A 72089-nucleotide genomic window follows, 5' to 3' on the forward strand; every position below is an offset into this window, starting at 1 on the left:
AAGCACAATGTTTTGATTTGATTGTAAGTGGACACATACAAAAGTAGAAATATCACAGATTCTTTTTTTATATTTCTTTTTTCTGTATGACCATAAATGATGGAGTAATTTAAGTTTATAGTGCTACAATGTGGAGAAAATCCAGCAAAACGCGCCCGCGCGTTTGTCGACCTCAGAGGGTTAAGGTGTCAAGGGAGATGTCTGCTGCAATTGAGGAAGAAACACGACTGCAGTCAGAATGCCAGCTGTGGACCCAGGTACGCAAACCCCGACTTACAGCCAGCAGATTTGGTGAAATATGCCATGTCCGTGGAGAGTCTACTGCAAAATCCTTGGCTGCTCGCATTCTGAGAGGAACTCCTCAGACAGCTGCTATGAAAAGAGGGCTGGACCTGGAACCTGACATACTGAGGCAATATTCAGAGTTTTGTGATGTCTCTGTGACGCAGTGTGGGGTCATCATCCACCCTGATGCACCTCACCTTGCAGCCAGCCCTGATGCTAAAGTCTTCAACCCCAGAGAAACACCGCCATTTGGGTTGGCAGAGGTAAAGAGTTGTGATGTTGAAGATGTTGCTCAAGTTAAACACCTGATCACAGTTCGAGGCCAGGCCTGCCTTAAGAAAAGCCACAAATATTATTATCAGGTTCAAGGCCAGCTGGCCTTAAGCGGACTTCAGTGGTGTGATTTTATAACAGATACCCACACTGACTTCACAGTTGAAAGAGTATTTAGGGATGAGGAGATCATCAACTCAATGCGACAGAAGCTGGATTATTTTTATCACAACATCTACATGGATGCATTATTACGTTGAGGCAGAATTTTCAAATGTAAATAGTTCTATGTACATCTGTGATGCATGCAATTCCTGTTGTAAATACTTTTTCAATTTACAACTTCAGTCAATGTTGCATTGTATGTAAATATATATGGGCTTTATAGTCTGTCTTGGTCACTTTTTGCTTATGTTCCATGGTTGCAAGGAACTGCTTCCAATCTTGTTTGTAGCTTTGAGCTGCTATGGAAGCTTTTTATTAGTTTCATTCACCTCACTTATATGCTATTATCAAATATGTAAATAAAAAATTGACAAGTTTTAAAAATATTGTTGTTCTTTTAATGGTTAAGGTGTAAATGCATTTTACTCTGGATAAACTTTTTACAGAATGCTTCACAACATTGTTTATTAATAACATATACAAATCCCTATGTTCATAGAAAAGATAGTAAATGTAACAAATTTACAAATATATTACAAAGCACTTGTATTTACAGTATATCTACACAGTGTCAAATTTACAAATATATTACAAAACACTTGTATTTACAGTATATCTACACAGTGTCAAACAGCTAAAAGTACTGTAGAATTAGTCTCACCCAAGAAAGGAAACACTTCAGACGGGTTTGTCCCCTTTGATATCAAGAGGTCCCTGATAGTTTGAGAGTAGGCAACAGATGGCCCACAGCTGATTGACTGAACCTGCCATAGAAAGAGGAACAAGCCCATCCCAAATGTGGTACTCCTTCACCCTGCGTATCGCCCTCTCAACTAAAATTCTCAGACGGGCAATAGCCTGTGTTTTCTGGGTGTCCTCTGTGCTGAGCTGATTTGATGTTTTCAGTGGAGGGATGATGAGGGTTGCCCCCACCTGTTACAGCATCTTCTCAATTTGGAACCCCTTGTCAGCCATTACTCCATCTTCTGGTTGAAGTAACTGCAAGATCTGTGATTGGCGAGTTATTTCTATATCGGAGATGGAGCCTGTGTACAATTTAGATACAAATGTGATAACCCCACATGGGGCAATGCCAATTAAACCTTTAAAGGTGGTGTGGTTTTTATAGTTGGAAAATGTTTCCGACTGTAGTAAGAGAGAAGATGCTGTTTCACAACGGATCTCGGTGCAGTCTATTATCACTCTCACCTGAGGGCAGTAGAGCTTGAACTTGTCAGGCATTGTGGCCTGCACTTGCTCTCTCGTCATCCACAATGGTAGCGAGCCAAGAACCTGGTAAAGGTAGCTTGTCCATGTTAAGATGATGCGACTAACCGTAGACAAGCTGACCTCGAAGATGGATGACAGGGTTTTCTCCTGAAGCCCAGCTGCAACACGACAGAGAAACATGAACAGTTCATCAATGAGCGGAAGTTTTCGCTGAGGGCTCGGTGTCTCTTGTGCTGTTCGCTGTGCCTTGGACCAGTACAAAAGCCTTGAAGCAGAAGGGTAAACTGACTCCCAAAACACAGTGAAGACCTCCTTTGAGCTGAACCTAGGGTAATAACGAAAGTCCTCATCTGTGACACAGAACTTGAAAATCAGAGGCTGCTGCTGCTGCTTAACTGTCAGCTGCTGGATTTCACGTTCTAGTGACAAAACCTGAAGCTCCAACTCTTGAATTCTCCTTGTGGCAGCATCCAGTTTACCTTTAAAGCAAGAAAAAACATACACCTTAATGTTTATCATTGAGTCATATACTAGTTTTCACTTCGTCTTCATTATTGGATGTTATTTGTTAGTGAGTGTAATAATGTTCGTAATGGTGTAGATGTAGGAAGGAAGAAGACAGGGGTCGGCTGACTGGGACGCTCACTTTATTAACTCTTTTTCAAACAAACAAAAAGATGCGCACAAAGCGCCTTCACCGTGTCACAGCACAGCTTTCAGACAAAACAATATTCTCAGCACAATTCTCTTTCCACTCTCCAGCAGCGTCCTTGTGAGGTCCCAGTCCAAACTCTCTCTCGCTCTCTCTCGCTCTCCTCGGTTATATGCGGTCTCTCCACGCCAATTACTGCAATCAGACACAGGTGTTCATCATCTGCACTTGACCTACTTACTCACCGCTCGGCCCCCACCTTTCTCTCCCGCTCCAGACTTCGCGAAACCACGCCCCCCTCGCCACATACCCCCACCGCCCGACTCAGGCCGGGGAGCCATCCGGCCTGCAGCCTCCCCCCCCCTCCTCCTGGAGAGGAAGTCAGCCACAGTCATCTGTGCACCCGGCCTGTGGATCACCTGGAACTTAAACGGCTGTAAAGCTAGATACCAACGGGTGATCCGCGCGTTGGTATCCTTCATGCGGTGGAGCCACTGCAGGGGAGCGTGGTCCGAACAGAGGGTGAACTCCCGTCCCAAGAGGTAGTAGCGGAGGGTGAGAACGGCCCACCTGATGGCTAGGCACTCTTTTTCGATGGTGCTGTACATCGTCTCTCTCTTCGAGAGCTTCCGACTGATGTACAGCACCGGCCGCTCCTCACCCTCCACCTCCTGGGACAGGACTGCGCCCATCCCCCTGTCCGATGCGTCGGTCTGCAGAATAAAAGGGAGAGAAAAGTTAGGGGCATGTAAGAGTGGGCCACCACACAAAGCAGCCTTTATCTGAGTGAAAGCCTGCTGACACTGCTCCGTCCACTGAACCGTATCTGGTACCTCTTTTTTAGTCAGATCAGTCAACGGGCTGGCGAGGTCCGAATAATTAGGCACAAACCTTCTATAATATCCCGCCAGCCCCAAGAACTGTCTAACCTCCTTTTTGGTCTTGGGTCTTGGACAAGTTGCAACTGCTGCCGTCTTATCAATTTGGGGACGCACCTGTCCATGACCCAAGTGGAAGCCCAGATATCTAACTTCCACCCGCCCAACAGCACACTTCTTTGGGTTTGCCGTAAGTCCAGCCCTTCTCAGCGTCTTCAGGACAGCCCGCAAATGCTGCATATGCCGCTGCCAATCACCACTATAGATGATGATGTCATCCAAGTAGGCAGCAGCATATGCCGCATGCGGCCGGAGAATTCTGTCCATCAGACGCTGAAACGTTGCTGGAGCCCCGAACAAACCGAAAGGAAGGGTGACAAATTAGTGTAATCCGAACGGCGTGGTGAAAGCTGTCTTTTCTTTGGACATAGGTGATAAGGGGATCTGCCAATATCCCTTCGTTAAGTCCAGTGTCGAATAAAAACGAGCAGTACCCAGCCGATCAAGCAATTCGTCAATCCTAGGCATTGGATAAGCGTCGAATTTCGACACAGCATTCACCTTCCTGTAATCCACACAGAACCTGACTGAGCCGTCCGTTTTGGGAACCAAAACTATCGGGCTCGCCCAGTCACTGTTGGATTCTTCTATTACTCCCATTTCCATCATTGCCTCTAATTCGCTCTGCACTACTTTTTTTTATGTTCTGGCAGGCGATACGGCCGGCTGCGAACTACCACCCCCGGCTCTGTCTCAACGTGGTGCTGAATGAGATCTGTACGACCAGGCAGAGGCGAGAACACATCGGCAAATTCTGCTTGTAAATTCTTTATGTCAGTGAGTTGGGATGGTGAGAGGTGGTCTCCCCCAGGGTCCAGAGCGAGGGATTGAGTTTTGATAAGCGCTTCTGGACCGAGATCCTCCTCTCCGCTCACCACCATCGCCAACAACACTGACTCCACCTCCGACCATTTTTTAAGGAGATTGAGGTGGTATATTTGATGTGCCCCGCCCCTATCTGTTCGTATTACCTCATAGTTGAGATCCCCAACTCGCCGTGTGACCTCGAAGGGTCCTTGCCACTTTGCGAGTAATTTCGAACTAGAAGTGGGAAGTAATACAAGCACTTTTTCTCCCGGCGTAAATTGACGCAGTCTAGCCCCCCTGTTGTACAACCGACTTTGTCTGTCCTGAGCCTGTAACAAATTCTCCATGGATAGCCGCCCCAAAGTGTGGAGTTTTGTTCTCAGGTCCATGACATACTGAATTTCATTTTTGCTATTTGAAGGTCCGTCCTCCCAAGTTTCTCTAAGGACGTCCAACACCCCGCAAGGCTGACGTCCATAGAGAAGCTCGAAGGGGGAAAACCCCGTGGAGGCTTGGGGGACCTCTCGTACAGCGAACAAGAGGGGTTCTAACCATTTATCCCAATTTTTGGCGTCTTCCTGTACGAACTTTCGAATCATGGTTTTTAACGTGCGATTAAACCGTTCGACCAGCCCGTCTGTGTGGGTGATAGACACTGGTACGAATCGCTTTAATGCCCAATAACTCGTAAAGTTCGCGTATGGTTCGTGACATAAACGCCGTGCCTTGATCGGTGAGAATCTCTTTCGGGATTCCCACCCGGGAGATCAATGAAAACAGAGCACTCGCCACACTTTTAGCGGAAATAGTGCGGAGTGGAACTGCTTCGGGATACCGCGTTGCATAGTCCACCAGGACCAATGCAAAGCGGTGTCCCCGTGCTGACCGTTCTAATGGCCCGACGAGGTCCATACCAATTCGCTCGAAGGGGGCCTGCATTAAAGGAAGTGGGCACAAAGGTGCTTTTGGGTTAGCCGGTGGGTTTACCAACTGACATTCACGACAAGACGCACACCACTTGCGCACGTTCTCGTGAATGCCCGGCCAAAAGAATCGGGCCATGAGACGATTTAGTGTCGCTGTTTGTCCTAAATGCCCGGCCATTGGATTACAGTGAGCCGCCTGAAAAAGCATTTCCCGGCGGCTTCGAGGAACTAACAACTGAGTTGTATCTTGTTTTGACTGGGCGTCTTGGGTCACCCGATACAACTTATCTTTTAAAATTGAAAAATAAGGATAGGAGAGCGGTTGGTCAGGGTGGAGAAGCTGGCCATCGATGGATCGAACCTGATCAAAAGCATGTTTTAGTGTCTCATCCTGGGACTGCTCCAGGGGAAAATCATCGCGTTCCGGAAAGTTAATTCCTCCCGAAACGCTCTGTTCCCCTGAAACAGTACCCAGAGGTTCTAACTCAGCTTCACCCAGCTGAGCAACCGCCTCTTTTCCTTCCGGTTTTTCCCAAGAAGCATCCGTACACAAAATCCCTAATAATTTATTAAAGTCTGGCCAATCAGTTCCCAAAATTAACGGATGCCGGAGGTGCGGATTAATTGCTACCTCCACACTATGTTTTTGTCCCCTAAATTGAATTTCCACGGGCAATCTAGGATAATCCACCACATCCCCGTGCACACACCTTACCCTAACCATGCGGCCATTATCCAATGCCTCGGGCTGAATCAGGCTTTGATGCATGGAGGTTTGGTTACAGCCTGAATCCACCAAAGCCTGATAGGTACCCCCCTTGATACTCACAGGTATCCGATACTGGCCAGCTTGATCGGGGGCAGCTCGTGGGGCGTCGGGGACCCGGATCAGTGTCCCCACCTCCATCACTGGACACCGATCTATGAAGTGACCCGGGTCCCCGCAGCGCCAACAAGCCGGCCCAGGCTTCCCCTCTGCTCTGTGGGCAGGAAGCGGGTCAAGGAATTGGCGTGGAGAGAGCGCCGCCGCCGCTTGCGGAGGACCCGATTCAGAAAACGATCCCCCCCCCCCGGGTAAAGGCTCTGGATGGAGCCGCCGGCTCACTCTGGCTCCCCATCCTCCACCACGGTAGAGGTTTCGGCGGTGGTCCTCCCCGAGTCCTGGGGAGGGGGACGGGCCTAGAGGGAGAGGGAGAGAGAGAGAGAGGAAGAGAGGCAGATGGAAGAGGTTCGCCGACCCCTGGACACGCCACCATCTGATCCTCCGCCAGCTGGATGGCCTGTTTCAGCGACGTCGGGCGGTGGCACTGGACCCACTCTGCAGTCCTCTTTGGCAGTCGCGAGATGAACTGCTCCAGTACCACTCGATCTATGATACCCTCGACGTCGCTTCCATCGGCCATCAGCCACTTGCGGCAAGAGTCCCGGAGCTGTTGTGCCATGATGAAGGGCCGGCCGGACTCGTCGAGGCTCAGGGTCCTGAAGCGCTGACGGTGTTGTTCTGGGGTCCGGCCGACCCGCTGTAGGATGGCACGTTTCAGGTCTTCATAGACCAGGAGGTTCCGGACTGGCAGTTGGTGTGCGGCTACTTGTGCTTCCCCGGAAAGCAACGGGATGAGCCGCATTGGCCAGTCCGTAGAGGGCCATCCCCTGTCCTCCGCTGACCGCTCGAAGAGGTCCAGAAAAGCCTCCGGGTCATCCTGCGGCCCCATTTTGTTCAGCGGCAGCGGTGAGGACGCAGGTGTTTGGGGGACGGCCTTAACCTCCCGGTCTATCCAGCTCCGGAACAGCTCGCGGTCTTCATGCTGGCCTCGGAGGAGTGCTTCAAAGCGATGGTCTTGCTCCTCCTTTATGGCCAGCAGCTGTCGATGTTGTTCCTGGTGAAGACCGGCGAGCGTTTGTATGATGTCCGCAAATGGCGAGGCTGGCGGGTTTTGCATGGCGGCGATGATCTTCCTCCTTCCCGGGTTTCGGCTCCACTGTAATAATGTTCGTAATGGTGTAGATGTAGGAAGGAAGAAGACAGGGGTCGGCTGACTGGGACGCTCACTTTATTAACTCTTTTTCAAACAAACAAAAAGATGCGCACAAAGCGCCTTCACCGTGTCACAGCACAGCTTTCAGACAAAACAATATTCTCAGCACAATTCTCTTTCCACTCTCCAGCAGCGTCCTTGTGAGGTCCCAGTCCAAACTCTCTCTCGCTCTCTCTCGCTCTCCTCGGTTATATGCGGTCTCTCCACGCCAATTACTGCAATCAGACACAGGTGTTCATCATCTGCACTTGACCTACTTACTCACCGCTCGGCCCCCACCTTTCTCTCCCGCTCCAGACTTCGCGAAACCACGCCCCCCTCGCCACAGTGAGCTTGACAGTAATTCTTGGCTTTTATGAAATGAAGAGACTACAATAACTAAGATTACAATGTAATTTCTGTAATAGTTCTCAATCATCCAAATCATTATCATATTGTGTGGTATTATTCAGAGTAACTGAGTTTCCTGTAAAAGCATTTTACAGTAAGCACAGCTGCTCTGCCGACGAACCATATAGTTACAAAGTAATTTATTGCCACATAGAAAAACCTGTTAATCTGTTTTTGAATTACTAACCAGGAGAAGGATGGTAGGCATAGTCATGATCTTTTGCTACTCCACCCGCAGGCAGTGCCTCCTCTGTGAAGTCTCCTACAGGCATCTCCTGAGATTCATCTAGGACTGCAGCCCTAAAATGCTTCCTTGCTCTCTGGTAAACCGGCTGTCGAGCTTGTGAGGCTCTTCCTAGAGATGTGAAATAGATACACATAAATGTCAATATGGATATTTAGTAATAATTTCTCAGAACCCAAAAAGTATGTATAATACCACCACAAATGCAATTATAACGAAATGGCAATTTAAATGCCAACAGGATGATTTATTATAGTTTTTATATGGACTAATAAGCTGTATAAAAAAATAAATAAACATTTTTAATAAACATGTCTTCGTTTATTTCATACAAGCATAATTGTATGTAAACTGTAAATAATGTAATAAATTATGATTTATTGTTATTTTAAAGTACTACCAGGCTTAATAGTGTCCTACCTTTACCCCAGTCATTCCAGGGGAATCTAGACGGCGTTTCTTAATCCTGGTTCGTCCACTGGCTGATGTACTAATATCCTCTGGGGTAAAGTGCTGACTACACACGTAGGTGCTCCCACGGAGGATTTTAAAACTCGGTCCCTCGTCTCTTTTGATCGCCCTAACCCAACGGGCACGTATTTCAGCGTCCACTGGAAAATCGTGGAAACTTAAATAGGGAAATTTATGTTTGTTGTTTGAACAACAAGGAACACTACAATAGCATCTACAAGATGACTGTGCCATGCTTATTGGATGGGAAACTGGTGAAAAATGAAAACAGGAAGAAATAAATGATAAATCACATCAGCATATGGAAATGGTTTGACATTTATCTTTGATCAAAATTTAACACTTGTTAGTAAACTTGTGGCAACACACGCTGACCGCGATTTATCTTGTTGCTAGCTAGTCTGACTTTCCCCTCCACGACAGTTACACGTTAAAGAATGCTATACGTTACTGGAAATTATCATTAACATTATCAAAATACGCTAAATATAAGAACCAATAACGCTAAATACGTAAACATTATTATTTTAAACTTTACCTTTCGTGTTGTTAGTTATCACCTTTTGTATTCTCCTGAAGTAACGTTAACCAGCGCGCGCAAGTTAAAACGGAAGTACGTATACCCTGCTTTGCGGAAAAGCGGAAGTTTTCTGACGTCATTGTGAAAAGGGCCTATTCGGGTGAGGAGGTCCCAGGGGGGACCTTGCTCGAAGGGTAGAGTGGCGGGCCCCGGGGACGCCCCCTGTCGGTTCGCCGCTGGCAGGGACCCCCGACTTTGAACGGTTATAACTGGGGGACCCGGGCGAATTAGACATCGTGGGTGGGCTCATTCGAAAGGCCTCGTCCAGCCCTACGATCTATTAGAGTTTGGGGAAGATTGAGCCAGGGGTTCCCGAGATATGAGCCAAAGAATCTGCGCCTTTGACCGAGTGTAACTCACCGGCCCGACCGCCCTCGGGGACGGGGGTGGGCTCGTTGGATAGGCCCCCTCGAGACCTACGAACGACCAGAGTTTGAGATTTTTTCCCCTTGTCATTTCCGAGATATTTGCGAAAAACCAAATCCCAAATTCATTCTGGTGACTGTGCACTGATTTTGTATAATTAATGAACTGTGGGCTATATTTTCGGGCCTAAATGTATCCATCCAGGGTAGTCATTTCAGGCCAAGGTCCCGGAAGGGCACAGGAATTGTTTTATTGCAATTGTTTTATTTATTTAACATGAATTCAAACAGTATGTCAGAAGCTGACTCGTGTCTTTTTATTCTTTAAAGATGTACAAACGAATAAGAGTGGGTGAGTTGATCGATATATATTGATCGCAGTTCCTTATGCCATCACAAAATGTTACAAATTTGCACATCACATCATTTTGTGTCACACACTGTGTGTTTGGACTTTTTTGACACATCTTTTCTTACAGCTATCAGGTGTCCGATGTGCCCGGCCCGGCTGATCCAGATCACAGAGCACCTGAGGGACGTCCACGCTATGCGGAACCTCGAGCAACAGGCGATCATCACGAAATACGCCCGCCGCAGAGTGAAGCTGGCCAACTTGGCCTGCCCGCTCTGCGGACTGGTCGTCAAGTACCCGGAGAAGCACCTGCTGAATGGGCACCGGGACTTGACGGTAAGTCCACTGTTAAAACTGACCCGATCGTGATTGTCCCGTTGTTTTAAATCAGTGTGTGAAACAGCCGTCTGTTTGTTGTCGATTTAACGTGTGCGGTCGTGGTTTTTATCACGTTTTCAGACCCGCTCGAGGTCCAGGGCAGTGCGGGCGTTGGAGAGGTCGGTGACCGTGGGGAAGCTGCGGCTCCTTCGCGACAGCGACCCAGCCGTCCCCATGGTCGACGACTTCTCCCAGGCAGAGGCCCGACCGGCTCAGGTGTCGGCTCTGCCGCCTCAGGTGCTCGCCGCACCAGCCGAGCCGGAACAACCAGCTGCGGCCCTGCCACCACCAGCCGAGGATGAGGAGCTGCAGGCCATCATTGGTACGAATCCGTTTATCGTCACAATCCTAACAGTAATTATTAGTTATTAACAGCTACATTTTTTATGTTAGTTTTTATCAGATGAACTTTTTGAAATATTTGAGGGCCTGGCAGAGCCCCCTCTTCCCGTATACGAGGAGTTGCTGCCGGCAGGGCCGTCGAGCCCTGACGGCCTGGAGGCCCTCCTGAGTACGAATCCGTTTTTATAAATCACAATCCTAATAGTGCTGCAGTTACTCGATAAGTGTGGTCACCTAAATTGATAGTTTGTTTTTCAGATGAGCTCCTGCCCAAGTACGAGCCCTTTCAGGCAGACGGGGAGGAGGAGGAGGACCCGGGGGCCCTCACGTGTATGAATCCGTTCATCTTCACAATAAGATTGCAGTTACTCGATAAGTGGTCCACTAAATTGATTTTTCTGTTTGTTTTTCAGATGAGAGCTTTGCCCCCAATTTTGATGATGAGTGGAGTGATTGTTTGTTTTGATTTTTGTCTGTTCGTCTTTTCTCTGTTTGTCTTTTCTCTGTGTTTTTTTTATAAATAAATTAAATTAAATTTGAAGTTGGGTGTCTGTGTCCATTGTGTTCTTGTCATTCTTACACCACCAATCGGACACGTTCCACTAACCCTTTCAAGGGATTTCAGTGCTCAGTTTTGCACAAAAATGCATTCAGGTTTAGGACCCGGCACACTGTCGGACCGCTAGCACAGCTCGGAAAGGGCCGATCCACCAGGGGGCGCCGTTTTCCTTCTCGTCACGGCCCCCTGGAGCGGGCTGAAAAGTTTGGTGGACCTGCGACCTCGTTCAGGGGTCGAAAGGCCGAAAAAGGGTGAAAAACACACATTTTGTATTTTGCACTGAACGAGGTCCCGGAAGGTCACAGCAGAAATGTTGGCGTTTCACATTCAAAACAGTCTTTTCTCAGTCTAAACCCAAAGTGACGTTGACAAACTATATGTCGTTTGAAAGCTCACAGCATCTAGTTTTGATATTCGGCGTCAGATTTTAAATACGTACGACAAAGGAACAGAAATGTATTCACTTGTGTTCATTTAACTGTTTTTAGCTTCCGGGACCTTGTTTTTTTTGTTGTTTTTTTTTACCACCGAAATGACCGGAAAATTAGTGGATCGTGTACAGTTGAGCGTGCTTAGTACACCAGGGGTGGTTTAATACACGTTTTCATTACTTACAATGAACGAGGCCCCGTTCAAAAGTGTCACACACTGACAGGGGTCAAAAAGGTCAAGCGAACCTTTTGACGTCCGTAAGGAGAAAGGAAGGTCGCAGGACCCCGAAACTCGGCGAGTTCCGTCGTCCAGTGGCCTCGAGTCGGGACCTAGAGTTTGAGGGCCCTAGCCGCTTTCTAAGCATTTTTCCATCCCTCGTTCGTGACGAGACCACAGACTGTGGATGGTGACTGAAGAATGTGGATGGTGACTGAATTATTTTTTTTTTATCTCGTTGATTAAACCACCCCTACTGTACTGAGCGCACCCGACTGAACACGTCACACTCATTTTCGAGTCATTCCAGTGCTAGATTTGCATAAAAAAATGCAGTGTCCGTGAAACCACTGTTTTGTGGCCACTAAATAGGTTGGAACTGGGACATTTTGTGTTTTTGCTCTCCCGTCACTGTCACTTGCTGTCGACTCTCGTCATTTAAACCACCTCTGCTGTACTTAGTGCACTCGACTGAACACGTCACACAAATTTTCAAGTCATTTCAGTGTTTAATTTGCATAAGAACGAATGTCCTCGAAACCACTATTTGGCGGGAAAACAGTGGCCTCGCGGACACGGTGGATTTTAAGATTAGCTTTCGAAATATTTTGATGAAAACCATTTATCAGCACTCAGCGGGCTCCCCTGAGTCCGTGGCACCGAGTGTCATCCCAAAATTCCACTGTCCGCGAAACCACTGTTTTGTACAGTGTAACAAATGCTACGTGGGATCTCCATATCTCAGCTCCGGAAGGCTCTAGAGCCTCCAATCTAGCACTCCTGTCTGCGCCTCAGCACCCTCTATCAGAATCCAGAGTTTCGAGAAGATCCGAGAAACTTTAATTTTCAACCCAAAAAAACCGACAGGCAGATTTTTGTGCTCGAAAATTACGGTTTCTCGGATCTTCACGAAACCTTGGATTCTGATAGAGGGCGACAAGACGCAGACAGGAGTGCAAGTCCTGGCTCTCCTGAGCTGAGATATGGAGATCCCACGTAGAATTTGTTCCATTGTGCAAAACAGTGGTTTCGCGGACAGTGGAATTCTGGGATGAAACTTGGTGCCACGGACTCTGGGGGGCCTGCTGAGTGCAGTGAAATAGTTTTTATCATGACAGGAACTTTAATTCAAATGTCTACCAAAGAAACTGTCTGAAATCCCATTCAATAGATTGCAGGTGGGATTGTGTCCAATTGCAGCTTATTTAATGGTGGAAATAAGCCTCGTCCCTAAAAATACTTTATTAGGCCCTAGGCCCGAGACGATCGACTAGGGGGCGCCATTTTGGAACTCGAGAAATTGGGGGGGCTTTTCTGGGGGGGGGGCACTCAGATAGATACGGGGGGCACTCACCCGTATCTATCTGAAAACTCACCCGTATCTTTCTGAAAACTCACCTGTATCTTTCTGAAAACTCACCCGTATCTTTCTGAAAACTCACCCGCATCATTCTGAAAACTCACCTGTATCTTTCTGAAAACTCACCCGTATCTTTCTGAAAACTCACCCGCATCATTCTGAAAACTCACCTGTATTTTTCTGAAAACTCACCCGTCACAAGGGTACCTCCCCATGCCCAGAGTATGGAGCTCCAAGTTGGCTTGGTTTCCGAGATACACCCGGTCAAAGTCCAATGTTTCACCGGGCATAACTCCAAAGCCAAGCCGAATTGGGGCTCCATACTCGCGGTGTGTGGGGAGCCCAAGGGCACCTCCCAACACCAGGAGTTTGGAGCTCCAACTCGGCTTGGTTCCCGAGATACGGGTGGTCAAAGCTGGACCGGAAGTGGACGTATCTCGGAAACGGAAGGTCCCAGGAGCCGGGGATGGTGAGGTTAGAAGGGGCCCTATGGGCCCTCTCTAAGCCCGGAGTTTGGAGCTCCAACTCGGCTTGGTTCCCGAGATACGGCCGGTCAAAGCTGGACCGGAAGTGGGCGTATCTCGGAAACGGAAGGTCCCAGGAGCTCGGGATGGTGGGGTTAGAAGGGGCCCTATGGGCCCTCTCTAAGCCCGGAGTTTGGAGCTCCAACTCGGCTTGCTTCCCGAGATACGGCCGGTCAAAGCTGGACCGGAAGTGGGCGTATCTCGGAAACGGAAGGTCCCAGGAGCTCGGGATGGTGGGGTTAGAAGGGGCCCTATGGGCCCTCTCTGAGCCCGGAGTTTGGAGCTCCAACTCGACTTGACTCCCGAGATATACCCGGTTATACATAAGGGACTTTTGCACAAAAAGGTCTATATCTCAATAAGGACAAGTCCCAGCAGATCGTCCTTCGGGGTCCCATAAAAATGCAGTGTCCGCGAAACCACTATTTTGGCCACTAAATAGGTTGGAACTGGGACATTTTGTGTTTTTGCTCTCCCGTCACATGTGATGTCGACTCTCGTCATTTAAACCACCTCTGCTGTACTTAGTACACTCGACTGAACACGTCACACTAATTTTCAAGTCATTTCAGTGTTTAATTTGCATAAGAACGAGTGTCCTCGAAACCACTATTTGGCGGGAAAACAGTGGCTTCGCGGACACGGTGGATTTTAAGATTAGCTTTCGAAATATTTTGATGAAAACCATTTATCAGCACTCAGCGGGCTCCCCTGAGTCCGTGGCACCGAGTGTCATCCCAAAATTCCACTGTCCGCGAAACCACTGTTTTGTACAGTGTAACAAATGCTACGTGGGATCTCCATATCTCAGCTCCGGAAGGCTCTAGAGCCTCCAATCTAGCACTCCTGTCTGCGCCTCAGCACCCTCTATCAGAATCCAGAGTTTCGAGAAGATCCGAGAAACTTTAATTTTCAACCCAAAAAAACCGACAGGCATATATACCCTTATAGATTTTTGTGCTCGAAAATTACGGTTTCTCGTATCTTCTCGAAACCTTGGATTCTGATAGAGGGCGACGAGACGTAGACAGGAGTGCAAGTTCTGGCTCTCTACACCCCTCCTGAGCTGAGATATGGAGATCCCACGTAGGATTTGTTCCATTGTGCAAAATAGTGGTTTCGCGGACAGTGGAATTCTGGGATGAAACTTGGTGCCACGGACTCTGGGGGGCCTGCTGAGTGCAGTGAAATAGTTTGTATCATGACAGGAACTTTAATTCAAATGTCTAGCAACGATACTGTCTGAAAACCCATACAGCAGATTGCATGTGGGACTGTGTCCAATTGCAGCTTATTAAATGAATGGCGTAAAAACATATATAGTGGGTCAAATACATTAAAATATAGTGGGTTATTGGACAAATAGTGGATTCGTGGGACGGGGGCGTGGCTTGGGAGGGATCGGGGGGGTCGACGGGACATTTGCCCAATATAGTTTATTATTGGACAAATAGTGGGTTCGTGGGACGGGGGCGTGGCTTGGGAGTGTGGGGGGTGGTCAACGGGACATTTTCCCAATATAGTGGGTTATTGGACAAATAGTGGGTTCGTGGGACGGGGGCGTGGCTTGGGAGTTGGGTGGGGGGGTCGACGGGTCATTTGCCCAATATAGTGGGTTATTGGACAAATAGTGGGTTAGTGGGATGGGGGCGTGGCTTGGGAGTGGGGTGGGGGGGTCAACGGGTCATTTGCCCAATATAGTGGGGTATTGGACAAATAGTGGGTTCGTGGGACGGGGGCGTGGCTTAGGGGTCGGGTCAACTGGATACTTGGTCACTTTGGTGGGCAATCGGACAAAATAGTGGGTTAGTGGGACGGGGGGCATGTGGCGCCACACTGAGGATGAAGGCCGAACTGCATTGGGGGGGCTCGGACTTCGGGGGCCTCCCGTCGGGCCCCCGAGGGGGTCGGGGCCCCCCCAACCCTCCCGGGTCAGTCGGCCGCCCGGGGGGGGGTCGGCTCGTGGCGTCGGCCGACCCCCCGAAATCGCCCCGTTGACCGTTCGGACGCTTTCTGAAGCTTGGGACTAGCTAGAGGAAGAATGGAGACATGGAAGTAGGCGTCCTTCAGGTCGTTCGCTGCAAACCAATCCTGCGGCCGTATGCACTCGAAAATGCGTTTGGTCGTGAGCATCTTGAACGTCATCCTGTGAAGGGAGCGGTTCAAGACGCGCAAGTCGAGGATTGGTCGTAACCCACCGGATTTCTTCGGTACAATGAAGTAGGGGTTGTAAAAGCCGGACCTCATTTCGGCTGGAGGGACAGTCTCGATCGCACCCTTCGCCAGTAAGGCAGTGACCTCCGCTCTCATAACCGGGGCATTGCCACCGACCAAAGTGAAGCGGACTCCCCTGAAGCGGGGAGGAGACCGCGTGAACTGAATCGCGTAGCCGAGCCTGATGGTCCTCGCGACCCAGCGGGACAGCCTGGGAAGCTCTAACCAGGCTTCCAGGAACTGAACCAGCGGGGTCATGCGGACCACAGACGTACCCTCGGTGGTGCAGTGAGGCGGAATGACCGGCCCAGGCGTGGGTGGCATAGTGGCCCGGTGCGGGGGCACGGTCATTAGCCGCGTCCTGCCAGAGGAGGCCAGGGGAGGACCAGCGTCCCACGGGGGCGTGCTCTGGCAGGGAACTGGCGAAAGAGGGGGACGAGAGTGGCGAGGCTCGTGAGCGGCGCGCACTGTCATCCGGACACTCTGTGTGCTTAGAGATGGGGAAGTGAATTCTTTCTTTAACCACATTAGGGTGCTGCCCGTCGTGGGACGAGCAGCGGGGTGGGGAAAACCAAGGATTCTCCCCCGGCCCTCCACCGGGGGAAGGAGCGGCCCTACTACCGTCTCCTGGGAAGAACTCAACGCCATCTCTGAGCAGTCCGTCTCAGGAGCGCGCTTGGCCTGGCGTTTAGCGGGGCACGGGGCGGGAGAGGGCTGTGGCGCCTTCCTACGACATCCTCCACGACGCGACTCGGATGGAGGCTGCTGCTGGGGCCGTGCGGGAGCCGTAGGAGGGCGCCCTCGGCGGCGAGCAGACTGAGGCACCTGTGCCGACGGCTGGGTGGAGGCAGCAGCGGGCCGTCGGGGCAGGATGTGTTTGAGAGCGCCTCAGTCTGCTTCTGGGCGGTCGAGAACTGCTGGGCAAAGTCCTCAACCGCCCCGCCGAAGAGGCCAGCCTGGGATATGGGAGTGTCTAGGAACCGGGTTCGCTCGGCCTCACGCATATCGGCCAGGTTGAGCCACAGATGTCTCTCCTGGACCACGCAAGTGGACATCACCTGACCCAGGGAGCGTGTGGTCACCTTCGTCGCTCGAAGAGCAAGGTCGGTGGCGGCACGCAGCTCATCAAAGAGCCCTGGGTCAGTCCTCCCCTCGTGCATGTCACGCAACATCTGGGCCTGGTAGACCTGGAGTGTCGCCATGGCATGCAGTGAGGAGGCCGCCAGCCCCGCAGCTCTATAGGCCTTCGCCACAAGGGTGGAGGAGAACCTACAGGCTTTGGAGGGGTGCTTTGGGTCACCGCGGAAAGAAGCACTCTGAGGACACAGTTGCATCGCAACAGAGCCTTCAACCTGGGGAACCCCAGTGTACCCTTTGGCGGCCGCCTGATCGAGAGTAGGTAAGGCGGAGGAGGTCGCCGAGCGATCACGGGAAGACAATGGTGCCTTCCAGGACCTCGTGACCTCCTCATGCACACCCGGGAAGAAAGGCATTGGGGTCGCGCGCTGACGAGGATCAGCGGCGGCACCCAAAAACCAATCGTCCAGCCGCGAGCGCACCGGACCAGGTGGCGGGGACCACTCAAGCCCGATGGCCACGGCTGCCCGGGAAAGCATGGCAGTCATCTCGGGATCAGACTCGGGCAATGCTGGCACACCCGAAGGTGGCAGCACAGCTGAATCCTCACTTCCCAAGGACTCTTGCCCACCCTGTGATGCAGCGATCGACATCACATCTTCCTCTGGAGCGCCGAATGAGACCCGCGGCAAGTCAGAGGACTGTACTGCGGGCTCATTCGAAACACTCGTGGGTTGCACAGCGCTAGAGGACGGTGTGGAGCGTGGAATAGTCGGCGCTTTGTTCCACACCGTAAACCTCAGGTCACCCTGGCCGCCAGCCGAAGTACCAGCTCTCGTGGAGCCAGTAGATCGGGGTGCGGATGAGGGGACTCTACCATGAAGGTCATTGAGTCTCGACCGCAACCGTGCGATGGGCATGTTCCCGCAATGGGAACATGACTCATCCACAAACGCTGCCTTAGCGTGCTCTACACCCAGACACACAAGACAGCGATTGTGCCCATCAGAGTCAGAAATGAGAAGACCGCAACCAGAAGTGCACGGGCGAGGCATCTTTAAAAAGACGAGCCGCGTGCAAGGTCTTTTAGAAAGGAGATTTCTCCACAAATGCTGAAGCGACCAGGGAGAGAACACACACACACTGGAAAATCACTGCACAAATAAGCAGGGAATGTGCACTCGCTGGAACTCGCTGTCACACCAACACTTGGAGAGAGGCTCGTCTCGAAGAGAATAAAGAGATGAATCTCAGGATTGGCTGTGGAGTGAAGTACATCAACTTGGCTCCGAAGCGAAAACATATCTGCATGTTGCCAGCGCACTTCCTTATATACCCCCAGGGTGGGGCGGAGTTACGCTATGCAAATTCCGCAGACCCATGGCATTTCTTTGCCATTGGCTCGTTTTATATACTCGAAGGTGATAGGATTTCTAAGCGAAACCCCATTCGTCGTCATCCGACGTAACTCGGAGTGACAACGATAGGGAACAAAAAATGTATCTCTGATGTCAGCCAGAAAATGAACACGTTCAAACATTACAGAAATCTCCACTCTGTTCATGTTTGCTCTACAACATAAAATACAAATTAGTGTCTGCAAGTGACATTTCCTCCACAGAGAGCAATAGACATCTGTTAGAACATAAAAACATAAAGTGTTGTGACCCACAGAAGGGCTTTACATTTATTTCCTCTTACTACATAGTGGACAAATGGCAAGAAAATTAGAATACTTCCTCATGGCCAAATGCAGAAACATCCTCCTGAGCCATCCCTCTAACTGAGCAGTTTATTCTTGAGAGTGGACCCTGGGAGTGCACATCTCAGACCAGATTCCCATGAACAGGCGCTGAATCACCTCAAAAGTATATTTCACCTCTTTTGGATAGTCAAGTTTCAGTATGTACAGCGGGCCCATCAGGTTCACAAAAGTGTTGGGTACATCACCAAGATGACTCATGACAATCTTTTCCTCAATGACAATGGCAACATCGTTGTAGGAAACTGGAAGGGGCTCTTTCACATCTTCAACGATCAAAAGGATTCCAATCACCATTCCTTTGATGAAGTCCTCCCCAGGATCTGTTGGCTTCATGCAAAAACAAACAAAAAACAAAAAGGTGCCTGTGCTTTAGACATGTTTTGCTATATAGTGTATCCACACAGAGGATGCCTGAAATGATGTGTAACCATGCCCATTGTGAACTAGTTTTTGTATCATTAAACAACATTTTGCTGCCTCACATCTCTTCATCAATGTAGAAGGATTTTCCTTCATGTACCATGGCAGTCCCTGCAAAGCTGCTGCTCTCTTCCTTTGGTTTGATGCCTGCAAAAACACAATACGTGAATTCAGTTGATATCAGAACTCTGATTTTTGTCAATCCTCAAATGACGGAAACTGAGCTTTCAGTTCAAAGAGGTAACTTGAACTCTGGCCTTCTCTCCATCTACTCCATCTTACAGAGCCATTTTCTTATTTATTCAGTCTGTATCAAATGCCTATCCAAGTACATTAATTAGAGGAGGTTTACTGTCTGTCATAATCTACATCCTGGTCCCTCTCCTCAGTGTTGTTGCACAATTAATGTGGACCACAACTACAACAAATATGCACTTACATCCTTGTCGAGACTCTCCATTAAGGATGTCATGTCTTGAATTTCCTCGTAGCGCTTCAACCGGAATAACTGAAGAAGTTTATGCAGATGGCTGTCCAGACCCTCATAGAATTTATTGATGTCCATTAAAGTGAGCCTGGTGAATTCCTTGGCGATCTATGTGGAGAAGTAACATTACAGTTTTAGTTCAAGTTAAAAGTCACCTAAATGTTCACATTTCAGCACTACAACTGACATGTTGTCAGACATGTGACGTACAGCGGAGACCTGTCTCAAGGTGCATATTTCATTAATATTAACTTCAACCTCAACGATCCGTGTCCTCAGACGGGCAGATTGGCTTGTGTGACAGGTTATTGAGTTTTATTAATGTTTACATCAGACTGATATGTCAGTGCTTTGTTAAGTTGTCATGATAATTCATACATGCTAAGTAACAAGGCTGTAAGTTTAACAAATCAGTATGTACTACTATGATTTAAGTAGTTCAATAAAAATATGTAATTCATATCAGTTCAAGCATTATTTCATATCATAATATATAGGAGTGGCCTACAGGAAATATCAATTTATGTTTAATGTGTCAAATATTCTGTTAGTCATATCAGAGAAAGTTATTGCTTGCGTCTATTGATTAAAAAAAGATTAAATATTTCCATGTTTTTATATTCTGGGTCACATCAGAAGTCATCAAATTACAGTCATAAGTTGAATTGTTGAGGGTGTTTGTACTGTTATCAAATGTAAAAATGGGTCACGTTTGACTCTCAACATTATTTAAGCGTTACATAAATGTTACTTAAACATTTTTTAATTTTACTCCCAAATATTTCACTTTAGGAGCACATGTGCTCAATGGGAGGAATGTTAGCTAGAGCCCTGCAATATACACAATACAACATTACTACTTTGCTATGACTAAGAAAAAATGTACACATTTTACCTGTCTTTCAGTAAAAAGGGCAGGCCATCTGACTCTCATTTCGGCCACAGGTGGCTCCTCTTCAACGATCTCCTGTCTTCTCAGTGCGTATGTGGCATTCATTGCATCATCGATGTAGGCCAGGTTTGGGGTTGTTTTTTTCATCTCCTGGACCATCTTTCCTCGATCTTCTTCAAGACTTCTGCTGTCTCTTCCCTGGGGGAGATCTGGAAGAAAATTGGTTTCAGACCTTCTAGGTTTCTTCACTTTGTTTCTCTTCCCTCGCGTGTCCCCAGCACCTCTTTTCTCAGAATTAACCTCCAGTTCTCGGCAGCCCACACCTTTCAATTTCTGTCTGTAATTGCCCATCTTGAACTTTATGCTATGTTTCCATCCATACCATCCAGATGTGGAGCCAGGTTCTGTAAGGCAAGGATGTTTTTCAACAAGTGCCTTAGCTACACATCCAAAATGTTCAAGTGTAGGGTAGGTCATGAATGAATATATTGTTTCAGCAAGTTTGAGCAGAATCTCAGACTTAATGTCCCTTGAAATGGATAGAAGTGCTCCACTTTCTCTAAAAGCATCATTGCCCTGCCTGAGCCTCAGCTCAACATCATATGAGAAGGTGGGAATGGGAAAATAAGCTGGCCATTGCTGTGAACGCCGACCTGCAAAGCACTCTGTTTGGCTGCTCAATGAAGAGTATGTCGTCAGAGATGATGAATGAGCTAAAGAGGATGCTGCCAGAGATGATGGTACAGCAGAGCTAAAAGTGTCCAAACTTGAGTCTGAAGAGACAGGGCAGAAAACGACTTGCAATGTCACCTTGTCCTTTGGTAGATCATCAACACACGTGAGGTTACAGAAGTCTTTGAAATCCTCATCTTCATATTGAAGGTCAAATGAAGAGCGTAACTGCAGTTTGTTTTTCAACACCAGTTTCAGGCCATCAACCGAATCTGGAACAGAGTCCAAGCGGAGCTTTCTAATGTCCTGTGCTGAAATGATCACACGCAACAGCATCTTCTTGCGACTGAGAAACTCTCAGGACTTCTCTGCTGATGAAGAAAAAAATGAAGAAAAAAAGAAAGAATGTAAGAAAAGACAAAATGAACAATAAAGAAACATTAATAAACATGAACATTCATACACATTTTATTCTGTTTAAATCCTGTTTTTACATTTATGGACATACTGCATGTTTTTCAGAGGAAGAAGAGGAACACACCATTTAAAGTAAAATAACAGCCCAACTATACCTTAATGAAGCAAAAAAACTTTTGATGTCACCATCAGTTTGCCTGCTTTTGTGTATGGATACAGGGGTTGATATCCATTTAGTTTTTGTAATTCCACAATCACCAGTTCAGAAGACTGTTTTTTCATCAACTCATAACTCCGCAGGTGCTCCATGTACCATGCATGATATGGTTCTATGAGGAAAGACACTTTGCTGGACACAACTACAATTTTAACCAGCTTCCCAAAGTCAGGCAGGCCACTGGTGTGCCCCACTGACAGAAACATACCCTCTGAATACTTTGTGCCATAAAGGCAGGCATGGGTTGCAAGAGACACAAGACTTATGTTTCCATATTTCAGCTCTACAGCTCGCCTCATGGAGTGCTCGAGTGCATCAGGTGAAACAATTGCAGTGTGTCCAACTTCCAGATCAGGTCTGAAAAGACTTGGCAAGTCTAGATGGTAAGCTAAAGAAAGCTGGTGTTTTGTTGATAGTGTGAGCAAGATGTTTCTGAAATTGTGAGAATCATGCACCACCCTTTTAAAAAAGCTGTGCTTAGCTTCAAATCTAATGGTCCAGAAATCAACCAGGGGACCAAATCTCCGAATCAGTTCGGGATAATGTTCCAAGAAGTGGTGCTTGGGCAGGAGGTGGAAATCAGGAAACACCTCTTTTAATAGGCACCTGTGATCGGAGATTTTACACTCCAAGTATGCCAATGTCTCTTCTGCAAAATGTCCACTAGCTAGAAGCTTTACTATTTCTTTCAAATCTAACAGAATCCCCCAAGTTTTGTCATCTTCTGGTATAATGTGACCGATCATCAGAGGCAGAAGTCTCAATAGTGTCCAGTTTTCGTGGCAATTCCCACAATAGACAAGTGTTCAATTGTTTCAATATGTCCTGTCTCCAAGACTTTATCTAACACATCCCAGCCAGCAATGACATGTGGGGCCCAGATGGGTTAAGTACGGGTTCCATGGTTTCCGTGTGGGCATGGGCTTTGGCTGGGTGAAATCAGCGGGTCCCATGTAGGTTTTGTAGTATGAGTCCCACATAGGAAGCCCATATGAGCTGATTACATGGGCCCCATAAGGGACAGGCATGGGCCAATTGGGCATGGGTTTGATCTGGGAACACATATATGGGTCCTGCATAGCATATTTATAGGCCAAGTGGGCATGGGTTTGATCTGGGAACACATATATGGGTCTTGAATGGCATATTTATGGTCCAAGTGGGCATGGGTTTGAACTGGGAACACATATATGGGTCCTGCATAGCATATTTATGGGCCAAGTGGGCATGGGTTTGAACTGAGAACACATATATGGGTCTTGAATGGCATGTTTATGGTCCAAGTGGGCATGGGTTTGATCTGGGAACACATATATGGGTCCTGCATGGTATATTTATGGGCCAAGTGGGCATGGGTTTGAACTGAGAACACATATATGGGTCCTGCATAGCATATTTATGGGCCAAGTGGGCATGGGTTTGAACTGAGAACACATATATGGGTCCTGCATAGCATATTTAAGGGCCAAGTGGGCATGGGTTTGAACTGGGAACACATATATGGGTCTTGAATGGCATATTTATGGTCCAAGTGGGCATGGGTTTGAACTGGGAATGCATATATGGGTCCTGCATAGAATTTTTATGAGCCAAGTGGGCATGGGTTTGAACTGGGAACACAAATATGGGTCCTGCATGGTTTATTTATGGGCCAAGTGGGCATGTGTTTGATCTGGGAACACATATATGGGTCTTGCATGACATATTTATGGGCCGAGTGGGCATGGGTTTGATCTGGGAACACATATATGGGTCCTGCATAGAATTTTTATGGGCCAAGTGGCCATGGGTTTGAACTGGGAACACATATATGGGTCCTGCATGGTACATTTATGGGCAAAGTGGGCATGGGTTTGAACTGGGATAATATATATAAAAATATATTTTTGATTTATTTACCGGTATGTTGTGACATTTAAATTGTTTTTTAAAGATTATGTTTGTTGTTCGATGTAACAATTTTGTATTAATGTATTTTTTGGAGAGATGTTTTTTTTTCAGAGATTTTTTTTAAATTAAAATATATTTTTGATTTGTTTACCAGTATGTTGTTGTGATGACCACAAAAGAGTTGTATTTGTGTTTTAAGAATATTCACAATTATTGTCTTTTATTTGTAACAAGTGATTGTATTTTTTTTTCTTTTTAAAACAAGTATCCCAATTGTTTTATTTTTAATGTGAATTTTCCTGACTTAACCCTCTGGGGTCTGGGGTGTTTTTGGGGTCCTTGAGATGTTCTGACATGCCCTGACATTTGTGCTTTTTTCAGTTGCTTATAAACATATTAATGGCAAAAAAAAATTACACACTATTTAGCACAAACAGGGCTACCATAATATGTGAGCAACAAGAATGTACATGTCTGCATTTTTGAGAGAATAATGTTTATGCGTGGTTATTGAAAAAACTAAAAACTAAAGTTTCTGAAATAAGGCCACAAAACACATACTAAATATGTGGCAATAAGACTTTTGACTAATGGATTTCATCGCCTAGTGTTTTTTCTTCAAAATGATATGAAAATCATCCTGCCTAATCATCCACAAAAAAACGATACATTGATTTTAGTTTTGTGAAACACTTTTAGTTTGGAAAGCCAATATGCGGATGGGGCGTAAACGCTCCAACAGCATCATGCATATGTAGTAGTTCACACCTGGTGAGACTACGTCCCTGCATACTTAATGAGCCATTCATTCAGGTGACGTGTCACCTATAGCTAACTTAAATATACAAGCTTCATAAAAATGATCATTCTAGGAGAAAATTTCAGATGGCATTTAGAGGCTTTTGCATCTGAACTCTTCATATATACACACACACATATATATATGCATGCACATACATACTTTATAATCTTTTCAAAACTAGTCAACGTCTTTCAAAACTAAAGTATACATTTTATCATACGTATTTCAAAGTAAAGGATTCATTAGTTAGTTGATGACTTTATTTTTGACAAAACACATACAGTATATATTCCTCATCTCAGTATAGCAATAGAGTTTGCTAAAAGCTGTTCATTCAATACAGCAGTATTTGAAAATCGATCATATTTAGTAAAATTACATTTATATTTGCATTTATGTCAAAACCTAGACACTTTTAAACATCAAAAGGACATTTCTTAATATGTATTCGTGTCAAAATGACAAATAAACAGATTTTCCTATTCAATTTTGCATGGAAACGCTTCCAAGACGCTTGCGTGTCGCGTGAAAAATAGGCGTCGGTTCTATTTCTAGAATGCACGCGTTTTCCACGCGGCTCGTGCCGCGCCTGAGACGCGCGTCTCACACAGGCAGTGTGCAAACTCTAAACTGTTAACATGGATGGGAGCCGAAATAAAAACGGACACGCCACGCAGCTGAGACGCTTACGCCACGCATCCAGTGTTTCACCGGCCTTATCCAGCGGATGTGGGCGTTTCACAGGTTTGTATGGATCGCCTCACATTTGCGTTTGAATAGCGCGGTCTCCGTAGGCGGAGTCACATTAAAACTTAATTAGCTGAGATGAGAACGACTGACATCTCTCTCTTTACATACATATTATATAAACTGTGAATATTTGTTTTTTATAAAAATTACTTCATTTGAAAGAAGATAATTCAAGCTTCATGCCTGTGTGACTGTATGCCTGTTTGACTGAGTATTTGCTGAGTTACAGTTCATTTTCGGACGCGTTTCAGAATTGAATTCACTGACGGAGAGTAGGCAGAACTCGCATCATGTTTATTTTTCTTTATTTGGCGAAAAGCACAACACTTTGTTTTTATTATGAGCATACACAAAAAAAATACACACTAAACAGGATCGATTGATGTATAACACAAGCATATAAGATAAAAATTAATATTTTTTTTTTATTTTTTTTTTGCACTCATACGAAAAAAAACGAGCCTATCGCGCCGGCGCGATAGCCGACCTCAGGGGGTTAAAGTGAATTGTGTAGTGTTTGCTCCAGGCCAGTAGGGGCAGTGTAGAGTGAGGAGTTACTGTAGCTGCGTGAGTTGCGGGTTTCTCATTACTGCAGAGAGCTCGAAACTGATAACACTGTCTCCTCGTTTCTCTCCTGTTTTACAGGTGGGTAAATGTATAAAAACACCTCAGAAGTAGCATGTATCTATGCTGAAATGTATGTGAGATATGAGTGAACTGTTTTTAGTGAAATGAGTTTCGTTAGGGTCTGTTTTTGATTTAGTTTGAAATGAGTTGAAACGAGAGGGCAAAGTCCTACAGAGTAACGGTCGAGAGACATTACTAGAGAGCAAGTCAGCTCAACACTAGTCTCAGCCTCAGACGTCACGCCCACGGAACGTTGGCTAAACGTCTGATGCATATGGTACACTTAACTGGAAACACTTCAGGGATGTCGAAGTCGTCATCTGATTGGTTGAATTTTATCGGATTTCCGGGGGGCGCGAGTGTCGCGTTTATTTTCGGTCAGCCGGGAAACAAAGCGCAGACGTGTGATTGCTAGTCTCGCGTAGCCAGACCTTCAGACTGTGTTTTGATCAGATGTGGTAATGCAGACGCTATTGTTGTTATACGTGCACGAACAGATGACTTACTGCTTGTTTTCTTCTCCTACTTTGATTTTCTATGCTGACTGACTTGTTGCACGCCGGTCTGTTGTTGTGGGGACATTTCCACGCCCCGAAACGTGACACTGAACGAAACGAACTGTAATTGGTTGTTTGACATGTCGGTCAAACGGCCTTATGGGCGGGCCTTGGCCAAAGAAAGCTGCTATGAATTCCAGACCTTCAGCCGTCAGTCTGAAGGTCTGGCTACGCGAGACTAGCTCAACACACACTTTTCCCGTGTATATATATGTACATGAAGATATTTTTTTGAGCTTGTAATGTTAACAGATATGTTTAGCTCACTGTATGTCAGTTTCCCACCATCTGTTGGAAATGTTTTTTCGCTCAATGAGTTTATACAAAAATGTTTACAGTTTAAAATGAGGTTAAAATTTACACTTTAAGCACTTTATGAGTTCTGAGCATGATTTTGCAGTACTGTATTAACATGATACTGATAAAATACTGTGAATGGAAGATTCTAAGTATCTAAAAAAAAGCTGGTGAATATTACCATTGTCTTTACATTTCATTTTGATAAATAGTATAAAATACAAGCATGAAGAGTAAGTGAACATGCATTTGGTGGAAAGAGGTTTATTTTAATATGGATTTTGCATTGACATGGACACTGAAAATTCATTGTAATGTTAAAAAGACACTGAACATGTAATATGTGAAACATACAATGATACTTAACAATAGAGATGTGATGGCTGAAGAAAATTCAGAAAATAAATTACTGCAGAGAGCTCGAAACTGATAACACTGTCTCCTCGTTTCTCTCCTGTTTTACAGGAATTAATCTGTTACCCACGGTACCGTTACTTTGTGACATTTAAATTCATTTTTTTTTTTTTTTATTTCATTCAAGATCATTTTTGTTGTTCAATTTAACAATATATTTCTTGCAGTTCAAAGCGTCAAGTGTCTTGTATTTATCTTGGACTTATATTCATTCTTCGTTTTTAGTTTTTCTTAGATTGTTTCCTTAAACCATTTGGCATGGTTGGGCTTAGATAGGCCTTGCATGAATTGCCCAGTTAGGACCCACATAAGATCCTTACAGAGCCCACTTTAAGCCCATAGGGGCATTCACGGTTGAATCCTGGTGCAAGCCCACTTTAAACCCCTTTAGGCAGGTGGGGCCCAAATGGGTCTGACATGAATTACCCAGTTAAGACCCACATAAGACCCTTACAGGTCCCACTTAAAAGCCATCTGGGCATCCACGGCTGGCCCCCGTGTGGATCCCGGGTGCAAGCCCATTTTAAACGCCCTTTAAGCAGGTGGGGCCCAAATGGGTCTGTCATGAATTGCCTGGTTAAGATCCCACATAACACCCTTATAGATCCCTTTTAAAGCCCATCTGGGCATCCACGGCTGGATCCTGGGTGTAAACCCACTTTAAACCCCTTTAGGCAGGTGGGGCCCCAATGGGTCTGGCATGAATTGCCCAGTTAGGACCCACATAAGACTCTTACAGAGCCCATTTAAAGCCCATCTGGGTAGCCATGGTTGGATCCCGGGTGCAAGCCCACTTTAGACCCATTTGGGCAGGTGGGGCCCAAATGGGTCTGACATGAATTGCCCAATTAAGACCCATGCAGTACCCTTACAGGTCCCACTTTTAGTACGTCTGGGCTTCCACGGCTTGCCCCAATGTGGATCCCGGGTGTAAGCCCATAATGGGGCCCACATTTGCCGCCCATGAAGCCCTCATCTGGGCCCCACATGTCATTGCTGGCTGGGATCATTACGACTTAACAGCTCTGTCAGGACTTTCAAAACCGGAATATAAACAAATTTCCGTCTTGAAGATGCATCTAAAACATATTCAATCGGCTCAATGACTTTAAATTTTTTCTTGTAAAAAGTTTCTCTTTTGTATTCAGAGCCAAAAGGCCCGTCTTTTGACAAGAAACTTAGGGGGTTTACTTTTTTAACTATCTCGGTTATAGCAGCAGTGACTGCACTGTTTTCTGCACAATTATGCTTGATCAGTACACTTTCAATTATTTTTGGTGTGCACTCTTCTACAACAGAGCTAATACTACAAAGCTCATTTATTATTTCCTGAGTTGTTGATTTAGACACATGCAAATTTGTTTGCATACGCAGTAAGAGAGATGCAATTTTGTGTTCAAGTAAATCATGCAGATCTTGATCCTCTATTAAATCATCTGTTAAGTCTAGATCGTCTGAATGTGTCTCAAAGTCTGTACTTTCAGAGTTTAAAGTGCCTTGAATAAAAGTTTGATACAGGTTTTCTCGAAAATTGTCAACGGTACAGAGGTGATGTTTCTTACTCTTATGTGCACGAAAAGTACTGTACACTCTCGACTGAAAACTACAGTCTTTAAAGGGACATTTAACAGTTTCCTTATTGTGTAGGTGTATTTTCAAATGTGCAAAATACTGTGTATCACTACAAGTCTCTGAAAAATTGCACAGTTCACAATTTAACCTTGCAGTCACCTGCTTTGAACGGGCTTGACTATGGTCTCTAGTTAAATGTTTTTTCAGAGATGATTCTGTCCTAAAGGAGCACACACAGTCTGCATAGACACAGGGAAGAGGATAGTTCCTTGCCTGATGACAGTGCTTCAGCTTATAATGGACAATTAGTGTTCGTTGGTTCGGCGAGGAGAAATTGCAACACTTGCAGGACCACCTCATTGAAAGGCAGTTGCCCCAAACAGCGCTGTGCTGAAGTGAAGTGCTACACTGAAGTGAAGTAACCCTGTACAGAAAAAATACAAAGAAAGAAAGAAAAAAACATATACAATCGTTATCAGCAAAATTGGGTTAATTATTTTTCATGTAGTATGATATACTTTTTCTTATTTTAAAGCGGGTCGACACGATTTTAAACGGCATAGGGCTTCTTTTCCACTGGCCCAAAAAATACATAGACAGTAAAAGAAATGGACAGAGTGACGCCGTAGATTTCAACGGAGACCAGTGAAGTCTTTTTACAATTTTTTACAAAACGTCTGCTACGGAGCCATAACGTGATACAAGGTAACGGAGCCTTTTATACATCGTGATGTTTCTTTAGAAATAAACAATGGACAAATAAAGTCTTTAAACGCTTCAGATGTAAAGTTATTCGCAAAGTGATGTCAAAATGAATGGCAGTCAATGGAATGCTAACGGCGGGTGAGTGCCAGGTAGCATCAAAATGGCGCCATAGGAGGTACGAGTTGTGGAGAGAGGCAATTTTAAATGTATTTACTTGGACGGCTGAACTGAACGGATTATTGTGAGTTTTTAATGAGTTTCTGCGCTTTTTTCAAGTTGAAGTTGTTGTAACTCTTCATACTTTACTTTCCCCCTTGCAAAAAACCCACGTCTGATCTCCAACTGGCGGTCTGCGCGACCGTTCACCCCCACTGCTGCGCGTTGCCATGGATACAGAGTGTAACGGCACACATATCACTACACATGAAAACAATCACCTATCACTACGTGTTTATACCGCATCAAACTCAACATAAAAAAATATAGTCCATACACTACGGCGGTGGTCAGTGTTTTTTTGCACTCCTCTTCCCCACGGACCATGAGTTGCTCTGTTATCTCGCTGTCTGTTAATGCTGTGCCAGGTTGATTGAGTGTGAGCAGGGCTGTATTAACCATAGGGCTAGGCGGGGCTAAAGCCCCGGGGCCCGAGCAAGGAGGGGGCCCGTGATTGGCTGTGGAGCATATTGACTAGCCATCGGTAATGCTGATTGCAAAAGCCTTACGACGCCCCACACAAATCAGCCCTGTTATTTGGTGGCGCTTTGCCGTAAATTACATGCATTATCATGGTATAATTATCAATATTATTAATTGACCGTTTGCAATTGACCCTCCTTTAGTTACTTACGAGTCACACCACACATCTTACTCACGCAGTGTTTTCGGTGCTGATGCAGTAGTGACGCGTTCATAAACGGCACCTAAAAGCTGTCACAAAGAACCAGCAAGTAATGATTATGAATATGTAAAATATTGCAATGAGACATTTTTATTGTTTATTGCAAAGATGAAGTTGACAATAGGCTATACTGACTCGCGATCTTCAGTAGTGAATGCGCCGGGCCGGAGAGAAATGCACATTTCGATTACATAGTTTTATTTTGTTTTGAATGGTTCTGTTTAAAAGTAAAGATTTCAAGCTTTCTGTAGATAATAGATATATTTAAAAAAAATTAGGTCTGTGAGGCGAGTAGGCTACCTTTTATACGCCGAGTTTCGGGATGATCTTAAGCTCCAGTTCAGGCGCCGGCTTGATTATATAGGCTATATTTAGCCTACTTTTTATTTAGGCAATTAAATCCAGGAAATTGGTTAATGGAAAATGTATTAAAATTAAGATACAATTAATATAAAACAAAAGTCGATTTAAAGAAAGGCTTTGTGCTTTCTGTTTGAGGTCTCTGTGAAAGTTTTAAAGTATTTTACCGCTTCTGTAATGGAGAACTGTCAGCCTAACATTGTTTTTTTTTTTCTCATAAATGCGAAAACGAAAAATAAAAGACAAAACACTTTTTTTAAAAAGACAAACCATATATTTTTGGAAAAAAATTATGGATTTATAGCGTTTTGGAAAAAAAATTGATGGATTTATAAAGTTTTGGGGAAACAAATGGATGGATTTATAGCGTTTTGAAATGAAAAAAAACAACAACTTTAAATTCATCATCAACAATACTGTTGTTTGATTTAATGATCAGTGTTCAACCTGAGCCAAAAAAGAAAAAATAACTAAATAAATTTTAACAGGATAAATTGAATATTCACAAAATGTGTGGGTCTAGGTAAAAAAATAAATTTTCCTGAAAACTACTGAAATGGATTTATCGCGTTTTGGAAACGAGTTCCTCATCATTATTGTAAGATAAAATTACTTGTATAATGACAACATTTTGCTCATTATCCACCCCTATAATTAGCAAGTCATACTGACATAAAAAAATTCTGTAGTTGGGGGGGGGGGTGTGTGTGTGTGTGCAGTAACTCGTAGCCCCGGGGCCCAGTGAGGTCTTACTGCGGCCCTGAGTGCGAGCAAAGCTTCTTGTACGAGTCGCGACGTCACGTAAATTGGCGTGTTGACCCGGGTACAATGTTCCCACTGTTCACACATTTTTCCATAATAATGAGGACAGGTCTCGCACCGTTTCACTTGTATAAGAGTATATTATCGGTGCCGAATACTTGTTAATGTCTTATAAGAGGCTCAACCCTACATTAAATACTTGCTGTGACACTCCGGCGCTAGCTGCTAACGTATTTCCAAAAAACGAACGAACATGAAATATTCATCACACAGGTTATGTTTATGGATCATTTGAGACGGACAGACATTAGACGACGAATGCACATTACCAACAGATGAACTAAGTTAAAACAATTTTAAATGTACTTACTTGGACGGCTCGGCTCCGAGGAAAAAAGATGACGGTCAGCTCGGATTTTCCAGAGTTGAACATGGCGCGTGACGTCACTGCGGGCGCATGCGTGTTGGTTGAAATGTCCACGACCTATTTTCTGAAGTGAACTGAACGGATTATTGTGAGTTTTTAATGAGTTTCCGCGCTTTTTTCAAGTTGAAGTTGTTGTAATGGGCAATGAGTTCTCTCAGCTTGACAACAATAGTCCCTCTGACTAAAAGCCCAAATTTTTAAACAAAATTTTTTTTTTTAACAGTGTACGTTTGATGCATCATGATGATGAACGAGAGGAAATATACTTGAGAATCACTGCAGAAGCTCGAAGAATTCAAGAACTATTTCAGGTAAGCCCTTTCACTGTGTCATTAACATTAGCATTACATGGTTAAAAAACATAAAAAACAAACAAACACACACACACACACACACACACATATATATATATATATACACCAAGTGTAATAAAACGAAATATTCAGTTCATAATTTCAAATTCATAATAGTATGTTAGAGCTTAAAAAACTAAATGGTTTCAAACATATACTTCATATAAAGCACTATACTAGCAAAACAATATATTGTAAAGGTTTGTCAGTTCATCGCATTAAATAAAAGGCAAACTAACTATTATATGTCTTTGAATATGCTCTTTATAGAATTAACTATGGGTTTATTGATAAAAAATCTGTATTTTGCATAATAGGAAGAGGCTGAAGTGATACCAGGAGAGGAGGACAATCATGTGGAAGACAAGGATGACATTCCTGCCAGCCCACCACCCAAGAAGAAAAAGGACTTGTGCTGTTTGGCTGATCTGCTTGGTTCAACTTACAGTGCAGGTCCTGCGGTGAGACACAGAACCACACAGGCCCAGGCAGAAGAGGAGATACAAGGAGGCACCACCCCTGTCTCTTGCTGAGGGAAGTCCACTCAGTTGGTGGAAAGAGCACCAGAATGAATATCCACTAATGTCACGCCTTGCCAAAGTGTACCTGTGCATTCCAGGGACTAGTGTCTCCTCGGAGCGCGTTTTCTCTACGGCAGGCGATATTGTAACCGCACAGAGAAGTGTACTAAGCTCAAAGCATGTTGACCAACTTCTGTTTTTGAACAAAAATCTTAAGTCATAGGATAAAGCTAGCATTACCAAGAGTATCCTCAGGTTATTGTTTTGTTGCTGCAGTGATTTTTGTTCAACCTGCCTTTTTGAGGACAAACTTGGTTTAGCCTTAAGATTTTAAAAATCCATCCTGTTATGAGGTAGATTTGTTGTTGTGCCAAATGTTAAAGCAAGATGTAGCATTTAAGTGATTTCATGGTGAAATATGTTATGGCAGTACATGGTGTCACAAAAAATAATTATAAGAAGATTTAATAAGAAGTTAAGAATAAGAAGAATAATAATAAGAAGATTTTGTGCTTGTGTGAGCTCAGACTGTACCCTTGGAAAGTTAAATGTTGACTTGTGGTAATTTCCAGATTAATACAATTTGTGTACAATTAATCAGAGCACTTAAAGTTGCAAATATTTAAGCAAAATGCACTTTGTTATAATGCACTTTTGTCTTCAATAAATTGAAGAAAAATGCAGAGTTCTGTTTGTTGAGTAAATGTGTTCAGCATTAACTAATTGGCTCTGGCCCATGTATTTTTATTGAATCGTATCGAATCGTGTCACATTGTATCAAATCGTATCGAGACAGCTCTGTATCGAGGTACGTATCGAATCGTGACCTGTGTATCGAGGTATGTATCGTATCGCCAGGTTCTCCAAGGTATACAGCCCTAATCATAACAGTGTCTTCAAATGATCAAAACTTTGTCAAACCATGATGAATTATTATATCAACTTCAAAACCCCAAACTAACTGTCAAAGACAATTTGACATATTATACCAACTTCAAATGATCAAAACTTTCTGTCAAACCTACATGATCTAGGGCTAGTCGGGTCAATAGGTCAAACTAACTGTCAAACCACATGATCGATGGCTAACCGGGTCAAAGGTTAACCCCTTTGATCTCCTTTGAGACTATGCCAAAAGGGGCGGAGCACCTGTAAATCAAAAAGCCATAAATCATTTTGACACATGGTACACTATAATAACTACTCACACAGTTGGATTCCATCGTTGGGCGACATCATTGTTCTGCTAAACTGTGTTAAAATCATCTGCATAAGTGAGCTTATTCATTACCAGAACGAATCAAGAATATATTTTGTAATGTGACAATTTTTGTGTATCCAGTGACATCAAAAGTAGTTTGATATGACAAAATATTTGCTGCTGAAACTCAAATCTATGACTTCACACATAAAAATAATTAAGACATTTAAGATTATTTAAAACAAAAAGTCAATAATGATGTTATCAAACTTTATTGATCCATTTTTATCTCTTCCTTTATCCATTCAACAAGAGTCTTTTTGCAAGAGCTGATAAAGAGATGACACATATGGAGAGGAGTTTATATAAAGAGTGTTTTAGCGTTAAGTAGAAGGTAATACAGAACTCTGCAGTTTACAAGTACAGTATTTAAAAAGCCTAACATCATCATCCCAGGTTACCAGCGTCATAAGACAAACGCACTTGTGCGTGCCACGCTCTGTAGATCATTAAGAAATGGCAGGTGTAGCAGAGGATGTCACACTTGGTGGTGGGTCTATTTTCTCCAGTTGTGTCTTTACGCTTTCGTACTCCTTTTGCCACTCCTCCTTGGAGAGAGAGGAAGGACTAACCTCCAGAAACCTGTAGGCATCTTTGGTTTGGAGCTTAAAGATGACAGATGCTTTTTTACAGCCTTCAGCAAAACTTTTCCAAGCCTGTGGAATTAAAACATTTACAAGTCACATTAGACTTTTAGATGAATCCTTAGTAATGGCTGGACAAAATGAGGGAACCCGCAAGCCTTCCCTTCGGGTACAAATAAAGAAAAATAATAAATAAATTAAACAAAATAAATCAAACATTTTAGAATATCTTACTGAAAATGTTCTGAATCATGTAAACATCACTTTTACCTCTTCAGCTGTTTTGATTGATGCTAGAAATTCCTCTTTTAGTTCGGTAAGGTCTTCAATAAGATCTTCTCCAACAAAGGTCTTCTGTTCCAGGTTGTCCAGCATTTGAGCAGGCCCGTCGCGACAAGGCAGGCAAACCAAGCAATTGCTTGGGGCCCCGAGCTGGCCTGGGGCCCCAAGACAACGACTGGTTAAGAATAAAATGCAACGACAAACTGTGTGAGCGCCCCTTTGATAGTCAATGCAGTAAAGTGCAATGACACTGTTATCGGGATCCCCCTCAAGGGGGCCCCTCTCAGTAGTCGCTGACAGCAGCCAGCCAACCACGCGATCTCTGCTGCCGGCAAAATACAAAACCTCCTCGGCAGTCATCATGAAGCGGAATTATGCTTCAGGAAGCCAGAAAAGAATGAAGAGAAAGGAAGAGGAGGATAAGAAAAAACAAGATAGTGGTAAGTAGGGGTGTAACGATACACGTATTCGTATTGAACCGTTCGGTACGAGGCTTTCGGTTCAGTGTTCGGTACGCATTTTCAAACCGAACGGTTCGTTGGATCATTTTTCCTGGCGACCAAAATTTCGTTATTTCAAATGTAGGCGCGTTGCGCGTGGCAAGCGCGCTCATAATGTTGAGACGCCGGCGCGACAACATTGCCCAGCATCAAATGGCAAACGTAATGTAAGCGGAACGAAACTGGGCTACTCGTTATTGTGTGGTTGACGGACCGTTGTTTATCAGTTTGGACCAGTGCAGCGCGAGCCGATCGTGATCATGCGACACTGTTACTACACAGCGCTAATAAGAGATCCAGTAAAGAAAGCATTTGAATTCGCCACAGAAGTAATAACATCGCTGCGAGATCTAGTGAGAAACATTCACATAGTTTGGCAGGAATAGTAGGCTATAATGCCTTCAAGTAACATTACGTCGGTTTTATTTTGACATTATGAATACAATGCCCTCAAATGTTAATCTTAACTAAAATAAACATTTGTTTATAACTACTACAATATTACATTTATTTTTTTCCAAGGAGCTGTTTTGTTTTATATGCTCCTAAGAAGAGTCAATTATAGCTCCAGAATTGCTCAAAGTAAAAAGAAATCATATTTTATGATGCTAGTTTTAATTAAAAAAAGAAGAAAAATAAATAAATCAAGGAAATTGGCATTTCTTTCTTTTTGCTGTATCGAAAACATACCAAACCGTGTGTATCGTATTGAACCGAACCGTGAATTTTGTTACACCCCTAGTGGTAAGTGATAAATTACACTGGATAAAATAGCTCCACTTGTCTTGTACAAATGGTGTAATTTTGCAGCAGGTAGGCTAGAAATAATATGTTTATGTTAGCTACCTGCCTGACGGCAAATGCTGCTTGTAACAAACAGTTAGTGCAACTTTTTTTTCGAACGGACGGAATTATAATATGTTTTTTATTGGGGGGGCCTCCATGTCCATTTTGCTTGGGGCCCCCAAATTCCTTCAAACGGCCCTGCATTTGAGCAACACTCTCCCAGAAGTTTTTGAGCTGACAACAGCTGTTAAAGTAAAGACATTTATAATGTTAGAAAATATTCTATTTTAAATAAATGCTGTTCTTTTGAACTTTCTATTCATCAAAGAATTGTGAAAAAAAAAATTTGTACACAACTGTTTTCAACATTGATAATAATAATGAATGTTTCTTGAGCATCAAATAATCATAGAATGATTTCTGAAGGATCATGTGACACTGAAGACTGGAGTAATGATGCTGAACATTCAGCTTTCATCACAGGAATAAATTACAATTTAAAATATATTAAAATAGAAAACAGTCATTTTAAATTGTCATAATATTTCACAATATTACTGTTTTTTTTTTTTTATCAAGTAAATGCAGCCTTGGTGAGCAGAAGATACTTCTTTTAAAAACATTAACAAATCTTACTGACCCCAAACTTTTGAACGGTATATTTTGACACATTTTACAGCGTCTGCTTTAAGGGCCTGTTTCTATTTTTTCACGCTGTTTTTCTGCACATTCCTTGTGTTTCTTCTCCATCTCGCTGACTATTCTGACAGATACACACTGACACTGCTGCACGCTCGCTCACTCGTTTAAAGTTGTGATTGGCCCAGCCCAGTGTCAATCAAGAAAAGAACCAATAGGCCGCTGATCTACGTGTTTCATGGGCTGGTCTGTCAGAAGAAAAAAAAAAAACCTAAAGCTGACTTTTTTTGACCACTGCATTACACCGGCACAAACCCAGCACCACCAATTAAGCAAAACAAAACAAAACGAATGGGCCGCCGATGTACACATTTTATGGGCCGTTAAAAAGAAAAAATAATAATAATAAAAATAATGTATGAGTATGAGATGTAGCGGCCCAAAAAGCACGTCGGCCCACCGTGAAAGTGCGCGGTATGCCCGATGGCCAGCAACTTGGGAGTTGTGTCAGGTATTTGCTGCGCAGCTGAGAAACAGATTATACACTCAAAAGACAACAGCAGAACATCAAAGCGTGATTGAGGTAGTAATAGAAGTACTCAGAAGACTACAAAGAAACAGCTCAAGTGTGATTGAGGTAGTGATAGAAGCTTCTTGACGGGACGTTGGTAAAACCACACGTTTTTTCTACATCCAAATATTGCCCATACTGACAATGGTTCGCTTTCGACGGTGTTGCATCACTTTTTTTCTTTTGCACATTTCTTCTCCCGCCCTTGCAGAAGTTTCCAGAGCGCGATTTTCTTCCCCGCTTACATTATTATTTGTTTTAGTTTTTTTTTACTCAGTAACGGATAAGATTTAAAATGAAGCGAAGTACAATACTTCAATTAAAATGTACTTAAGTAAAAGTAAAAGAAACAGCTCAAGTGTGATTGAGGTAGTGATAGTAGCGTCTTGACGGGACGCCGTCACCTTACTTCAGAGAAGTATTCTATTTTATTGTAAGTTACAAATAAACACAAGCGTGGAAACATTTTAGCCAGAAAAGTTATAAAGGTATTTCAGAAACTCACTTTATGATCACAAAAATATCAACGGCCTTTATCGGTTGACGTAACGACACTGTTCAGTTGACTTTAAAGGTTTAAGTGGATTGGTTAGGGAGGGAGAAGTGGTTGCATGATGGTAAGTTAAGATTTTTTTTTTTTTTTTCAGAACATTGATTCTGTGATATTTCTGCATCTCAGTTAAGATGAATTTTATCATTTAACGAAATTAGTGAAGTGGCTCCATTTACAGTATTTGGGTTTTGGCCATTATCAGTATCAACTTGTATCTGAGAGCTAAGCAGCCGTCAAAGTGAACACAACACAACGGATTTTTGCTTTCCCCAGTCAGGAGCATACGTAACATACGGCTCGTAGAGAGTTTTGAAACTTGTATTAGGTTACATGTATGTCGTTACTGAGCAGAAGTTTGAGATTTGGCATGTTTTTTCAGCTTCCACACCTACATGTCCTGTCAAGACCCAGTCAACGCCCACTTTGGTGTATTTGTGCTTTAAAAGGCAGCTCTGCACACCAAGTAAGTCACTGTTCCCAGCAGAACCACAGGAATCTGCTTCAGAAACACTTGCCTTCTCCAGCCTCTCTCTCCTCGAGTCATCATTCAAAATGAGCAAGATCATTGTTTATACCAGAGAGGGCTTCGAGGGCAGAACAGCTGAATTCAAACAAGATGTCAGCGACTTAGAAGAGAAGGGTTTCAACAAAGTCATCTCCTCCATAAAAGTCATTGGCGAACCATGGGTGGCGTATTATGACAAGAAATTTGCTGGAAAGCAGCGGGTGTTTGAGCAAGGAGAGTACGCTACTCTTGATGACGAAGGCAAGTTTTCTTCCCTCAAGAAGGTCTCAGCTGACCTGGACAACCCTGAAATCCAGCTGTTTGAGCACATTGACTATGGAGGAAGAAGCGTGACCCTACGCAAAGAAGCCAATCTCCTCGACATTGCTTTCAGTGACATAGCTTCGTCCCACAAAGTGAAAGGTGGAGTCTGGGTGCTGTACGAGCTCAGCAGTCGTCGGGGTTCTCAGCTTATTTCTTTCCCTGGCGATCATGTTCCCAGCTATGTGCCGCTCTCCTTCAACGATGTGGCCAGCTGTGTGCGTCCCTTGGAGCCAAAGCCATAGACAGCATCATTCAAAGTCCGCTTTCTGCAGCTGAATATGAACCCGATCCCTTCTGGAAAGAACGAGGCAGGTGGTGGGGAAAGACTGATCTTGACCAGAAACGATGACTGTGCCTCCAATAAGTCTGAAGAAACTTCATGCAATTGGACTCAACCTTATCATTTGATGATATCTGTGTAAAGACATACTGTACATGTTAATTTGTCAAATGTTATATAATAAGGATGAATTTTATTAGAAAAAGTTTGAAGCTGCTGGTTGTTTGGCTTTTCATCAGTAGCGATCAGTATCAGTAAACACATGCAATTAAATACAGTTTTGGAATTGTTACGGATCTACTACAGATCCTATTGTATTTTAATATATTTCCCCTGTTTGATGAGAGTGAAATATTGAAAGAGATTTTGGATTTATATTATGCTGAGAAAGAGACAACAAATGCTGTTTTACTCTGTCAACTCAGAAAATAAAGATTCCTTGTTTCAATTCTCTTTTCTCTACATTTACATTTAGCTTTTATCCAAAGTGACTTACAGTTGAGTAATTCAAATGAAGTCAGGCATCCAAAGAGGCAATAAACAGGAGACGTGCTATTAATACAGAGTTTCAGCCATTGTTCAAGCTAGAATAGGGAGGGAGTAAGGAATAGTGAGAATGCACTTTTGTGTCCTTGGCCTTTTTTTGTAAATAAATAAACAAACAAATGCACAAATACACTGTCATTATGAAGTTCATGCTCCAACATGCTAGTAACCACCAAAATCTTGCCCCGGTTTTCTTTTAAAAATGCTTTTGCAAGACTGTTTATTAGCAGATTTTGCAGTTTTACAATATTATATTGTAATAAAATACATTAGTTGAAAAGTGGTGGAAATGACATCTTTGAAAGCGCTCTTCAGAAAAACTGTTAAAAATAATAATATTGCATGTAATTCTAAACCTGCCCACTGTCATATTGTGTTAGAAGACAAATGAATGAAGCCAGGAAGATTGTTTTAAGTTTGTTTTAAGAGAGTGAATTTTCCATAAGCTCACAGTGCCAAAAGTGCTGGAGAATCGCCCGTGTATGTATAACAAAATATATACTACACAATCAATGTTATTTTTTTAGTATTTTTGCCCTTATGAAGGTTTCATTTTATTGAACTTTGTGTACTGTATAGTAGCAAAATAATAGTTTTTTGATAAAAGCCGTTTTAAAGGGTTAGTTCACCCAAAAATTAAAATTCTGTCAGTAATTACACACCCTCATGTTGCTCCAACCGCGTAAGACATTCGTTCATCTTCGGAACACAAATTAAGATATTTTTGATGAAATCTGAGAGCTGGATCCCTTCTCCATAGGCTTCTAGGTGACCGAAACTTGCTGGCCCAGAAAAGTTATTAAAGAGATCGTTAATATAGTCCAAGTGACTACAGTGGCTCAATCTTAAGTATATCAAGCGACGAGAATACTTTTTGTGCGCAAAAAAACACAAAAATAACGACTTTATTCCACTATTCATTTCCTTCTATCTGGGCTGCGCAAAAACACTACGTGAACCAACTTGAGGCCCAGATAGAAGGAAATGAATAGTGGAATAAAGTCGTTATTTTTGTTTGTTTTTGCGCACAAAAAGTGCAAAAGGTGCAAGCAGGTGCTTCTGTAAAATAACACTATCAACATTAAACAGCATATAAATCAAGACCTATAGGACTGTGAAGCTTTAGTGGATGTTGATGGACTCGATCCACTCCATCTATGTTTTGATCATCGTTTTGAAACCGATCTGGATGTAGTCTTAGACAAAAACTTGATTTTTCTCAGCTTTTTGCTAAAATTGTTGCTTTTTTATGAGACTTACCCATATTGAAGTGTTAATAAAAAATGAATGCATAGAACAAAACATTTTTTTGTTTAAAAGCAAATGCTCTGTTCCTCCTGTTGATATATTGTCTGTTCAGATATTCATACAACAAAATATTCTGGGGGCCATGAAACTTTTGTGAAAATGATCAAAAATGTTCACAAATCTTTTTTTTTTTCACAAATTTTTGCCGGTGGCTGGCAAGTTGTTGTTTTTTAAACCGGGATCAGTGTAATTCAGTTTCATTTGCCATCACACTTACAGATAAGTGAAAAGCCATGCAGATGTGAGACTATTTTTGTTTGTGTGGAGTTTAAAATGGCACAAGACTGTATGCAAGTCAAATAAAAGTTATGTTCACACCTGAGCTTAACGTGGGTCAAATCTGATTTTCTGCTAAAAAAATAATCAAACAAAAGGTTTGACTGTTTACATGACTTTTTACATGTGTCCCATGTCATATACTCGTCTGAACAGTTGATGCTCCTACACTCCACCATGTCATTTATTTGCATCTGTCACATTGCCTTGAGGCTTTTATTTGCCTTTGTCATGTATGTGAACACCCATGGCCAAACCTGACCATCTACTTTGCTAAAGTTTCAAATATTGAGCGGTAGTGATGTCCGGTTCGTGAACGAATCGTTCTTTTGAACCGGTTATTTTTAGTGAACTAGTCGAACCAGTACACTAAATCGGACTGAATCGTTCGAAACAGTTCGCGTCTTGCGTCAGCGCTGATTCACAAGTTACTAAAGTTACTCACTTTCGGACATGCCTGAGTCCTGACAGTCCCTTCGACTCGAAAGAAACCAATATCCCAGAGTAGGCATATATGTTACTCCAGTAAATCCAACAGTTTACTGAACTGAGACATGTTGTGCTGAGAGAAGTGATGAGCACGAGCAGTTGATACTAAGCATGCGCGCACTACCGAACGTACAGGTACAGCGGTTCTCGGATCACCAGTACAGAACAGAGAACTGTTTATTTCGGACGTGTTCGACATACTGAGAACCAATGAGCTGTTGAGCTGAGCATGCGTGCAATTTTTTTCCAAGGGACGAAATGCATGTTTCTTAAGTATTTTGTTTGAACATCAATAAGTGTAACAAAATAAAACATGATAGAAACATGTTTATCACATGGGCTACTGTCTTTTCACTGTATTATTTTAAAGATTGGAAACACAATAAATGGATTGTAAAACTAAACATTTATTATTATACTAAAAAATTATTTTCAGGAACAGATCATTTAATTTCTAAGTAAGTTGATATACATTTTTGATGTAAACTCTTGCCAATGTTTTAAGGGTGCAAAGTAAATGTTTATAATGTGTTAATCAAACATAACGTAGCCTATTTAACATACTGGAGACATGCATCGACTCTTTAGTTTTGTCGACTGTAGGCTATAGCCTTGTTTCAGTAGTTCAGCTCACACAGGCCTATGCTACGGTTCTCGAGTCAAGAACTGGTTGGTGCAGCAGTTCTCGGATCACCAGTACAGAACCGAGAACTGTTTCTTTCGGACACGGAGAACCGATGAGCTGGAGAGACTGCGCGTGCGTGATCGCGCCGTCTCTGAACCGAACTTTCTTTTGGCCAACTGATGCTGTGCTGATACATGAGCACGGGTGAACCAAGGACTTGAATGAGGGGCCGAATTCGGCGAAATGTTGCCTAAGTTTATTTAATTACAAATAAAATAAAATTGATGAAGACCAGAGGCCTGTTGCACAAAAGTAGAATTAAGACATCCGGGATAAATGACTCAGCTGAGCTCAATGAAGCCAAAACATGTGCGTCCAGGCTTAATTGGTTGCACAAAGACCAAGCCAGGATGAGCAGACACAGATTCATTAAGCCAGGTGAAACCAATCCTGGATAGGTGCGCGCTCACGGCTCACTCAAATAGACCCCGCCACAGATCACAGATTAACTGATTTACCATGGCAACTAGAGCTGCGTACTTTTCCCCGTCGGAAGCACAAATCCTCATGGAGGCATACAAGGAGGTAAAAGATATAATTAAGAAGAAAGGCAACACCGCCACAGTGATAAAGCAAAGAGAAAAAGCGTGGCAAAGTATTGCAGACTGCCTGAATGCGTAAGTAGTGCACAATTACACACTCACCGCTCCGCTGAAACATCACAATTACAATTCAAATATTTAATTCACATCTCCAAAAACGCAGTTGTACTGTAATTATGAAACGGTTAAATTTCAAGAGATTTTTTCTTATTATATTGACAGATTTTTAATTTTTTGCTTGTTTTAAGCACACATTTACTTAAAGTTTATATTTTTTGTCTAAACTATACTTATTTTGCTAGGTCATTTAGCAAATCAAGAAAATACATCATTATTTAAGATTTTTTTTTGTTGATATTTTTACTGAAAACAAGACAAAAATACCAAGTCATTTTTGTGTGTGTGTGTGTGTGTGTGTGTGTGTGTGTGTGTGTGTGTGTGTGTGTGTGTGTGTGTGCGTGCGTGTGCGTGTGATGTAGATTAAACATGAACGGGCCAAAACGGACATGGCAGCAGGTCAAAATCAAATACAAGAACATTCTGCAGAATGGTATGGTCCCTGACTAATATTTAACAAAGCACAAGCATATATTGTACCCAGAAGGTGCCTGCTCACACATTGTCTGTACTGTTTTAGCAGTGAAAAAGAATACCCACAGACAAGGCACGGGTGGTGGGTCACCAAAGGCTGACCTTACCCCAGCAGAGGACATGGCCTTGGAGCTAAATAAAGGCAGGCCCGTCTTAGAGGGGATCCCTGGGGGGAAAGAGACGAGCATAGGTTCCTCCCAAGATGCCACCCGCTTCATTCAAGGTATGTCCTTCCATCTCTACATGGGATACAACCACATTCATATTTAATCAATTTGGACTGTCTGACTTTGGTTTACCTATTGCCTTGCAGTGTCTGGCAGCACTGTGTTCCTGTTAGAGCCACCAGCACAAGCACCAGACGATGCTGATCCAGTGAGTACTCCATCAAAGGCATACTGTAGGCCTGGCATGTCTTGTCTACTAGCTTCAATATGAATCCGATTAAATGTGATAGGGTGAAAGCCCCAGTGCAGCAGCAACAGCACATGATGGAGACGATGATGAGGAGGAGACCATCTCTCTGGATTCCAGAAGGCATGAGGTATCATGTTAAGACTGTGAAAGTACTATTTACTCTACAATGGTGAGGAGTCCTCATCAAAATCAAAAAATCTAATTTCTTTTACAGGACCCAGATGCTATACAGTGGGAAAACCAGCCTGGCAACATAGTACGTATTAATAAAAGGACACCACATCCTGCCAAATTCCAGCTGCGCTAATTGTATTGTGTTCACAGAGCTCACAAGCTATCAGAAAGTTGTATGGCAACCACCTCCGGCGCCAAATAGAACTGGCTGACATAGACGTTCAGTACAAGAAGAAAAAGATGGAAAATCTTGCACTGGAGTCCGAAATAAAAAAGAGGACAATTAGGAAACTGGACCTTGAAATAAAAAAACTTGAGAGGGAGGTGAGATATGCCTTCAATGTACACTGTATGCTAACTGTAACACAAATGTATTAATCATTATTTTTCTTTCCTCCCCCAGCTCCAAGAAGATGACACAGCTCAAAATAAAAATTAGGTATATTCTCGTAAAGTCAAGTGAGCCATGACATATGAGCTCTTATTGTGAGCACACAGGACGGTGGCATCTTTCTAAGGTTTTTTTTATTTTCCCAGCAATCAGTACAACCAAGTCATCGTTATAAGGCACCGGCCTCTTTTGCCCACCCCCCCAGCACCAGGTGTGGCCACTAGCCTATATGAAGGCCCAAAATTGTGTGTTCCTTTCTGCTCTGACAATGGCATGCCCATTCTTGCGAGATGTGGTGGATGAAGAAGCACTTGTGCTGAGGAGAGCCTTCAGGCGAGAAAGGGTCTTCAGGGACCGGTTGGACCCACTGGCCTTCCCTGATGACCATCTATATGAAAGATACAGGTTTTCTGCAGATGGCATCAGGTATCTATGCAGACTACTGGGTCCCAGGATTAAGCACCGCACTGCACGGAGCCATGCATTGAGTGTGGAGCAAATGGTTTGTGTGGCCTTGCGCTTTTTTGCTAGTGGAGCCTTCCTGTACTCAGTGGGGGATGCAGAACAGCTGAACAAGGCCACAATTTGCCGCACAATAAGGAGTGTGTGTCTGGCTATCAAAGCATTAGCAGATGTCTTCATCTCCTTCCCTGGCCACAGAAGACTCTGTGACATCAAAGAGGAGTTCTATAGGATTGCAGGTAAGAGGATCTACAAATTACAGGACAACTGTTAACACATAGTAGGATACTCATTACTTTGTGTGACAGGTTTCCCCAATGTCATTGGTGCAGTGGACTGCACACACATAAGGATAAAAGCCCCCTCAGGTGCCCATGAGGCCGATTTTGTGAATAGGAAATCCTTTCACAGCATTAATGTTCAGGTGAACATAACTTTTTGATATTGTCCATTGACGAACACTCTGCATTGCCAGTGATGTGCATTGATTGGTGTAATATTCCTCATCTTATGATTTCAGATGGTCTGCAATGCTGACTGTGTGATCAGCAATGTTGTGGCAAAATGGCCTGGCTCAGTCCATGACTCCAGAATCTTTCGGGCCTCTGAAATCTATCAGTGCCTATCACAAGGTAAGCCACACAACCCCTATTTATAACCATCATGGCTGTGTCAAGAATATCACTGTGTTTATGAGGTAGTAATGATGAGATTTTGTGTTGACAGGTGAATTCTCTGGTGTGTTGCTGGGAGACAGGGGGTATGGCTGCCAGCCTTTTCTCCTGACACCTTTCACAGACCCCCAGGAAGCACAGCAGGCCTACAACCATGCCCATGCCAGGACCAGGGCCAGAGTTGAAATGACCTTTGGCCTCCTGAAGGCACGCTTTCACTGCCTTCACAAATTAAGGGTCAGCCCTGTTAGGGCATGTGATATTACTGTGGCTTGTGCTGTCCTCCACAATGTGGCCTGCCTGAGGAAGGAGAGGGCCCCCAGAGTGCCACCAGCCATGGACTGGGACAATCCGGCAATCTTCCCTGATGACGACAGTGGTCAGCTGCTGAGGGACCAATATGTGTTGAATTATTTTAGTTAGTATGTGTGCTTTCAATTTTGGTTAAATATGTCCTGCGGTGGCAGAGGAATTTGGGTTTTTTGGGGTTCGTTTTTTTACGAATTTGGCCTCTTATGATGTTTGTGCGGTATACTGTGTGTAATACAAGGCTGCAGGGAGGCTACTGCATCCATTCATTTGTCTGTTCAGTTGATGTGTGGATTTGTCCTGCATTTATTTTAGTGTGCAGACATGCAGGGTGTGTTATATACAGACCTTTGAATGTGTATGTATCATTTTGTATAATATGCTTTGATTCTGTGCTTTCCATCTTGTAGAGTCACTGTGACTTCAGTTTCGAAAGGAGCTGATGGTTTACCTGCTTTGTTTTGTCCTTATTCAATAAAGGAACATAATGTTACACATTGTGTTTTTATATTCATATGGAATGTGTATTTGTGTATTTGTTTATATGACAGAGTACTAGGGCCACACTGAGGAAAAAGGATAAAGTCATAAATTTATGAGGCTGGTTCTTTCTGCAGAAAAGCTACATATTCTTTTTACAGTTTTGATACTTATGACAATGTGATACTTAATATTCTGGCACATCAGCATGTCTTTGTTTATGAAACCATACTGAAGTACAATTTCACGAAATGCCCCACATCTGTCATTTTAACAACTGTCCTCCTTTAAAACAACTGGTTACAATATTATGACTTGTCTTTTTTTCCCCTCTGTGGCCCTAATATTCTATCATTTTATATATAGCCTTATAGTCTATGGGAAACTGTAAATTATCTAATGATAGCAACATCATCTAAAAATCATTATTTATCCAAAATGATTGAAATTAATGATCACAAACGTTTAAATAATGACAGTGGGTCTAGTTATATGTGATAACAATGTATAGTGAGCAGTGAAATAACTATTGGTTTCCATTTGTGGTGACTGCTGACTGACATTAGGGATGAGATTAAATAGATCCTGGAATTTAGCCTGGTCTGGAGCAGGCTAGCTCCACAGAATAAGTCTCCATGGTAATTTATACCATAACATATCCTCCTGCCCCCTATCCAGCTTTAGTGCAACCGGATTACGGATCAATTGAGCCAGGATCACCAAGATATCCTGGCTTAATCCCTTATCCTAGTTTTGTGCAACAGGCCCCAGTTTATTCACTTTAGATCTTTAAGACATGTAAAACATCCGCGTTTGTGCATCGCCTTAGGCCTACTACAGGGTTCATTTTCAAAACGTAAATATAAGAAACTTATCCAAGATGATTATGACGACGATGAGTACTCTTATGTAACTGAAGTTATGATACAAGCCTTTATTTGAATGTATATTTATCCGCCGGGACGATAGAATTGACTTCATTACGTGATGACGTAAAAGAACCGGTGAACCGTTTTTTTGAACCGGTTCATTGAAACGAACTGTCTGAAAGAACCGGTTCGCGGAAAAGAACCGGACTTCCCATCGGTTGTGGGAGACACCCTCTAATTTATAAGGTGGTTCAGAAGCATACTCTTATATTTCATTCAGTTTAACACCTCAAAATTACAATTGTCATCAGAGAAAAACAGTTTGAAACAGTTCCTGTTCAACATACCTGTCATTTACCATGTCATCAGAGAAAAACAGTTTGAAACAGTTCCTGTTTAACATACCTGTCATTTACCATGTCATCAGAGAAAAACAGTTTGAAACAGTTCCTGTTTAACATACCTGTCATTTACCATGTCATCAGAGAAAAACAGTTTGAAGAGACTTGTGTGAAAGTTTGAGTCAGCAGGAGCAACTAGGGCTGCTCAATTTAGTGGAACAATCTAATTGCAATATTTCTGGTTAAAATTGCCATTTGCAATTTAATATTCACAAAAACAAAAAAAATGATAAAGAACACCAGGTTTGTTGTGGCTACTTGTAGGGCTGCACAAATATTTGGTATATATTTAAAATGTTCAAATATTTAAAACATTTAAAAGGGTCATGAACTGGCTTTTTAATTTTTTTATATTGTTGTCTGAGGTCAACTTATGACTTTCGCTTGGTTTTTACATTCAAAAACATCAAAATGAATAAGTAATAGGCTATTTTCTACCCTAGTTTTGAGCCTAGCTCAAAAACGCTCGGTTTTTATGGGCGTGTCATTATGGGCATTGAAGACTTGGAAGTAAACGCCCACTGCTGTGAGTGGATAACAGTTTTGCAATGCGCGAATCGGTGGGCGGGGCTAAACCGGCCGTGTTGAAGTAGGCGTTGATCTTCTTCTGCAGGGGTGGTGTTTTATCCTCTTTGTCGTCATAGTTCCCCACTTTGAAAAACGAGTCGTTTGCTGAGCCTGGTGTCAATAAAAGCTTTTATTGGACTAACAAGGACGTTTTCAGTTCTGAAACTTACAGGATATTCTTATAATATGATGACCCCTTATATGTCAAAAGCTCAAGGAAAATTTGATTTCTCAGTTCATCACCCCTTTAAAAAATATTTATTGCTATAATAAGAACATTATTTCATTATTAAACATAAAAAGACAGTATTTAAGAATAATATAGTAATTCAAATAAGAATAATTTTACTTTACAGAACTTATTTTATGGGGAAAATGCAGGCGTCCTATAACTACACTGAACAAAATAAACGCAACACTTTTGTTTTTGCCCCCATTTTTCATGAGCTGAACTCAAAGTTCTGAGACTTTTTCTATGTACACAAAAGGCCTATTTCTCTCAAATATTTTTCACAAATCTGTCTAAATCTGTATTAGTGAGCACTTCTCCTTTGCAGAGATAATCCATCCACCTCACAGGTGTGGCATGTCAAGATGCTGATTAGACAGCATGATTATTGCACAGGTGAAAACATCCCAGTTCTTGCATGGCCAGCATACTCACCCCTGGTTCACACAGGACGCCGAAGCGACGCGGAAGCGGCGCGGAACGGAGGCCGCTTCCTTTCGGCGCCCATGTTAACCTATGGTGTCGTTCACACCAGACGCGGTGCGCCGCGGCGCGTCGCGGCCGGCCCGCGCCGTGAAGCGCCAGTTTCGGCGTCTGGTCTATTTTTTGCGCGAGCCGCGAGTGATCCGCGTCCATTCCGGCAGGAAGTCACACCAAGAAACACGAGACATCCGGTCAATTGTCAAAATATAAGCAATTTTCAAATTAAAATACCGCGAGTATTAACAAAAAGTATTAATACAAGAAGTGTACAAACCTCTTGGTTACAGAAACATGGTGTATTCATTTTATGAGGTTATTTACTTACCCATGATGTAAAAAAATAGCTCTGAATAAACAACAACTGAGCAGAAGCGCTTGTCGACCGCCGCGGAGAATACACGTCTAGTGTGAACAGGCAGGCGCCGGACCGCGCGTGATTTTCCGTTCCGCACCGCTTTCGCATCCGGTGTGAACCAGGCGTCACTGGACATGTCACCCATTGAGCATGTTTGGGATGCTCTGGATCGATTTATATGACAGCGTTTTCCAGGTCCTGCCAATATCCAGCAACTTCTAACAGCCATTGAAGAGGAGTGGACCAACATTCCACAGGCCACAATCAACAACCTTATCAATCTATGTGAAGGAGATGTGTTGCACTGCGTGAGGCAAATGGTGGTCACACCAGATACTGACAGGTTTTCGGACCTTTCGGGTTTTTGGGTGACTTTTATTGTGGCCAGCCGAAGGCACACCTGTGCAATAATCATGTTGTCTAATCAGCATCTTGATATGCCACACCTGTGATGTGGATTTTCTTTATGGTAATGCCACTACCATGCTGCATTCCTCCTCTTGTCTTGTATATAGCCAGGTAAGAGGAGAAAAGTTGTTAGTTTTGTGAAAGGAAAGCAGGGGCTGCATTTGAAACCGCATACTCACTGAGTAGGTACTTCATTTCAATAAGTACTTACTTAACGAGCGCTAAAAGAGTAGGTACTTTATAGCCTGATCTTGATAAGTATGAATGCGAGCTGTACATCATCCGCCATGTTGACATTATCATGTGACTATCTGTAAATATCTTGATATTGAAGAAAGTTGCTCATTTAGTGTCTTGCTGAAGAAACAGCTGTTGATTTATTTTGTGAATACATTTAGGGTTGATTTAAGTTGTTATATTTTAAACCCTACTAAAGCCAATTTCACACTACATGATTTTAAAGGGGTGATGAACTGAGAAATCAAATTTTTCTTGAGCTTTTGACATATAAGAGGTCATCATACTATAAAAATATCCTGTAAGTTTCAGAACTGAAAACTTCCTTGTTAGTCCAATAAAAGCTTTTATTGACACCAGGCACAGCGAACGACAGGTTTTTCAAAGTGGGGATCAATGACGTCAAAGGGTATCAAACCCCGCCTCCGCAGGAGAAGATCAACGCCTACTTCAACACTGCCTGTTTAGCCCCGCCCATCGATTCGCACATTACATGAAACTCATTATAATATGCAAAACTGTAATCCAATCATAGCAGTGGGCGTTTACTTCCAAGTCCTCAATGCGGCATGCCCATAAAAACCGAGCGTTTCAGGAGCTAGCCTCAAAACCAGGGTAGAAAATAGCCTATTACTTATTCATTTTGGTGTTTTTGAATGTAAAAACCAAGCGAACGTCATAAGTCGACCTCAGACAACAATATAAAAAATATAAAAAAGCCAGTTCATGACCCCTTTAAGCCAGATTTAAGCCCGATTTGCAAATTGTTGAGCTCGCCGACAGGTCGGGGTGTTGTCGCGTGCAAATCGTGGGGGATTAGCGGGCGATGAACGCTCGCCAATCTGTTAGTATGAAAGAGACAACAACGCATCAAAGACGCTCGCAGACGCGTAGCCGAGCCCAGAAAAATATCTTGCATGCTAGATATCTGGAGCTGTCGGCCGACTCGATAGCCTGTGGTGTCACGTGTTGCGACGAGCAACAGCCAATGATCAGCTTGTTATGACATTACAAAAGCCCTTTGTAACCATCGTTGCCAAACCACAACAGACAGCTGCTTTTTCATTAAAATGTTTTACTCACTTCCAACTCTCTCTGACAGACAATCCCTGCTGCCCGCATGCGCTTATCCATCCTTTCACCCATATTCTTTTTTTTTTTTTTTCGGGGTTCTAAACAGATCATTGTGCAAACAATAGGCCTATATGCATATATATGTATGTATATATGTGTGTGTGTGTATACAGTGCAATGCATAAGTTAATACACCCATGCTAAAGTTGACTAAAAAGAGGAATAAAAAATCATATTTTGGAAATTGAACTTAATGCCTTAATTTAAAAAATTAGGAAAAATCCAACCTTTTAGGACACCAATTTTCTTTGTGAATGAATAATGTATCGTAAATAAATAAATGTTCTTCCTTAAAATACATGGTGCATAAGTGTGTACACCCCTATGTTAAATTCCCATAGAGGCAGGCAGATCAAAGCTAGTTTGATTTGCATTGAGAGATGATCTTATGGAAAGTACCCCATGCCAATCTCTAGGTATGGTGAATGCTATGTGATGTCAGAATTGGTGTGACGGTTATGACATGAGTCAAATGACAAAACTCATCCGCACCAACGTTTTTTGACCAAATTTCAAAGCCGCACCCGCCCGCCATCCGCTGATTGTTTTGCGGTCTATGGACGATGCAATGCTCTGCTGATGCGAGCCGCAAGAAAGCCATTGTCTGTTCAAGAAAGGATGCAGCAAAGATATTTAATGCTAATGTATGAGGCATAGGCCTACGCTGAGTTTCATTTATTTACGATGAGATGCGCTCTAGTTCACAATACAATGCAAGTGAATGCGGCGCACTGGCGCCTCCATGTCACGGTTATTATATTGTCTATTTGATTTTTATTTATTAAATACATGCAATTGGTTGATGAAACATTTATTAAAATTAAGATACAATTTGTACAAAACGAAATTCGCTTTAAAGAAATGCTTTCTACAAAGCAAAACTTAATGAAGTGGTAAAAATCATGTCTGAATATACACCCAATACATTGTGCATCTTATGATCCTATCTTTTATTACAATTGGTTTTGAGCTAAAATGTAATACACATCATAGGCTATATACACACTGTATATGTTTCTTTTATCAAACATGTTTGGGGCCAGTCAAGGGGTAATTAATCAGTTATCGGTAATGATACGTTGTTTATTATTGCAAATGTTTATTGCTAATGTTTATTATTGCAAATGTTTTTCATTTGTTTAACAAATCTCATAATGATGGCAGGCTATAGTCATAGCTTTTATTTCTATCTCAGATGATTGGCGGTCGGTCAGGGGGTACTTGGCAAAGAATCAAATACAGTTGGAAACGATGTAGACCAATAATAACACACAGACTGTCAACAATTGTTTTTAATTAGTATTTAAACATTCTCTATGATAAAAAATATTTGAGTTCTAATGACGGTGTTCAACTATAACCGTCACACCCCTAATATATATATATATAAAATATATATTTTTTTTTTTACCGCCAATTTTGTCCCGCTGTCCATTTTCAAATAGACAATGTGAATGGCATTGGAATGCGCCATTTCCCATTCCACTTCTTGCGCATGTTTTCGTGACAAAATGTGGTTTTGGGACCGGATAGAGTCGTTGGGTGACAGAGTTGTTGTCAGCTCGTGTAGTGTGTAACCCCCTGTTGCAGAAGATTTACGTAGTGTCACGTAGTGTGAACACCACAACGACTTCAAGACTCCAGAGCAAGTCATGTAGTCTAAACAGCACAGCGATCTGCCGACGTTTAAAGTTGTGTAGTGTGAACTAGGCTTATTGTGACCCAGTTTTATCCTAAATTATATTATTTTTATTACAAAAACCCAAAATCTTCATCTCTTGAATATGTTGTTAATTTCTTTATTTTATCCAGAATTTTTCACCCACAAGCAAAAGTGGCTTAAATCTCCTTTATGTTTCCCGTTTTTTCTTGTTGAATTTACCTCCCTCAGGCTTATAAAATAACAAATAACAACAAAAAAAGCTTCTTTTTTTTCATGTATTTTGATGAATTATTTAAAGGTAATTAACCTTGTCATTTTTCTTTTGTTCTGTGTATAAAATCTCATATTATGATTTATGCAAACCCATTATATTTGTTATTTAATTTTTTTTGTCATTATGATTGTTCATTGTTAAATATACAATTGTGGTATCTTTCTCTGATCTTGTATGTAACTAAGTTTGGCAATGAAAAAAATGATATGAGCGACAGGTGCACTGACACCTCTCAACATCAGTAACTCGACAGCCCTACCTAGAATGGTTTTCCACAGCAATACACTTGATTTGATTAAATGGTTTTGTAGAGGGTAGGAAAGATGAGCTGCAGACTGAGGAGGAGCCGACAGCAGCTGTGCCAGAATCAGGCATGGAAACTGGTAACGATTAATCAGTCACTTTACTTTAGAGAAAGTTAAAAGTGAAACATTGTTTATCCCAATGCTCCTAATGATCTTAATGAAAGGATTTTGACAGATGAACACTGAGAATTATATACAGTTCGATGCCATGGTGTGTTAATGAACTTAGACTAAAGTCATTCATGTATTGTTTTAACTTAGGATCTCATACATCATTTTGACTATGTCAAAAAATATAAATTATTTATATTAAATATTTTTTTACCTCACTATAATATAACTCTTTTGTATGAATCATGATAGATCTTATAGCAATCCCACTGATCTGTTATTAATACATTTTCTTCAATGGAATTGGTCTACAATTTGAAATATGCAGCACTTGATGAATTAGTTGTTTGAAGCTGATTTGCAATAAGTTATGTGCTGTATCTGTTCTTTTGCATCACGGATGATTCAGGGAGGAGAGAGGACGAGTTAGTTGACGATAGTCCTATAGTGGAAGAACCCAGCTAGGGTTGCCACCCGTCCCTTAAAATACGGAATCGTCCCGTATTTGAGAATAAAATAGCGCGTCCGTGATTGGTTTGTTTCAGGGTCACGGCCAATCAGAGTCAGAGGAGGGCGGGTTGGCACTCAGAGAGTGAGTAGGGGGAGGCTGCAGACCTGGAGCCGGTAGATCTATGCCCCAGCAGTTTTACGCCCCTGCTGTTCCAGATGCGTCCAGTAGGGGGAGACTGTACAGCGACACGAATTGAGGTATATTAAATAATCTAAGTTATTGTTGTTTAGCAATGATGCAACATTTATTATTTATAAACGATTAGCTTGATAGAGCAAAAAGTTCTGGACGGTCAGGTTGATGTTCTGTCTGGCTTAAACTTAGCAAAGCACGTGTAAGTTTAGCTGCCCTAGTCTTCTCTACTCACTTTCAAAAAAAATTTTTTTTTTTAATTTTCTTTTGTTGCCTGTCTTTATCTTGCGTGAGATGGCCTCTTCTGGTAAGACTATGTTTACTCCTTTCTGGTTTGAGTTGTTTCTTATAAATGAGATGATCTAACTATCTAATTTATATCTAAATATAAATTTTTTCTTAAAATAGCTTACTGAACTGGACTAAAATGTAGGCTGTGTGCACTTAATGTGGGATTTATCATACTCTGTCTTTACCAAATTCTCTTTAACTTGCATCCCATAAAGGTGTGTGTTTGCTTTAACTACTTAAGGAAATGAAAATATATCTCTCTCTCTCTCTCTCTCTCTCTCTCTCTCTAAACTTGTATAAATTATAATAAACACCCATCTCTTTTTTTAACTGCATTCCAAACCAATAGCTTCTCTAGTAAATAAATGACTTACAGAGACATACATGGACATGTTATTAATGTCATTTTCAATTTTCTCTGCACAGTCCATCATCAGTGGCCAAAAGAAATCAAAGTGTCTTGACACTTTTTCCAAAAGTGTTCCACCAACAAGTGCCTGTGCCGTTGTACTGTGAAGATCAGGAGCAAATTGATGCAATCCACACTCACCTGACATAAATTCTGGGCAGCACACCCACACACACTGTGACAATATCAAATTCACTCATATCAAACATTCATTTTTTAATGTTAAATTTTTTTTTTTTTAATGAAATACCCACAGTATTATTATGTAATACACAGATATGAAACTCAAATTAAAAAGGCAGTTTGTGTTCACTTTCTTTTATGTGGTCTGTGACTCTTATAGGGGGTCTACAGTGATTCTGCAGGGTCTCCAATAAGTCTTATAGTTTATCTCAGTTGCTTTGATGCATTTCTCAGATCACAACTGAAATCACATCATCTTGTCACTTGTGCACATCATAAAAGCAATTTCTCATTATTTTATACAAATTGCAAATGCTTCAGTACATTCATGAAATTGATAATGTACAACTGTCTGCTGTTACATTATCAACTCTTTATGTCATGTTGATCAAAATATAGGCCTATTATACTATTTCTCTGTTGAATTGTCATACTTCTCAAAACATAGGCATTAGTTCCTTGCATAAGTCATTAAATGCAAAATGGTTGACTATAAACTGTCAAGCATGTTTTCAATACATTTCTATTAGACTTTATTTTGTAAATGTGTCCTGAATTGATGAATTGCAGAGGTGTATTTAGAATTTCACTAATGAAGGAAATAATGAATTGATAAAGGAAGCAGCAAGGCAATTCATAATCAATTGCATGAATTTACCAAAGCACTGGCAATTTGTTCAAAAGTAGTTACAAGAATTTCAGTAGTGATCTGAGAAATGTACCAAAGCAACTGTGATAAAAAATGAAGGATTCAGGAATTGTATTCAAAATGTAACAGTGAGTCCTGCTGCGTGTGAATTTGACAAGATCAAATTCACCATGGATGTCCTTTTTTTAATGTTTACATTTTTTTTTTTAATCAGTGAGCAGAAACACTTTGACAGGAGGATAGAAAAACAGTTAAAGAAGAGTGGCAAACCATAGGGGAGTCATCTACAGTCATCATAATTCATAAATGGTGTTGATAAATAATGTTTTTGTGAACAACAATATAGTCTATTTCTTCTAAATGGCCTTTGGAATTTTAGAAAAGGGTTAAATTGTGTTTGTCTTCATAAAATGCTATAGGACACTATTTGTAGCTGTATGATGACCAATAGTAAATAGTACAGCAGATATTTAATCAAGGATCCATATGATTACACGGTGCTGTATGTCTAATGGGCTGAATATGGTTAATATCTAAATGTAACTTTATATAAATTCACAACAACATATTTCACTCAGTCTCCTGTATATAAAAATATTCTATATTATAAAAATATATTCTATATTCAATATTCAATTAACTAATCTACAGTAGGTCATATATAACTATTCTACAGTAGGTCATCATTACTTGTCATCTGATCCAACTATGTGTATTATTAATTTTTTAATTTACAAAAACAAACAGTCATCTGTAGGCTGAGTGAAGAGAGTGAAGCCCAACTGAATATCTACAGATATTGATAGTGCAGATCAACACTGTAACGTTTATTTAAATTAACAAAAAACATACAATTGGGCAAAGTCTATGAACGGGCAGGTTATTAATGTGGAAGTTTTGAGCGTCGATTTAATGGTGTTATTTCGCAGTATATCCCCCTACTGGACGCATCAGGAACAGCAGGGGCGTAAAACTGCCTGGGGCGTAAAACTGCCTGGGGCGTAGATCTACCGGCTCCAGGTCTGCAGCCTCCCCATATAGCAGAGAGTCGATTTGAAAGAATGGAGGAGGCTGCTCCAGATACCCCCCCGCGTCCAGCGCTGAAACGAAAGCGGATGCAAAAGTACCGACGAGAGTGGGAGGAATCAAATACTTGGCTGGAAAGTGTAGGCGGAAATGAATCAGGGTATCTGCACATTTTTTAACAGCAAATTTAATAACTTTTAAGACCTTTTTAAGTCCTCTAAAAGAAAAATTTAAGACTTTACCTCAACAAAAAAAAAAAACAGGAAAATGTTCAGTGCGACAACACAGAATGATGTGGCGAAGCATTAGCGTGGCACAACTCACCAGAGCCACGCTCAAGACAGGTCACAGGGACACGAAAACTTTTATACCAAGTGCTGATTGACCTTACAACCCTGACATGGTTGACTATGTATAAACTATCAGCCTTTAAGGTACTTCAGGTAATTTCTAAATTCTGGCCCCCCATAGCAGTTTGAAAAAGACATGGATGACAGCCCCAGGACATTACAAAAGCCCACAAATACACAAAAGTTAAAGTTTTCGTCATACTTGATCTAAATTATGGGTAAATGTGGCTGCCAAATAGCCTTGAGCTGGGTTTGGGGGTTCTCCCCCAAGAAAATGTTGTTCAGGGTCTGATTAGTGTTTTCTATGTCATTTCAGACACAGATAAATGCAAGCACATTCAATAATCTATGCATAGAACTAATGAATGAAGATCCAGTCAGACAATTGTAGGAAAGATCAGGATCAGAAATTTATTTAAAAGTGCTTTGTTCAGCTACTACTTTCAGTGCTGTGAAGACATCAAACTTCCAATATGGTCAACAATCGGATTAATGCCAATCTGGCAATCCAAAGATATACATGTATAACAGTATACAAACAGAATAGCATGAAAACAGTCATGCTTACATGGGATGACAAGTAATAGAGAAACAGCTTCGGACTTCCCTATAAAGCCACAGTGCTGATCAAACAAAAAAGGAACTGATTTCCTAGGCCCAGAGAGTAACATTCAGCAAATAATCCAAATAAATCACTATGGGTACATGTAAACCTTCAACTTTTAAGTTCTCAAACTCAAAGCCCTCATGACAGTTTTGTCAATTCTACAATCTTATTTTCAATTTCTGCATCCAACTCAATTAGTTCTTTATGTTTATCTTTAGCTCGTCTCCTCAAAGAATTGGATTCTGTGATCAATGTGGCCATTTTACTACCACCTGAACTTTCGGCTTGCTCTGCCATTCTATCTGCATCATTCTCCAAAGATATGCAAATTTCTCGAATTGATTTTTTCTTTTGCTTTAGCTCTTTCAGGTCCTCTTCGACATACTTTCTTTTCTTGGAGTTTTCTTCTGTCTCTCTCTTCTTTTTTTCCTCTTCCAAGTGTGCCCGGTAACGGCTCCGTGCTGATGCACAGTAACTGATTAGCTCTTTTGTAAGAGGCACTTGTGTCACCCCCCCACAAACTTTAACTTGATCACAGATGAGCCTTTGAATAACAACTGTCTCCTCAGACATGTTGCACGTCTCTACTTCTTTGTTGATGGAGAAGCCCCGCTCCACTTCAGCTTGTCCATGTGAGAGGAGTAGTAACTTCTTGCAGAAGTTCCACAGATCAGTGTAGGAACTGAGATTCTGAGACAGGAATGTATCAACCCTGGACACTGAGGGCTGGAAGTTTGCAAATTCCAGCGATTTGGCCTCATTGGAAAGGGCCTTCTCAAACTGTTGAGAAATCACATCACCTGTAATAATGCACAAAGGAGAGCCAGTGTGAATAAAAAATTAGCATCACAACATAAAAGGCAAAGTTGCGTTCTTTTAAAGAGACCAATCCACACTGATTCCATAAATTTGTTAATCCCTTTCATGAATAATATTTTTACAAAGAAAAATGCCTGGGTTCTGTAGCTCATTGGTTTGCACTCAAGTCACCTATTGCACTTTTTTTTTTTTTTTTAAAAAACACGCAAAAACAAAAAAACAAGTGTAGGGTTTTTTTGTGGAATGGCCTGTTTAAATAGTAGACTACATAACTTTACCTCTACCTGATCATTTGAAGTCAGTGAATAGTATCAAATATGTACACAGAAATGGGAATACATGTTGAATTTTATGTTACAGGTAATGTTATAGGTATTGGTCTTGACTGATACAAATGGGAGGAAGTGTGTAAACAGTGCCATTCTATTCTTATTTCCTATAATTTACCAGAAGATATCCCGCCTGTCAACTGTTTGTCCAGCACAAACTTCTCAATGAGGCGTTTCAGTTTCTGTAGGCATTCGTCAGGGCTGGAATACATTTTTCTTGGGTCCAGGCACATCATGTTATGGACAGTGGCATATTTTAGAGGGCACTTCTCCAGTGCCTTCTTGCATATTTTTGAAAGCGCATTCTGGCATTCTTTTTTAAACTGCAGCACACCAAGCTCGCTTACCCTGCCCTTGGCCCCTGACAGTCCCTGACAGAAAAAAAAACATTGGTTTGTCAAATCTACAACATTTCTGTCCCTCTACATAGTCTGCAATAATTAAGCATAATACACTGAGATTAATGGCGCCACTTTTCAGAACATGCCTCTCTCCACACATAGACACACACACACTGAGTCAATGTTGATATCTACATGTCATTGTGAACTACTTTGATGAAACTGAATACACCCACCTTGATAACAGCTGCTGCACCCATGCCGATGTCAACATCTTTTGTGCCAAGCCAAAGCTTCTGGTCTGTGACATCGAGCCTCACCAGCTTATATGGACTCGAGGGCAAAGCATCGCGCTTAATGAATCGTTTGAGAAGGCTCTAGTAAAATAAAAAATATATATATTTGAGTTAGATCAGTGAATTTTTGTGTACTAAAGGTGTTGCGCATTATGACAAATAATTACCCTTATCAAATCCTCCAAATCATTCCACAGGAAGGGCATCATGGGAGCATCTTTTTGATATTTTTCCAGAAATGGTTGAAAGACTCTTGCTATGAACACAAAGAAGTGGAGTTTGGCACAGATAAGAGGATCCTTTCTTGCCTCAGAGAGGGTGTCGAATGATGCATTTCCTGGGTTCTTCACCTTCTTTGTTGACACTTGGTCAACAAACTTCTCAATAGAGGGCCAAATTTCAATGGCCCTCTCTGCAGCAGGCACATTTTCGAGCCAGCGATGGCCGCAGAAGGATAAGGAGAATGTGGATGACAGTGTTGCAGACGTGAAATCCTCTCTTCTTGCTGGGGCATTATTGAAGAGATAGTGGAGAGATCTCAGCACCTTTTCTACATGCCACACCTCAAATCCACCTTTAAAAGAATTGTGTAGGGTGTGGATACCACAGCTTCCTACCACTTGGAGTTGAATCCCACCAAACTGTTCTGCATGTTCAAATTGTAGGAGATCCATGAATTTCCAATTAACTGCGGGTCCATCCATCAACACAGAAAGCATGTTCCTTAAATTAAGTTCCTTGGTGCCCTCCTGAAATTATAAAAAAATAAAATAAAAACAAATTCCACCTCAAGAATGATAACATTTTCATTCATGTTCACTCAGATTAGATGGTTTGTCTAAAGTGATTCTCAAACTGTGGTCTGGGGACCACTGGTGGTATGCCAGATAGAGGTCTGTGAGCAAAAGTCATCAACAAAAATGACTGACATGGACTGTGACACTGTTGAACATTTCCAATTCACTTCTCATGACTTTTCTTCTAATCATGCACATTATTAGCAGGTGAAGTTAGCCATTTCAGAAGACTAAAATGGCCTGCATTTTTACATGCATAGGGATTATCATTAAATGTCAAGATTTTTTTTTTTTTTATTGGCTAAGTGGTCCTTGATTTGAAAAAAAAGTTTGAGAAACACATCTTAAGCCATAATAGTAAATGCTCGCAAATTGGGCCTATGTGATATGGTTCAGTGTAAAAATTGTTAACCTAAAATTGAGAAGCACAAAACAGATATTTGGAGTCTAATTATGAACTGGCCTACATTATTTAATTCAATTCAATTGTACTTTTCACATAAAAAAATATGCAAGAAGCATAAACAGCACTGCCTTCCATCCAGAATGCAGTAGTCCTATGCCTAGATGTCACCCACCCACAACATTTTTTAACTGATTGGCTGGGACAATATATCGTTGCATTGTGAATCGAGAAATTATTCTGGATCGATTCCAATTTTTCTGAATGAATCGCGATTCTCTCTCGAATCGATTCTTAGTTTAGTTTTTAACAGCAGATGGCACTGCGTGCTTTAGATGCCTTACACAAACCACTTGAACCTACTAAAGAATAATTCATAAAGTTCGAAAAGGTTAAAGCGAAGTACAAGGGTGTTTGCAGTGGGCTGTTTACATTAATCTCGCGTCATAAAAGCATTATATCAAGTACTGAAGTACATTCTCAGACTCAGCCGAACGCACGAGTGCTCTTCTTCGTGAGCATTTGAGTGTGCGGTTAAAAACTAGCCTAGAGCGCCATCTGCAAAAACTAAGCTCAGAATCAATTCGCAACGCATTCGAAAAAAAAATGAAATCAATCCAAGAATCGCGACGCATCGATATATTGTCCCAAATATTCATAAGTAAATAACATAAAACACAAAAAGCATTTTAACATATTCAAAGCATTTTAAATGTTACTTTGAGAGTCTTACCTTAAAATGCTCCAGCAAGTCTTCTGCCGTTGAGTGGCCCAAAAACTGAGAACCAAGATAGCGAGACCTGACAATCGGGGTGCCGGTCTGGTCAGTTGACCAATGTCTGACGTGCAAGTCCAACTGTTTAGTTTTCGTTGTTGTGTTCATTGACTCATCGAACATTATGATGAAAGCGTCCTTGTTTGCTCGTGAAATTAGTTCCTTCTTTAGGTATGGGGCAACACCAAATCGTGCTAAATATGCGGTTTTGTCCCTTCCACACGTGAACGTACTCGCACACTCTGAGTCAGGGAACATTGCTTGAAAAACTAGGTGGATGTCCTCATTTGAGGTGTACGAGTGGTGGCGGCTTATGGTTTGAAATACCCACAGTATTTCGGCCTTAAGTGTAGCTACATTCGCAAAGCTGCCGAAGGCATTGCTTGAAGTGGAAGGCTGAGACGTCGAAGTGCTCGATGAAAACATACTTATGGGCAAACTACTTGCCTGCGACGACACATACTTCTTGTGCTTCTCTGCTTTCATGTGTGAATCGAGCGCTATGTGGCCCATTGTCCCCAGCTTTATCGTCTTTTTACATAAAGCACACCTCGCTTCATGATTACTGGCTGTTTTCTTCAGCCACCCCCGATACTTTTCGTCCTCCAACCAATTGTCATCAAACACACATTTGCCCATGCTTGCGATTTCGCAAAATGCCGCGGTGGCGAACCTTCAACGCAACGCATTCATCAATCACTTACTCGTATGTCACCTATGGAATGATGCAGGTTGCACCCACGAAGTGCTGCCCCCAAATGTTTCGCTGGTCAAATTGCGGTTGAAAAAATAAATAAAAATGACGAGTCGGACATGAAATTTAAGATCCCACATGAAATTTAAGACCTCCTTATGGAAAAATCCAGAATTCAAGACATTTTCAGACCTTAAAAATCGAAAATTTTATTTAAGACATTTCAAGACTTTTTAAGGAAACCGCGGGGACCCTGTGAATATAAAGCCAATTGCACAATTTGTCGGTGAGTGTTCTCTGTTGCGCACGGTGGCTTGTCAGATGTGCGACAGCCTCGGGAGAGCAACATTCCCGCAATGCCAGAAGTCACAGAAATCAAAGCACCGTCTCACAGTTCTTCATACCTCAATCATCTCCTGAGGCAGATAGTGTAATGACAGTTTTTTAATCACCTCAATAATTTTCTGATTGATCACATTAGATTTCATATGCTGCCTATTTGTTAAGAAATAATGTTAAAAATGTAAATGAATCATGTTATGGTATGATTGGTTGGTAACACTTTACAATAAGGTTTATTTATTAAACATTAATGTATTATTAACTAACATGAACTAACAATGAGTAATACATTTGTTACAGTATTTATTAATCTTTGTTAATGTTAGTTAATAGAAGCTGTTCATTGTTTGTTAGTTGACAGTGCATTAACTAATATTAACAAGATTTTAATAAAGTATTAGTACATGTGGAAATTAACATTAACAAAGATGAACAAATGCTGTATAAGTGCAGTTCATTATTAGTTAATGTTAATTAATGTAGTTAACTAATTAACCTTATTGTAAAGTGTTACCGATTTGTTTATTACGGTTAAGGTGTACAGTCAGACACATAAGCATTATTTTAATAAGAGAGATATATTTAATAATAGAAATATAGTGCCTATGTGAAGCAAATAAACAACTTAACTAATTTAAATGATTGCAGCCTTCAATAGGCTACTGTAGAATTAACAATAGACTATATAAAATAGATTAATTTACCAATAATAAAAAAAATGGACAATACCTGCGCAAATACCTGTTCACGCGCGTGATCATAGGTAACTAAGCAATAGTGGAGAACTCGACAATCGACTACTGTGGTCTTCGACCGAAAACGGGAAGTAAATACAGGTATTTGCGCTGGTATTTACATACACGCATTTGGGTATAAATTCAATAAATATTATTCCTGTCTATAGAAATCTGATGTAAACCTATGAGACACATTTCTGCACATTTTTGAGCTAAAGCCCTGAGGGACGTTGTTTTGTGAATCGCTTTCATGACAACAGCACGGGAGTTTTTTATGAATGGGAGCGGCTGACGCGCATAATTCATATTAAAGGTATTGACTCATTTTTTCATTTCATAACTCCTGACACAAATTAAGAAATAACTGTCGCTATAAGTTTCTCAGAATACAATAGTGGTCAAATACTGAAACTTGAGTCTTATATCTTTTTAATGATGTATAGTTTGTCAAGGTATAAAATTCAATCTGATAGTAACTTTGAACTATATTAAAAAAAACGCTTCAGTGCGCCCGCGCACTGGCAACGGTTAACAGGTTAAGGTGGAATATGTGACAATCGGGTCCAGTCGGGTCTGTGTCTTCCCGGCGGTTTCGGGTCCAGCTTTCAAATAATAGACGGGTCCGGGTCGGGTCGGGTCCGGTTAGGCATTTCTCGGATCTGCATGGGTCCGGGTCTAGCTTTTGAAATAATAGACGGGTCCGGGTTGGTTCGGTGTAGCACATTACGGGCCTCTTTCGGGTTCGGGCACAAATTTTTTGACCCGTGAAGACCTCTACTCTGATGACTTTAGGGTTCGGGTTAGGTGCTCAAAAACATCTACACAATAGTCATACTCCAGAATATCATGTCATGGCAGCAAAATTATAACCCAATATATAATTTCATGATGATAAAATTCCCATGCACATTGCTTCTGTGTATTGATGCCAAAGGTTTCTCAATGAAAGCAATGAGCTTCCGGCCGTGGCACAATAAAGAGGCTAAAGGGCGCTTTTGGCATCTGTGTAGTGTCACGCACATTTGTCTTGGACACGTGATGATATCAGACACCTTGGGAATGAGAAACCGTTGTCTCACAGTCTTTTTTCAGATAACCAGATGCAATCTCTCAAGAAAATACGTTACCTGTCAATTCTCGTCAAAAACACCTAAGGCACCCTTCTCCAGTGAAATGACAAAGGAAAACTGCATCAGTATTTCATTAGCTAAAGATTAATCAAAAATCGGTGTTGCAATGGCACTATTCATGATCTTGGCAGCTGTATTAGTAAAACATGTTGAATGAGTTTGAGATGTAATACCTGTTTCAAATGCAATGATATTACTCAATCACAGAAGTGGGTGTTTACATTGAAGTCTGAAATGAGACACAAGTCTTAAAGTGTTTAAATCAGAGTGCTAAAATCAGGGTAGAAAATGACCTATGCATAATATATGACAGTTTTGATGTAATTCTACTAACATTATAAGAACAACACAGGAAATAAATATTGATGCATGATCTTTTAACATGAAGATACAAAAATGAAGCTGAAGGGTGCTTTCACACGTGCCTAATTTAGTTCGGTTGAATCGCACTAGAGTTCGTTGTCCCCCTTGGTGTGGTTCGTTTGGGCAGGTGTGAATGCAGCAATCGCACTCGGGTGAGGACCAAACAAGCCGAGGTGGTATGCTCTCAAACGAACTCTGGAGCGTTTTCTTTGTGGTGAGAACGTGATCTGACCTCGAACTGACCCGAACTGACAAAAAACTGTGCATTTTTGGACTAAACCAGCTGCCATAGTCAGCTGCGCTGTGCATTATGTCACTGCAACATTAACCCTCTGGGGTCTGAGGTGTTTTTGGGGTCCTTGAGATGTTTTGACATGCCCTGACATTTGTGCTTTTTTCAGTTGCTTATAAACATATTAATGGCAAAGGTGTAATTACACTCTATTGAGCACAAACAGGACTACCATAATATGTGAGCAACATATATGTTTATGTTTGTATTTTTAAGAGAATAATGTTTATGCATGGTTATTGAAAAAACTAAAAACTAAAGTTTTTGAAATAAGGCCACAAAACACATACTAAATATGTGTCAATAAGACTTCTGACTAATGTATGTCATCGCCTAGAGTTTTTTCTTCAAAATGATCTGAAAATCATCCTGGCAATGGGGCCCGCATACTTAACCCCCTGAGGTCGGCGGTATCGCCGGCGATACCAGCTCGCTTTTTTTTAATCAGTGTAAAAGAAACTCAGAAATACTCTGTTGACTTTGATTTTCCATAGGAGTTTCATACATCAATCAATTCTGTTAAATGTGTATTATTTTTGTGTATACTCACAATAAAAACAAAGTGTTGTGCTTTTTGCCAAATAAAGAAAAATAAACATGATGCGAGTTCTGCCTTCTCTCTGTCAGTATAGTCCATTCTGAAACGCGTCCGAAAATGAACAATAACTCAGCGAATACTCAGTCAAACAGGCATACAGACACACAGGCATGAAGCTTGAATTCTCTTCTTTTAAATGAAGTAATTTATATAAAAAACAAAATATTCTCATCTTGTGAAATCTGTATTAAAAGAGAGCGATTCCAGTCGAGCTCATTACAGCTGATTCAAATGTAATGTGACTCCGCCCACGGAGAGCGCGTGCTATTCAAACGCAAATGGCTGAGGCAATCCGCGCAATCCTGTGAACGCCCCCATATCAGCTCGAGAAACACAAGTTTATTCAGATCATTACTTGTTTACACCGTCTCGCAGCGCTGTGAGGAATAATAATAATGGATAATGTACCTCAGAAGTGCGGGTATATCGAGGAGCGAGCTGAGGAATACTGTAAGTTTTTTTCCTTCTCACGTGAATCGGGTTTCTGTTCATGAATGAATGAACGGCAGAGATGCGCGCTGTTTACCACAGCTCGCAAAAGACAGTTTAAATTTAAATCGCGTGTGTGAATGAATGATGATGTTTTAGCAAACTGTATTGCTATACTGAGATGAGTAAAAATCGACTGAAATATGTTGAAATAAAATGTAGGCTATTTGTATAAGCAACGTATTAAACTGCAAATTAACATTTATATGCCCTAATATTTCATAAAGACAACGTTACAGTCAGGCGAAATATGAAAGACAACATTTTGTTGACTAGATTTGGGTACAGTTTTTACTGTAGAATATACTGTAAGATTACACTTGAATTGTTGTTGTAATTGTAACCTTTTTAATAAAAAAATATATTTACAAGGTAGATGTAAACAAACTATTAAAAGGTAAATATAATTTTTTTCTTTAAATAATTTGTATTGTGTTTTATTAGTAACAAATTTGGGGAGAGGATAAATATTCCAAAACTGAAAATACAGTATGAGAATTAACTGCACAATTACTAGGCATGTTTACCTTGGATATTATACAATTTGCAAGCACAATGTGTGAAAAAAAAAAACAACAAAAAAATGTATATAAAATATTTGTGTATAAATATATACACATATATATATATATATGTGTGTGTGTGTGTGTGTATGCATATATATATATATGTGTATGCATATATATATATGTGTGTGTGTATATATATGTATATGTGTGTGTGTGTGTGTGTGTGTGTGTGTGTGTGTGTGTGTGTGTGTGTGTATGAAGAGTTCAGATGCAAAAGCCTCTAAATGCCATCAGAAATTTTCTTCTAGAATGATCATTTTTATGAAGCTTGTATATTTAAGTTAGCTATAGGTGACACACCTGAATGAATGGCTCATTAAGTATGCAGGGGCATTGTCTCATCAGGTGTGAACTACTAAATATGCATGATCGTTTACGCCCCATCCGCATATTGCCTTTCCAAACTAAAAGTGTTTTGCAAAACTTAAATCAATGTATCGTTTTATGTGAATGATTAGGCAGGATGATTTTCACATCATTTTGAAGAAAAAACTCTAGGCGATGACATCCATTAGTCAAAAGTCTTATTGACATATATTTAGTATGTGTTTTGTGGCCTTATTTCAGAAACTTTCATTTTTAGTTTTTTCAATAACCATGCATAAACATTATTCTCTCAAAAATTAAAACATGTACATACATGTGGCTCACATATCATGGTAGTCCTGTTTGTGCTAAATAGAGTGTGTTTTTTTTTGCCATTGATATGTTTATAAGCAACTGAAAAAAGCACAAATGTCAGGGCATGTCAGAACATCTCAAGGACCCCAAAAACACCCCAGACCCCAGAGGGTTAATGAGCCATTCATTCAGGTGTATCACTGAGCCACAAGAAAGAATGCAAGAGCAATATATATATATATATATATATATATACACCAAATTGGTTCACAGTTGGAAGCATCTAAATTTTTTTTATTTTTCCACAAATTGTGCTTGCAAATTGTATAATATTCAAGGAAAACATGTCTAGTAATTGTGCAGTTAATTCTCATACTGTATTTTCAGTTTTGGAATATGTATCCTCTCCCCAAATTTGTCAATAATAAAACACAATAAAAATTATTTAAAGAAAAGGCTTATATTTACCTTTTAAAATTTGTTTACATCTACCTTGTAAATATATATTTTTTTATTAAAAAGGTTACAATTACAACAATAATTCAAGTGTAATCTTTCTTTGTAAAAACTAAAGTATACATTTTATCATACATATTTCAAAGTTAAAGAGGGGGTGAAATGCCATTTCATGCATACTGAGTTTTTTACACTGTTAAAGAGTTGGATTCCCATGCTAAACATGGACAAAGTTTCAAAAATTAAGTTGTACGTTTGAAAGAGTATTTCTGTGCGAAAAATACTCCTTCCGGTTTGTCACAAGTTTTGGAAGGTTTTTTTCGAGTATGGGCCTGTGTGGAACCGCAGGCGGTGAGTAAAACTGCTTCAAATGTCTGTGTGTTGTTAGCTATCAGCGCGTAAGCACAGCAAGTAAACAGAGAAGAACAGCGCTCGTGATTCTTTAGCTCCGCCCACACGGCACGCCTCCAGCCGCTCGTTCTTTTCCGGAAAGACTCGGTACAACATATCTTTCTTTTATAAATATAATACAACTAAAGACGTTTTGGAGATATGAAGGATGCAGTACTACTCTATAGGTACTCAAGATTAACATGAGATTGACTGAAACTGAGTGTTTCACCCCCCCTTTAAGGATTCATTACTTTGAATATAGCCTAGGCTACATTGGAACAAACACTATAACATATTATTTGATGACTTTATTTTTGACAAAACATACCATATTTACCATATGAGCAAAAATTGGCAAACAAAAGCTTATTTGAGGTGGCAGATATTTTACAGTAAAAATGTATAATCTATCCAAAACTAGTCAACTAAATGTTGTCTTTCATATGTCTGTAACATAGGTCTTTCGTTTTTATTATAAGGAATATAAATGTTAATTTGCAGTTTAATACGTTGCTTATACAAATACATTTCATTTCAACATATTTCAGTTGATTTTTACTCATCTCAGTAGCCTATAGCAATACAGTTTGCTAAAAGCGGATCATTCATTCACACACAGAAACGCGATTCAAATTTAAACAGTCTTTTTGCGAGTTGTGGAAAACAGCGCACATCTCTGCCGTTCATTCATTCACACACAGAAACGCGATTCACTTGAGAATGAAAAAAACTTACTACAGTATTCCATCCACTGCTCCTCGAAATACCAGCACTTCTGAGGTACATTACTGAGCACTTCCATTATTATTATTACGATAGTATTATTCCTCACAGCGCTGCGAGATGGTGTAAACAAGTACAATGATCTGATTAAACTTGATGTGTTTTCTCGAGCTGATATGGGGGCGTTCACAGTTTGCATGGATTGCCTCATTCATTTGCATTTGAATAGCGCACGCTCTCCGTGGGCAGGGCAGATTAAAACATAATGAGCTGAGATGAGAACGACTGACATCTCTTTCTTTTCATACAGATTACATAAACAGAGAATATTAGTTTTTTATAAAAATTACTTAATTTAAAAGAAAAGAATTCAAGCTTCATACCTGTGTGTCTGTATGCCTGTTTGACTGAGTATTCGCTGAGTTACAGTTCATTTTCGGACGCGTTTTAGAATTGACTTCACTGACAGAGAGAAAGCAGAACTCGCATCATGTTTATTTTTCTTTATTTGGCAAAAAGCACAACACTTTGTTTTTATTGTGAGTATACACAAAAATAATACACACTTAACAGGACCGATTGATGTATGAAACTTGTTTGTAAAATCAAAGTCAACAGAGTATTTATGAGTCTCGTTTCAACTGATAAGAAAAAAAGCGAGGGACTTCCGGTTATGGCGGTGGCATGACAAGTCGCAGATTTCAACCCTCGTGCATTAGGCTAGAATCAATCCTTCTAAACCCACTTAAGATACTTAATTTAAGTTGGTGGAATAGCTAAAGCGATTACTAAAACAATGCCGTCGAAGAAAAAGATAAAAAATAAAGGGAGATTGGAAGCGGAATCACAAATTATGCCATCCGAACCTGAAAGCCTGAGCGAGCACGAAGAGACGGTGGATGAAGGGGGTGAGGCCTCAAACGAGAATCCTAGTAACGCGGAGATGATGAAGGCCTTTAAAGCAATGGAAAGACAAGTAAGCGGCAAGGTGGACGAAATTCTTTCGGTGGTCGTGGATGTCAAAGTGAGATTGACAGAGGCGGAGGAAGGAATTTCAAGGACAGAGGACGAAATCGTCCAACTGAAGGTCAGAAATGATACGCTGGAAAAACAGATGAAATCAATGGCTGATAAGGTAATTGACTTGGAGAACAGAAGTAGGAGGAATAATCTTAGGTTGGTTGGCTTGCCGGAGAAAGAAGAGGGATCGGATGCGTGTGCTTTTCTGGAAAAGTTTCTACCAGAGACTTTGGAGTTGGGAGAAAGCGTTACGCCATTGATAATAGAGAGAGCCCATCGAATACCCAGCTCAGGTCAAAAAAACGGACAAGATGGTAAAGTGCAGCCGAGGACTGTCATAATGAAGTTCCTCAATTTCAAACAGAAGGAACATGTTCTAAAGGCTGCAAAGAGTAAGGGAGCAATTGCATACAAAGGTTCCAATCTTCGTTTTTTTCCGGATTTGTCGGCAGAGCTTCACAGGCAACAAAGAAAGTACGATGCTATCCGTCAAAAATTGCGTGACAAAGGAATCAACCGACACAGAGTAATCTTTCCTGCTCGGTTGCTTCTTACACATGGAGACCGTACTGTGATTATGAACAGTCCAGAAGAAGTGGAGAAATTTATGCAGCAGGTCGAGGACAAGTGAACTGAGGTATCGAGTCCAGAAGAAATGGATAAAGAGATGCAACAAATAGAGAACAAGTAAACTGAGGTATTAATGCGAGGTACTGAGGACCAAATGTAAAATTGTAGTTTTTTTTTTGTTTGCCTGTAGGTTGTATATTCGTCCAAAGTAGATATTTAATTTTGTTTTAATAAGGGTAACAAGTTAAGTATTTGACGTTTAAGTTAATTCATTTAAGGTTCAGAAGAGGGCGCTTTTGCTATAATATTTGAAAAAAGAAATGACACAAAGTGAAAGTTTGACTTTATTTTAAGATAATAGTTTGAAGATATTAGGTTAATATAATGCGTATACCGTATTTTCCGGACTATAAGTCGCACTTTTTTTCATAGTTTGGCTGGTCCTGCGACTTATAGTCAGGTGCGACTTATATATCAAAATTAATTCAGACTGAGATGAACCAAGAGAAAACATTACCGTCTACAGCAGCGAGAGGGCGCTCTAGTTGGCGGAGTTGTTCAGAAGCGACACCAAGGATGAAGAAAATGATGTGGAATGAGATCGCGGGAGCTTGGTGAACTTGTTTACTGGTAACTTGCTTGTTGGACTCGCTGGCTTATGTTAATTTAGCCTTTTCAGCCTTCCAGGTATATGTTCTTTATGCTATTGTGTAGCTGAATAACTGTTAATGTGTTGCGTTAACATACCGGACACCTACTCAGCCTGTTGTTCTGTGTGCTACTGTGTAGTTGAATAACTTGCCTTTCCATATTAAATGTATGTTCTTGGTCTTGGATTTTGTGAAATAAATTTCTAAATAAATGCGACTTATAGTCCAGTGCGACTTATATATGTTTTTTTCCTCTTTATGACGCATTTTTTGACTGATGCGACTTATACTCCGGAGCGACTTATAGTCCGGAAAATACGGTAGTTGGAAAGATGTTACTTGGAGATATAAGACTGACAGATTGTCAGCGTATTTCTTGTGTTTTTTTTCTTTTCTTTGAGGTAACAGTATTTTATTGGACAAGTCATGGCTTGGTTAAAATATGTGGGTATAAAAGTGGATAAGAAGGTTGAAACGGTAATGAGGGATAGAGGTGTTGGTGTTCATTTTTTTATACAACAGAACAAATAGGAGAAGACCATTTAAGAAGTCGAGTGTAGGGAAGGGGGTTACTGATACAGATGGTACCAGTGAAGCATGGAAAATGCTGGGGTAAGTTCATATTTTATGTTATTAGTTTTGTTTTAGTTATTTTAGGTTTGGCCTCTTATATTTTGGCAAATATATGGTTCAAGGTAATGAGGATGGTTAAAACATAAAATGGCACAGACAGGAGGGATTAAGCTTCTATCATGGAATTGCAGGGGGCTGGGGAAACTAACAAAGATTAAACAGGTGATGACTAGAATTAAGCAGATATATGCAAATGTGGTATTCTTGCAAGAGTCACACATGACTAAGGAGGAAGTGATCAAAATTAAAAGAAGGTGGCAAGGACAGGTATTCTCGGCATGTTTTACTACACAAGCCAGAGGGGTAATTACATTAATACATAAAGCTGTGCCATTTCAAGTAAATAATGTTATTAAGGACCCAGCTGGCAGATTTGTGATTATTCAGGAAAGATTGGTAACAGAGATAATAAATTTAGTAAATATCTATGGCCCTAATAAGGATGACTCTAAATTTTATAGCAACATATTTCTGATGGTGGCTTCATTACCAGGTCAGGTTATAATGGCGGGGGATATGAATTGAACACTTGATCCAGGAAAAGATAGATCTACGGGAGTTGATACCGCACATGTGAATTCTAGAAAACAGATTCTACATTT

General features: G+C 41.6%; 4 protein-coding genes across 6 annotated transcripts; 3 read left to right on the top strand and 1 right to left on the bottom strand.

The window, feature by feature from the left end:
* Window positions 1-18324: 18324 nt before the first annotated feature.
* LOC307157265 (uncharacterized protein) lies at window positions 18325-21420 on the bottom strand. The gene is made up of 4 exons (XM_079869135.1): window positions 20384-21420; window positions 19441-19596; window positions 19059-19148; window positions 18325-18908 (listed from the first exon to the last, which is right to left on the bottom strand). The coding sequence occupies exons 1-4, from the start codon at window positions 21386-21388 to the stop codon at window positions 18609-18611; spliced, it is 1551 nt and encodes a 516-aa protein (XP_079725261.1). The 5' UTR covers window positions 21389-21420; the 3' UTR covers window positions 18325-18608.
* A 16835-nt stretch (window positions 21421-38255) lies between these two features.
* LOC307157092 (epidermal differentiation-specific protein-like) lies at window positions 38256-39349 on the top strand. The gene has a single exon (XM_079868858.1). It carries the CDS (start codon window positions 38353-38355, stop codon window positions 38869-38871), a length of 519 nt encoding a protein of 172 aa, XP_079724984.1. The 5' UTR covers window positions 38256-38352; the 3' UTR covers window positions 38872-39349.
* Window positions 39350-43206: 3857 nt separating this feature from the next.
* Window positions 43207-44376, top strand: LOC307156974 (uncharacterized protein; the record flags this gene model as incomplete). Its single annotated transcript, XM_079868702.1, has 7 exons — window positions 43207-43305; window positions 43393-43569; window positions 43660-43721; window positions 43804-43890; window positions 43978-44019; window positions 44088-44261; window positions 44341-44376. The coding sequence occupies exons 1-7, from the start codon at window positions 43242-43244 to the stop codon at window positions 44374-44376; spliced, it is 642 nt and encodes a 213-aa protein (XP_079724828.1). The 5' UTR covers window positions 43207-43241.
* Window positions 44175-46055, top strand: LOC307156842 (putative nuclease HARBI1). Of its 3 annotated transcripts, XM_079868523.1 has the most exons (6): window positions 44175-44261; window positions 44341-44376; window positions 44475-45029; window positions 45099-45214; window positions 45311-45422; window positions 45517-46055. In XM_079868523.1, exons 3-6 carry the CDS (start codon window positions 44558-44560, stop codon window positions 45885-45887), a joined length of 1071 nt encoding a protein of 356 aa, XP_079724649.1. In that variant the 5' UTR covers window positions 44175-44261; window positions 44341-44376; window positions 44475-44557; the 3' UTR covers window positions 45888-46055. The 3 variants fall into 3 exon arrangements, with proteins under 3 accessions (XP_079724649.1, XP_079724647.1, XP_079724648.1); XM_079868521.1 differs by having other exon boundaries at window positions 44175-44376; XM_079868522.1 differs by having other exon boundaries at window positions 44175-45029.
* Window positions 46056-72089: the final 26034 nt, after the last annotated feature.

The sequence above is a fragment of the Squalius cephalus genome (genome assembly GCF_949319135.1).
Source record: "Squalius cephalus genome assembly, chromosome: 4".
Lineage (NCBI taxonomy): Eukaryota > Metazoa > Chordata > Actinopteri > Cypriniformes > Leuciscidae > Squalius > Squalius cephalus.

What these genes read in the sequence shown, in the direction of transcription:
- LOC307157265 (XM_079869135.1), bottom strand. Translation starts at nt 21,388, where the DNA reads ATGCTGTTGCGTGTGATCATTTCAGCACAGGACATTAGAAAGCTCCGC. An exon ending in CCCTTTTTACTGAAAGACAG is followed by an intron (nt 19,597 to 20,383) that starts GTAAAATGTGTA and finishes TTCTCCACATAG; the next exon opens with ATCGCCAAGGAATTCACCAG. An exon ending in CATTGATGAAGAGATGTGAG is followed by an intron (nt 18,909 to 19,058) that starts GCAGCAAAATGT and finishes TTTTGCATGAAG; the next exon opens with CCAACAGATCCTGGGGAGGA.
- LOC307157092 (XM_079868858.1), top strand. Translation starts at nt 38,353, where the DNA reads ATGAGCAAGATCATTGTTTATACCAGAGAGGGCTTCGAGGGCAGAACA.
- LOC307156842 (XM_079868522.1), top strand. Translation starts at nt 44,558, where the DNA reads ATGAAGGCCCAAAATTGTGTGTTCCTTTCTGCTCTGACAATGGCATGC. An exon ending in GGAGTTCTATAGGATTGCAG is followed by an intron (nt 45,030 to 45,098) that starts GTAAGAGGATCT and finishes TTTGTGTGACAG; the next exon opens with GTTTCCCCAATGTCATTGGT. An exon ending in CTATCAGTGCCTATCACAAG is followed by an intron (nt 45,423 to 45,516) that starts GTAAGCCACACA and finishes TTGTGTTGACAG; the next exon opens with GTGAATTCTCTGGTGTGTTG.